Raw genomic sequence first — 65,843 nt, forward strand, 5'->3', positions numbered from 1 at the left:
CAAAGATCCCAAATTTTGGGATAAGAATTCATTATTTGACAAAAACTGCTGGGAAAACTGGAAATTAGTATGGCAGAAACTAGGCATGGACCCACATTTAACACCACATACTAAGATTAGATCAAAATGGGTCCAAGATTTAGGCATAAAGAACGAAATCATAAATAAATTGGAGGAACATGGGATGGTTTACCTCTCGGACTTGTGGAGGAGGAAGGAGTTTGTGTCCAAGGGAGAACTAGAGACCATTATTGATCACAAAACAGAACATTTTGATTACACCAAATTAAAAAGTTTCTGCACAAACAAAACTAATGCAAACAAGATTAGAAGGGAAGTAACAAATTGGGAAAACATTTTTACAGTTAAAGGTTCTGATAAAGGCCTCATCTCCAAAATATACAGAGAATTGACTTTAATTTATAAGAAATCAAGCCATTCTCCAATTGATAAATGGTCAAAGGATATGAACAGACAATTTTCAGATGATGAAATTAAAACTATTTCCACTCATATGAAAGAGTGTTCCAAATCACTATTGATCAGAGAAATGCAAATTAAGACAACTCTGAGATATCATTACACACCTGTCAGATTGGCTAAGATGACAGGAACAAATAACGATGAATGTTGGAGGGGCTGTGGGAAAACTGGGACACTGATGCATTGTTGGTGGAGTTGTGAAAGAATCCAACCATTCTGGAGAGCAATCTGGAATTATGCCCAAAAAGTTATCAAAATGTGCATACCCTTTGACCCAGCCATACTACTACTGGGCTTATACCCCAAGGAACTACTAAAGAAGGGAAAGGGACCTGTATGTGCCAAAATGTTTGTGGCAGCCCTTTTCATAGTGGCTAGAAACTGGAAAATGAATGGATGTCCATCAATTGGAGAATGGTTGGGTAAACTATGGTATATGAATGTTATGGAATATTATTGTTCTATAAGAAATGACCAACAGGAGAAATACAGAGAGGCTTGGAGAGACTTACATCAACTGATGCTGAGTGAAACGAGCAGAACCAGAAGATCATTATACATTTCAACAATGATACTGTACGAGGATGTATGCTGATAGAAGTGGATTTCTTCAATATAGAGAAGAGCTAATCCAATTCCAATTGATTAATGATGGACAGAACCAGCTACATCCAGAAAAGGAACACTGGGAAATGAATGTAAACTGTTATTTTTACCTTCTGAATCCAATTCTTCCTGTGCAACAAAAAATTCGGTTCTACACACATATATTGTATCTAGAATATACTGTAATATATTTAACATAAATAAGACTGCTTGCCATCTGGGGGAGGGGGTTGGGGGAGGAAGGGAAAAAATCTGAATAGAAGTAAATGCAAGGGATAATGTTGTAAAAATTACCCATGCATATGTACTGTCAAAAAAATGTTATAATTATAAAATAAAATAAAATTTAAAATAAATAAATAAATAAATAAACAAACCAAAAAAAAAAAAAAAGAAAAGAAAAAAAAGAAATCATTGATAGGACCCATGTATCCTTATATGATGTTTCAATTTTGTTTCAAGGAATATTACATGCTCAAAACATTGTGGTACCAGATCAAAATGCAATTGGAAAAATCTTACTAAAATAAATAAAAACATATGTAATATAAAAAAAAAACTGTGGGGAAACACTAATTTTAAGGAGTCGGGCTTCTTCTTAAATAAGATAAGGTTTTTTGTTTGCTTGCTTTTTTTGGGGGGGGGGACTTGAAGGAAAGCTAAAGGAGACCAAGAGGGGAGAATATTCCAGACATAAAGTTTTTTCAACTATTGTTCTGGTCTCTTCTGTTTCTTCTCCTGAGAATTTTTACTGGAAGAGTCTGAAAGCAGGTAGATCAGTATTTGAGACATGCTGCCATTCCAGTTTCTTAATTGAGACGTAGATACAGCAGGAGTATGTTTTCCAAAATAGGAACTTGTCTTGGCTTTTTGAAACATCCAAAAAAGAAAGTAAAGTAGCAATAGTTGTGATAGGGAAAGCAATAGATTTGGAATCAGAGAACCATAGTTCAAATATAGGAGGCTGGTTATTTGCCAAGTGACCTTGCACAAATAACTTCCATCTGTGGGCCTTATATACAAGGCTATATACACAAGGAGTAGACTGGGCTAGATAATGTCAGACAGCTGCAAAATTATTTTGTTTTTTAAGTTAACATTTATATAGTTTATATAGTACCAGGCACTATGCTAAGTGTTTTATAGTTATTATGCCACTTGATCCCAGGAGTTAGGATTGTACCCAGGATCTTAAGAATAGCTCCTACCTACTTGATGTGCCTTTGTTTTCTTGGTTTTTCAGATATTCCCCTCTCCAGGCCCGGCACCCAGCCCTGTGAGCTGGTGGAACGTTTCCCATCAGCCTGAGGTTGTGCAGCTCGGATGGAGTGAATGCTGGCTCATCTAGCTCCCTGCCTGGTGTTTGGGATGAAGGGTTCTGCTGGGCCCCCTAGCATGTGGCCCTGGCCACCTGCCACCTGTGGTAGTACCTCTGTCACACCCACAGGCTACACTATCTGCCTGTTCTTTGGCTCCCAGACGTTATCTCCGGCTGCCATGCTGCCCGTGTGCAGCCAGCATCCAACTCTATGCCAGCCCCTGGGGGACCTACTGCCAGAAGCACAGAAAGATATTCTGCATTAGTCTTCTAAATGCAGATGCCCACAATGAGAACTGAATGGTGATGGATGACTCCTTTTTGCAGAAGACTCTCAGACCCATATATCCACCCCGACCTCTCCCCAGAGCTCTAGATTTCCTGGCTCAAGAAATGGAATGGCTGCAAGCCGTCTCCTGGATTTACAATTAGGACCTCAGCATATTACAAAACTGGACTCCTCTTCTTCCTCTCAAAACTTTCCCCTTCCTCAGACTTTCCCATTTCAGTTGAGGACCCCACTCTCAATTCACCTAGACTTGAAATGTTGGCATAAACTTTTTTTTTTTTTTTTTTTTTTTTTTGTCTGCCTTATTCCTCCACATCCAAGCAGAGAGTGATTCATTGGAAAGAGTGCTATATTTAGATTTAGACAGCTTGGCTTTCAATCCTGTTGCTTCCACTTCCACTTAACCTTTGTGGGGCTGTTTTCTTATCTGTAATATGGAGAATATTGGGGTCTAGACTTGATGGTTTCTAAGGTTTCTTTCATCTCCACATCTATAATGAATGCTGTTAATTTCTTTTTTTAATCTTTAAAAAATTGTTCATGGGATCTTTTAAGATATTTTAAATACATTTTATTGGTATCCATTGTCTTTACATCACCAATCATTTCAACATCCTTCCCCCATTGTTGTTTTTTGTCCTTCCATCTAGAAGAGAACCAATGAACTCTAGAGGATGATGTCTTGGCTTGCAAATGAATTGGATTTAAATGAGGCAGAACTATGCAGTCATTAGCTCACTCTCTCCTTCAGAGATATAGGAGTTCAGTGGCAAGACATAGGTCAGGATGATTGATGATGGCCCCAGATGCAGTGGGAGATGGTGGTCTTTTCAAGGTAAGGTCTTTCCCACATCACAGGCCGTCTAAGGCAAGACCCATTCAGTAGTTAAAAGTTAGATAAGGATTGAAGTAAAAGATGACCCTAGTCTGACTTTACAAAAGAATCTAAAGGAAAGGAAAGACCCTCAGAGTTTCTGGCTAGAACAGAAACAATTGGTATTTACCCTCCTCTGTAACCATAAATTAAACAAACATTTGATAAAGGAACTAACAGCATATGAGAAATGAATGTATATGTATACAATGGAATAAAATGTGGACGATATTCTGTCCTAGAAGTTTCCCACCTTTCACAAAGACTTTCACTGGTTTTTCCAAATACTCAGGATTCAATTTCTTTTTAAGAAATCTTTTAAATTTATAATGTGTATTCACTTCATAGATGTATGTGTACATACATATGTATACATATATGTATATTCTTACTGCTGCTTGTTTTTAGTCTATAACATACATGCCAGTCTAATTCTCAAATTCTGTATATTTATCATTTCTTATTATACAAAAATATTGTATTATCTTTATATGTCCTATATGGGTTGTTTTTTTTTTTTTTTTTAAACCATACTCCGGTTGATGTGCATCCACTTTGTTCCAGTTCTTTCCTAACACAAAGAATGATACTGTGAACACTTTAGTATGTATTTATTAGACTTTTTTCTTTTACTTCCTTGTGGAGCGTACTCAGTAATAGTATTTCAGGGTCAAAAAGTTTGTACAATTTAATCATTTTTCTTGCACTATTTCAAGTTAAAATTCAGAATGGTTGGACTATTTCTCAGTTCCACTAATAGTGTATATATAAGTAGAGGTTCTACTGTTTCTACCAGTGCAACATTTTCACTCCCACTCCCACAAATATAGTTAATCTCTCATTAAAACTTATCTGGATTATTGTTTTGTTGTTGTTGCTTGGTTGTGGTCCATGATCTCATTTGGTATTTTTTTTTTTTAGAATGATTTATCACTTCCTTTTCAAGCTAATTTTAAAAGTAAAGAAACTGAGTTCTGCACAAACAAAACTAATGCAAACAAGATTAGAAGGGAAGTAACAAATTGGGAAAACATTTTTACAGTTAAAGGTTCTGATAAAGGCCTCATCTCCAAAATTTACAGAGTTGACTTTAATTTGTAAGAAATCAAGCCATTCTCCAATTGATAAATGGTCAAAGGATATGAACAGACAATTTTCAGATGATGAAATTGAAACTATTTCCACTCATATGAAAGAGTGTTCCAAATCACTATTGATCAGAGAAATGCAAATTAAGACAACTCTGAGATATCATTACACACCTGTCAGATTGGCTAAGATGACAGGAACAAATAATGATGAATGTTGGAGGGGCTGTGGGAAAACTGGGACACTGATGCATTGTTGGTGGAGTTGTGAAAGAATCCAACCATTCTGGAGAGCAATCTGGAACTATGCCCAAAAAGTTTTCAAAATGTGCATACCCTTTGACCCAGCTGTACTACTACTGGGCTTATATCCCAAGGAAATACTAAAGAAGGAAAAGGGACCTGTATGTGCCAAAATGTTTGTGGCAGCCCTTTTCATAGTGGCTAGAAACTGGAAAATGAATGAATGTCCATTAATTGGAGAATGGTTGGGTAAATTATGGTTTATGAATGTTATGGATTATTATTGTTCTGTAAGAAATGACTAACAGGATGAATACAGAGAGGTTTGGAGAGACTTACATCAACTGATGTTAAGTGAAACGAGCAGAACTAGAGGATCATTATACACTTCAACAATGATACTGTATGAGGATGTATTCTGATGGAAGTGGATATCTTCAACATAGAGAAGAGCTAATCCAATTCCAATTGATCAATGATGTACAGAATTAGCTATACCTAGAAAAGGAACACTGGGAAATGAGTGTAAACTGTGAGCACTGTTTTGTTTTGTTTTGTTTTGTTTTTCTTCCCAGATTATTTTTAGCTTCTGAATACAATCCTTCCTTTGCAACAACAACAACAACAAAATTCGGTTCTGCACATATATATTGTACCTAGGATATACTATAAGATATTTAATATGTATGGGAATGCCTGCCATCTAGGGAAGGGGGTGGAGGGAAGGAGGGGAAACATTTGGAACAAAAGGGAGTGCAAGGGATAATGTTGTAAAAAAAAAAAAAATACCTATGAATATGTACTGTCAAAGAAAATGTTATAATTATAAAAATTAATAAAAAAAATTAAAAAAAAAAAGAAAAAAGAAACTGAGGCCTGGGGCAGCTCAGTGGCGCAGTGGATAGAGCACCAGCCCTGAATTCAGGAGGACGGAGTTCAAATCTGATCTCAGATACTAAACACTTCCTAGCTGTTCTGTGACCCTGGGTAAGTCACTTAACCCCAGCCTCAGAAAAAAAAAACAAAACCAAAAAAAAAACCCAAAAAACTGAGGTCTGTTAACAGGATTAAGTCACTTACTACACATCTCTCAAATTGACTAAGATAACAGGAAAAGATTATGATAAACATTGGAGGGCACTGGGAAGTTGTGAACTGATCCAACCATTCTGGAGAGCAATTTGGAATTATGTCCAAGGGCTATCAAGCTGTGCATACCTTTTGATCCTGCAGTGTCTCTACTGGGATCTGTATCCTAAAAAGATCATAAAAAAAGGAAAAGGAATCACATGTGCAAAAATGTTTGTAGCAGCCCCCCCCCTTTTTTTTTTTTTTTTTGGTTACAAAGAATTGAAAAATGAGTAGATGTCCATCAATAGGGGAAGGGATGACTAAGTTATGATATATGAATTATATGGAATATTATTGTTTTATAAGAAAAAAATGAGCAGGCTGATTTTAGAAAGGCCTGGAAAGACTTACATGAACTAATGCTAAATGAAGTGATCAGAACCAAGAGAACATTGTTCACAGCAACAACAAGATTTTGATGATAAATTTTGATAGACTTGGCTCTTTTCTTTTTTTTTTTCTTTTTATAATTTTATAATTATACATTTTTTGACAGTATATATGCATGAGTAATTTTTTTTATAACATTATCCCTGACTTGGCTCTTTTCAATAATGAGATGATTCATGCTAAGTGAAATGAGCAGAACCAGGTGATCATTGTACACAGCAACATCAATATTATACAAAATGATCAATTTGGTGGACGTGACTTTCCAACAATGAGATGATTGATGCCAGTTTCAATGATCTTGTGATGAAGAAAATCATCTACACCCAGAGAGAGGAGTGTGAGAACTGAGTGTGGATCATAACATAGTATTTTCACTTTTTTATTGTTGTTTGCTAGCACTTTGTTTTCCTACTGTCCTTCTTTTTTTGATCTGATTTTTCTTGTGCAGCAAGAGAATTGTATAAATATGTTTATACATATTAGATTTAACATATATTTTAATATGTTTAACATAAAAAATTAATGAGGTGGGGGCAGCTAGGTGGCGCAGTGGATAGAGCACCAGCCCTGAATTCAGGAGGACCTGAGTTCAAATTTGGTCTCAGCCACTTAACACTTCCTAGCTGTGTGACCCTGGGCAAGTCACTTAACCCCAGCCTCAGGAAAAACAAAAAACAAACAAAAATTAATGAGGTGATTCAGACCAATTCCTATAGACTTGTGCTGCCTGATCCATGGAACCTTTGAAAGTGACTTCTTCCTTCATCTTACCTTATATGATGCTCACTTGCCTTCATGCTGGAATTCCCCAGAACCATTAGGTCATTGGATTGTAGAAGGAAAAGGTTTCCCTATTTCCTCTCTGTATCCCCCGGACCCAGTCCATAGTAGATGTTTAATAACTGGGAAGTGAATTGAATCAAATTGAAGTTAAACAAAACGCACCACTTTATTTCTAAGTGTATTTGAGGCAAATTCAGTTGTGTGGGGAGGCAAGTTAGACTCAAGGCACATGGGAGAACCCTTATTCCTATTGCTTCTCTTCCCCACTGAGCCTCTTTTTGAGAAAAGCTGAGAATCCTTCATCCCATCAATGCTCAGAAGGCTGCTTCCAGCACTGGCACTGGCCGGATTCAGAATTATACTAGGGAATGGAAGAAAATATTATCCAAAATATAAAAATAGGGAATTTGGTTGGCCCACAGCTCTAGAGGTTGTGTCTGGTGTCTTCTCTTGCGTCAGCCCCTGAGTCTCAGTAAAGCTGGCTTTTCGGGGCAGAGCCATCCCGATTCTGGAAGTCCCTGTCAATCATTAACCATCCAACACCCACTAGGGACTGTGCACTCAGCTCTGTGGAAATAGACTCTGGAGATGGAATTTTAGAAGTTTCTGTTACTTTCCACTTGGGGTGTCTGTGTGCGCAGGTGTATAAAGTGGTCAAACGTTCCTAGGAAGCAGACCCTCATCTTTCAAGTGTGGGGGGGGTGAGCGCTGCTGCCCGTGCTGGGTCTCTAGTATTGGTTGAATTGAATAGAATGCAATGATAATAGGTAGCCTCATTTACATGCTTATTTATTTAACACGCTATTAATTTTTATTAATTTTTAATTAATTTTATTAGACACGCTATTAATTATTAATATTAATTATTTGATAAACTATTATATTTATATGCTATTAATAGTTATTTGCTGTTATTACTGTGCCTACCCTGTGCCAAACTCTCTACAAATATTAATTTAATTTATCCTCACAACTTTGCGAGGTCGAAGGCTGTTATTATCCCCATTTTACAACAGAGGGCACTGGCCCACGGTCACACAAACCGAGCTGAGGCTGGATCTGGACCTGTCTTCCGGACTCCAAAGCTCTCTGCACCACGGCGCCACCTAGTGGCCCACTGTATAACGCCTACTATATGTTCCGCATGAGCTAAGCGCTTTACAGCTTTTATTTGATTTTTGAGAAAGGGCCTTATAGTTTAATGCGCTCCGATTCCACAAATGCTTGTTCCGCTCCAGCACTGCTCATTGCGCTGCAAGGTGCTGGGGATGCAAAGAGAACACTCCTGTCCTCCATCTTATAGTCTGTTGATCAAGGCTCCCAGGATTTATGGTTAGAGATAACGCCTCATCTAGTCCCATTTTACAGAAGAGGAAAACTGAGGCCCAGAGGGGTGACTTGCTCAAAGTCACTGGGTCAGCAAAGGACTCTCGGGATGCCCCCTAGTGGGGTCAGAGGGTAGGACCGTGATAAAGGCGGGGGAAACAGTTTTGAAGCGGTAGGGGGCGTCACAGCGAAGGAAGTCCCGCCCTCACGGGCACTCACCCCCGGAGGCGCGCACCACTAAGGTGGAGGTGGGGCCAGCTTGACCAGCGGGCGGCGGCGGAGAGCGGGCGCGCCACAGCGACGGAAAGGCGGGGGCGTCTTGGCGTGCACGCCGCGGCGGAGAGGCGGAGGCACGCGCCGCAGCCGCGGAGGGGCGGGAGACCTTGCCGCGCAGCTCACTAAGAGAAGAGGGAGCTGGGTAGCCGTGGCGCGCACGCGGCGGCGCCGAGGGTGGAGGCGCATGCGCACTTGGCCGCGGCGAGAAGGCGGGAAGGCCTAAGGTGGAGTCCTCGAGAGAGGTACGCGCTCAGCTCTCAGTCCTCTCTGAGACCCGGCTGCTTCGTCCCGGGGGCTCAGGGCGAGACCTCCACCCCACAGGGCGTCCCGTTTACCAAGGAGCCTCCACTGGCAGGAACCCGGCTCAGCGGAAGGGCTGACGGGCCGACCGACAGACGGACAAACTGACCAACTGACTGAGGAAGATCAGAGGTGTGACAAGAAAGCAGCAGACCCGGGGACCCGAAAACCTCTTCCATCTACTGGCTGATCATCTCGGCCCTGGGGGAGGGGGGACCTGAAACCTCCATTCTCAAAAGCTGGGGGAGGGGGAGACTTGAAACCCTTATCCCCACCCAAAGCCGATGGCCTCGGGAAGTCGGGAAAGCCTGAGGTTCTCAAAACTAGGAAGAACATGAATCTCACCTCCGCCCGGCCCCGGGAAGCCTCCGCCCTGGGTGGGGAGGCTCAGCTCTCAGTCTTCGGGAACCTCCATAAGCCATTAACAGCCTCGGGCCAGGGAGGGACCCCAAATCGGACCTAGAGCTAGGGGGCCCAGAAACCCTTATCTTCCAAAATAGTTGCTTCAGTCCCAGAGCCAGAAACCTTCATCTCTCAGAAAGCTGGAACTTGTTCTTGAGCTGGTGTCTCCGTTTCCCACATAGCACCCCCCAAAGCTTAGATGCAGAACCCCCAATCTCCCCAAAATGTGATCCAGGAAAGCAGAAATTCCCTTTAAAAGCTAATAGTCCCAGTCCCAGAACTAGAGGACATGAGATCCCCAATCCCCCCCAAAAGCTGACAGTCTCAGTCTAGAGCTGAGGCTCAGAACTTTTTTTAAATTCCAAAAGCCCAGAAACTTACCTTCATTCATATGGTACCCCTTCCCTCTTACCCCCAGCCAAAAGTGGGTAACCTGCCTCAGAAATCCGCATGTCCCCAGCTAGTTAGTCCTCTTGGAGATCTGATCATCCCATTCTAGAACTAAGAGACCAGAAACCCTCAAACATACCCCCCAAACGCTAATATGTCACCCCAGAACCAGCAGGTACAAAAATCCTGAGCTCCCCAAATAGCTGACAGCCAGCATCAGCAGTAGTAATTCTCATCTCCGAAAGTTAACCCCCCACAGCCTCATCTCAGAGCCAGGCCCCAGAACTGTTACCCTCCCAAGGCTGAGAACCTGCTCTGCCTCAGAGACAGATGACACATTACCCACCTCCAAATCTAAGAGCGCTATCCCAGAGCCAGAGAACCTAGAAATCCCTTCTTTTTAAAAGCTAACAATCCTAAGTGCTCAGTAAAAATGTCTTTACTCCATTCTAAGAAGCCAACAACTCCAACTTTGCCCTAAAGCTGTATACATTATATAGTATACATTATAATGCCAAAACAATAACCATAGCCTATCATGGGACCTGGGGAAACAACACTCCTACTCTACAAAGCCAGCCTCAGCCCAGCCCCAGACCTAAGCATTCAGCTGAAGCAGTCCTGACTCACATGTTGGGCTCAAGCAAGACCCAACTTAAATTCAGGACTGGTGCTGAGAGAGGAACTTGCCTACCATACCCACCCCATCACACTGAAACTAGCTCTGCTTCCTCTCTGCCATGCAAAACAAGTAGCTTACAGAAAACTCCAGTAAAAAAATAACTAACTGTTAAATTTCCCTATTTTTTGGAATGGTCTGATTGGCGGGGTGGGCACCAACCGTATCCCTTGATGTCAGAAAAGAATTGATTAAATAAATACTACCTGTGGACAGAAATATAACATCCATCCATATGTCCTTCTCTGAGAATTTGTTTCCCATTTTTATAGACTGTCATGTCTGAACAGGACCTCAAAAATAAGGAACAGGATCAGTGTCAGGATCAAGCAGGGCCTTCTATCTTCTGTGATTTGGAAAAAAGCAGCACACCCTGTGAAGTACAGGGAAGGTAAGAATTTCTGGAGACTTCTCTAATTTTGCACTAAAGTCTGTATTTCAAGACTAACTGGTAATGCTCTCAGGCCTAGTCTCTACTGTAAGAAGCCCCCTTGGGTAAAGTCTACCAAATCATGCTCAGTGGTGCGTATTGATGTCTCCAAAAAAATGTGTGTAGTAGACCAAAAGAAGAAAAAAAGACAAAAGTTCTGTAAGAATTAGGTGATATCATGCTACAAAATGATAAATCATTTTCAAAATTGCTAAAAAAATTATGAAAGTACTCTGGTAAGGGAAACAGAATATAGTAAGTGAGGTGATAAAATGAATTCAGAGCTTGAAGTCAGAAAGCCTAGGTTCTAGTTTCAACTCTGCTCTTAAAGTCACTGACTTTGGAAAAAAGTTTTGAGATATGATGCAATGGAAAGAGTACTGGATTTGGAATCACAAGACCTGGACTCAAATCTGGTACTCTTTTTTTATTATCTGTGTGATGTTAGGTAACCTCTTGGGGACTCATTTTTCTTATGTATAAAATTCAAGTATTGAGATAAGTGACTTCTAAATTCCCTTCCAGCTTGAAATCTATAATGCTATTATTCCCTTAACTTTCTGATCTTCAATTTCCTCAATTCAGTATTTAACAAGCACCCACCAAAGTACCCTATGCTAGGAGCTGTTTTCTCAATTGTAAAATCAGTAGGTTGAACTAGATGGCCTCTGAGTACCAGTTTTCATTCTATGATCCTAAGGGATGATACAAAAAAAAGGCATGACCCTATTCTCAAAGAGCTTATACTCTAAAAAGGACAAAATCACATTAAAATATCAAGGAGAATGAGGTAAGTGAAAAGGAAGAAAATATGAAAAAAAGAGATCAATTTCAGCTTGACTGGGAGTTGTGGGGGAAGGATTCCCAAGGAAATAATTGCTGAATTGGGCCTTGAAGGAAAGAAAGGATTTCAAAAAAAAGAAATGGTCTGAGATGGGAAAGGGCCTTATGTGAACAAGGAATGAAGAGTAGTTGGTTTGGTTGGAATGTCAAGTTCCTGAAGAGAAGTTTTTGAGATAAATCCAAAAAGGTGGCTTAGAACCAGATTGGGAAAGGCCTTGAATATCAGGATCTGAATTTTATACATTATTTGATAGGAAATGAGAAGTGTAATGGAAATTTGTTAATGGAGACATAAAAAGATCATAATAATTCATTAGAAAAATTACTCCAATTGTAGGGTAAAGAAGGGAATGGAAAAAGGGAGATTTTATAAGAAGGTCAATCAAAGAAAGAAAAGATATTGATAGCTTGAATTAGAGTGGTGACATTAGGGGGAGTTCAGAAAGGGGCACATGAAAGAATCAGGTTTTGTATCCCAGGTCCAATTCCATTATTTTTAAACATTACTAAATTCTAAAAACTAAATAATTAAAAATTACTAAATTCCGAACAAGATGAAGAGAGCCAAGCTGGATTTCCATCTTTGGGCTTACTGATGGGAAGAATTCTGGGATTTCCTTCCATTTTTGATATTCTGTATTCTTATAAAGAGCTGAATTAAATTTAGCATGATCTCTTGAAAAGTTCATTGAATTTGGAGTAACAGGTCTTGAATTCAAATCTTAGGTCTCCCATGACTTTTTCAGGTCACTTAGCTTCCATGGACCTTAGTTTCCTCGTGTAAAATGTAGGGGATTGGACCAGAAAATTTCTAAGCTCTAGAACTATGATCCTACAATGAAGAGAAATGACTTGTGGAAGGTACAAAAGTTAGTGATAGAGCTCCGACCTGATCTCAGGTTTTATGATCCCAGGCCAAGTACATCTATAGATAATCTTTAATGTGCCCTTAATGTGAAATTCTATGAATCAGACCTTAAGCCCTGATCTCCTTTAAAAAGGCAGTGAAATTTTTCTCAAAAATCCTCTTACAAGCCCAACAAATTATGTAAGAACAGTGGATAGACCCAGTAATCAAATGTTTAGCAGAATGACTAAGTAGTTAATATATTTTATAGGAAAAGCTACATACTTGTGCCTAGGCCCTTCATCCCCCCTTCCACTTCCTGGAAGGGTTTCAGAGGAACATCATTGTGCCTGAAGCTGAAGATTTTGTCTTGTTCCTCCTCGAATGTTTGATTAACTGGCCACGTCTCTGGAGGGTTGCTGCCCGCGGTGTTCGTAAGTGGCATGTGTATTGTTTACTTGTATTTCTGTGAAAAGCGACAAAGCTAATCACAGCAGGCTTCTCTGGCTCCCACTCCAGCCAATCACAACTTTACCTTAACAGATGGCTTGGTTTACTGAGGCCTGTTCCCGCCACTGTTTCCGCAGGCTGAATGCCAGCACAGGCAAGGCTGTGGAACTGGATGTTCTAATCCTTCCAACAGCATTAGGGACTGAAGGAGATCCTGAGGACAGACTAGAATATATTAATGCGGCAGCGATTGATTGAGCCTCAGCTCACAGTCTTACAGCACAAGGATGTCAATATAAAGCTCTTTGCATGTGGGCTGCCTTCCCTGGACTCTCTCCATGTCACCTCAACAGAACCCACTAAGGAAATGGGGAAAGAGGATTCATTTTCTTTATTAAGCTTAATTGGAGAATGCAGGCACAGAGAGGCTTGTGATTAATTAGCATCCTGATTAATATGCAGCTGCCTTAGTATTAAGAAAAATTAAATATAAAAGAACAGATCCCCATGGGAGAAGCTAGCAAAACAAACATGATTTTTGGGACCATCTGATTTTGTCTTTTGTTTTATGGACAAATTTGAATGAACTGAATTAATCCAATCTTCTTTTATATTCTTTGAGTCAAAGGAGAGATGCAATCTTAAGATCTCTTCTCATCTAGGAGTGGCTTTTGGCTATGAGCAGTTTGAGCAGGATTTATATTGGTTACTTAAGAAGAAAGCAACAAATCTCTTTTTTTTTTTTTTTTCCATTTCAAGGTCTAAAACAGAAAAGAAAGAGCAAAGGAGAAGGCTGGGGATAGGGAAAAACCCCTAGAACCCAAAGGGTTTCCTCGAATTCTTCCTCTACCCCCAGTGTTGTCATCATATAATCACAGAATTAGAACTCTTAGGAACTTAAACCAATTCCCTTAGCTATAAAATGAGGAAATTGAGGCAATGAGAGGGGAAATGAGTCACTCAAGATCACATAGTGGCAAAGAAAACTAGGTCTCCTGAATTCCGGCTGCCTCCTCTTCCCACCACATCATGCTGGCTTCTCTGTCTTGAGATATGCCCCCATCCAACCCCCCTTAAACAGGCATTCTGCTCTTTCCCTTCTGTCATCCAGGCATAGATTTTCTAGCCCTTCACTGTCAGTCTCCAATGCAGACAGCCACACTGAAACCTTGGATGGGAAGACATCAAGTTTTTTTGCAGCTCTGGATGCCAGCATCGAAACTTTACAAAAAAGGGCCCAGCAGCTGATTGACAGCATCAATGAAAGCAGGCAGAAGGACCACACACTCATGAGCAACTTCAGAGACAGCCTCAAGATGAAGGTAGAAAGCCTCAAGTAATAACTAGCCAGAAGTGTCAGACTTTTGAGAAACTACTTGGATTATAGTAAAAGCACAACAGTTTGTTGGGTGGGGACAGTTGCTACAGAGTTTTCTTTAAGGTCAAGGATGTTCTTTCCCATAGGCCAAAACTAGAATTATTATCTCCCCAAAGATGAGCCATTGGTAACATTCAGTTCCAGATTTCTTATACTATTTGAGCTTTAGCAGCAGTAGCCCCCACACTCCAGGCTAAACACGGGCATTAGTAAAATTCAGAGAAGTCTGATCCTTTCCAGCAGGGAGAGGGAAACTTTTTTCTGCGAAGAGCCATTTGGATATTTATAACATCATTCTCAAGCCATACAAAATTATCAACTTATACAATTCAAGCAAGTGGGAGGTTTTTGTATCTAGCTTTCAGCTCATTATGGCCTGCAATTGCCTTAGCAAATGATTTCTTGGACCTTATATGGCCAACAGTCTGGATATTCCCTATCCCTGATTTAGAGGATGCTCATTCTTTGTTTTAAGGATTGATCCTTTTTGAAAATTTAGATTAAAAAATAGCTAGTATTTTTCTACTCCATTATCCTAAGAGGAGAGAACAGCTTTTCAGTGTCTCTAAAAGGAAAGTATTAGAAACATACAGAAAGGGCCTGTTTAGAATAAACACTTCATTTCTAATCCTGTTTAATTCCTAAAAAATATTTAACTTTTGCCTTCAAAGGTGTCAGATTTGGTTGAGAAGTTGGAAGAACGAATGTATCAGATTTACGATCATCATAACAAGCTCATTCAGGATAAGCTGCAAGAGTTCTCAGAGAAGATAGAGAAGATCAATAATTTAGAAACTGAGCTCAAACAAGTCTGCCACACTGTGGAAACTGTGTACAAAGACCTGTGTGTGCAGCCTGAAATATGACAATGTCCCAAGAAAAGAAGACCATCTGAGAAAGGAATTGTAAGTCAGTAAGCATGAGAACAAAGCTAAGATGAAATTAAACATTGCACATATATACAATAAATACACTCTTCAGATGTGCTGTTTTACGTGATATGATTTGCTCTTTAAACAGCTTATACCAGAAAGTCCAAAATTGAACGTTGTATTTAAAATCTACATAAATGAGTAGGTTGGAATCTTGTTTGTAAGGATACTCAGGTAAAATGTGAATTGTGAACATTTGCCAATTATAGCAATGCCTTATTCCTCCTAGTATCCCTGTCCCATTTCATTCTCCACCTTCTAAACACTGAGACAGATCAAGCTTGAGTGACTTCAGTAATTTACATTCTAGGTTTTAAAACTTCCACAGATTGTCAAATGAACAAGACACAAAGCACAGTGAGGATATGCTGGGAGAAGCATAGGTACTAGCTAATATTGTGAGCTGTCTGACAAATGAACCCCAATATTTCTATTTTTCTAGCAATGTTACTTCCTTTTACTCAGAACAAAAAAGCATAGACAGTTTTGGTCAGAAGCATGTGAACTTTATTAATGTACTTGTTCCCAGTCTGCTCCCAAATCCAGAACACAGAATGATATGCCTGGAAATCAATGGGTGATCAGCAGAGTCAGGAGGCATTAGTAAGCCCAGAAGCATAGTTTGGGTAAGAGATTTTGGATAAGAGATCTTAGTTATTCAGTTACAAATCAAGCAGTTTCATAGAAGCTGCTCTGAAGTTCATCTTCCTCTTGCCTTCTGATTAAAAACAAACCACTTATTTTCCAAGTTATATAAAATTAATAAAAGTTGGTGCATTGAAAGGGACTGGTAGAGTATAATCACATTCAGCATTTCAACAGAAGAACTGATTTTAGAACAAGGCACATTCAGGTATAGAAATAAGTTTCTTCAATCTCAGTCTCCACTTTTCAGAAAGGAAAGTAACAGCCACTTCCCCAGAAAAGCAGATTTAACACAACCTGGGAAATCAATACTGATATAATGAAATGAAGACTCTTTCTGAAGGAAGTTTGTCAGCCCTTAAGAAGAACAAGTTCATTTCCCAGCAGTAAATGCCTGAATTCCTGTGATAGCTCTCCCAAGAATCAGAGCATGGATGTCATGAGTACCTAAAAAAAAGGGAATTGAGAGAAAGAGATTGTTTTTAGCTGGCCTCAGAGTAGACAAAGTTAGTTTTGCCAGTTTGATTATTCTGATATTCACCAGCATATCTAATGCCTTTCTGCCTCAGCAGTCACGTGGTAGGAGCTATCTATTCCTCCTGCCATAATCATACTGAAGTCAGCCTGCCTTTGATCACTTGGGCATGGGTACCAGTGGAAAGCAGAGAGTCTCATAACATCTAAACATAGCCCCTGATTTTTGCAGAGCTTTGCAAACCATTCAATGCTTTTGGCATTTCCCACACAAATATCACATCTAGAGAACTAATAAGTCCAACCTGGATGCCTTAACCTTGGTGAACTAGCCTCAGGCAGCATACAAACTCAGACTATAGCTACACCTTTCTGAAGAAATTAAAGCTATCATCATTAAAAAAAAAAAAAAAAAAGCTCTGATTCACTATTAATTAGAGAAATGTACATTAAAACAATAACTCTAAAGTACCACTTCATACCTATCAGATTAATATGATAGAAGAGGAAGTGATAAATGTTGGGAGAGGCTGTGGGGAAATTGGAACCACTAATGCACTGTTGGAGTTGTGAACTGATCTAACCATTCTGGGTGGTAATTTGGAACTATAACCAACGGGTTATAAAACTATGCATATCCTTTGATTCAGCAACATTACTACTAGATCCGTATTCCAAAGAGATCATTAAAAAAAAAAGAAAAAAGACTACATATCCAAAAATATTTATAGCAGCTCTTTTTGTGGTAGTAAAGAATTAGAAACTAAGAGGATGCCCATCAAGGGGAGAATGGCTGAACAAGTTGTGATATGTGAATGTAATGGAATATTATTGTGGTATAAGAAATGATGAGCAGGATGATTTCAGAAAGACATGGAAAAACTTACATGAATTGATGCTGAGTGAAATGAGCAGAATCAGGAGAACACTGTACACAACAATAGCAATATTGTGTGTTTATCAACTATAAGAGACTTGACTCTTCTCAGCAATACAATGATCCAAGGCAATTCCAAAAGCCTCATGATGCCATCCATAAGCAGAGAAAGAACTATGGAGTTTGCATACAGATTAAAACATACTATTTTCACTTCTTTTTTTTGGGGGGGAGGTAGCTTTTCCCTTTCTGTTTCTCTTTTACAACATGACTAACGTGGAAATATGTTTACATGATTGCACATATATAATATATTTCTGGCTGTCCTGGGGAGGGGAGATAAGAGGGAGGGAGAAAAAATTTGGACTCAAAATCTTATAAAAATGAATGTTGAAAACTATCTTTACATGTAATTGGAAAAAATAAAATATTATTTTTAAAAAGTGCTGGGGCTTATTCCTAAAAGCAATAAGGAATAGGAAACACTATATATTATACCTGGGCTTCTCTCCCCAGTTAAATTCTCCAAGCTTTAGCTTGGGATTCTAGTGATTTGGATCTAGCACCAGGTATGCCCATGAATCACTATAACTTTAGGCAATTCATTTTGGATTTCAATTTCCCTTTCCTTAAAATAAAAAGATTAAATTCAATGATCTTGAAGGTTCCTTCTCTCTCTAAAATTCTATTTAAAAAAAAAAAAAAAAGAGCTCTATGGGATGGATACCAGTCCATGAGAAATGGACCAGAGGTGACAGTTACAAAAAGTTCAGTTTTAAAATATTTTATTCATATCCCAAACATCCTATTGTTCAGTTTAATAACCATTTATTAAATGTTAACTAAATGCAAGGGAATATGCTAGACATTCAGGATATGAAAGCCAAAAGGAAATATTCCCAGACCTCAAAAAGGTTGCATTCTATCATGTATGTGCACATAATGTAATCCCAAAATATACGTAAAGTATTTCAAAGGAATCTAGGAAGGGAGAGAGCATTAATAAACTTGAGGGCAAAGTATCATGAAAGACTTAATGGAGGAGGCTAGCATCTAAGATGTTCTTTGAAGGAAAGATTCTAGGAATTCTGAGAGACAGAGGTGAGGGGAAGTGAGTGACAGATTACAGACCCCCCTATGAAGTCTCAGGAGCTGCAATGAAATGTCATGTACAAGCAACAGCCAATGATAACAATATGAAACCTATACACCAAAGATATCAAAGAGAGGGAAAAGTCATAAAAGAAAAGAAAGGGCCATTGAAGAATTTTTTTTTAAATGCACAGAAAAGTTGAGAAGAAATGCAAATAAGTAGGATAGTTTTTTGAAAGCTAATGAGATTAAATTATTATATACTTTTAAAAAAAGCAACACCATAGTTGCAAACTTGAGTGACTAAGATAGTGTGCACTAAATAGAATTAGAGAAGTTTGGAGGAGGAAGGGATTTTCAAGGAAAAATAATGAATTCTATTTTGGACATGCTGAATTTTTTGGTACATCCAGATGGCATTTGGTGATACAATTCAGAAAAGAGCCAGATATCTATAGATAGATTTACAAATGAAGACATTAAAAATAATAGCTGACATTTATATAGCACTTTAAGATTACAAAGTGCTTTGTGGATAATGTCTCATTTGATCCTCCCAATAATCTTGTAAAGTGAATACTGTAAGGATGATGACATTGATTTTACAGATTCAAGGATGATAGGGACTTGCAAGCTCAGAAGCAGAGCTAAGCCTGGAGTTTGGGTCTCTCTCTTGCAATTTCCCTGACATCTCTGCCACTCACTTCCCCTCCCCTCTGTCTCTCAGAATTCCTAGAATCATTCCTTCAAAGAACATCTTAGATGCTAGCCTCCTCCATTAAGTCTCTCATGATACTTTGCCCTCAAGTTTATTAATACTCTCTCCTTTCCTAGATTCCTCTGAAATACTTTACATATATTTTGGGATTACACTATGTGCACATACATGATAGAATGCAACCTTTTTGAGGTCTGGGAATATTTCTTTTTGGCTTTCATATCCTGAATGTCTAGCATATTCCCTTGCATTTAGTTAACATTTAATAAATGGTTATTAAACTGAACAATAAGATGTTTGGGATATGAATAAAACATTTTAAAACTGAACTTTTTGTAACTGTCACCTCTGGTCCATGGTCAGAAGCCACATGGGCTCCTTACCTTCATAAGTGTTTACAGCCTCCAGGTTCATGGCGTGACGGATCACATGATACTCATCAGAAATCCCATTCCCACCAAGCATGTCACGGGCCTGCCTGGCAATATCAAGGGCTTTGCCACAATTGTTCCTCTTCAGCAGTGAAACCATTTCCGGAGTCAGTCTAGAAAACACACACACACACAGACACACACACAGTATTGATTAGGCTGGTGAAGAAAAAACTCTGACACTTTCCATGGTTTCCCAAACTGATCTGAATTATAACCAAATTTTTCTCCTGTCTCTCATCCACTCCTGTCAAAATTTTATCCATCCTTAGATATCAGGGGTCCCCTCTCTTTTCTTTCCTCAGTCAGAAGTTATTTCCTCTTTGCTGAATCCCTATAGTGGTGACTCTCTCTTGTGGTCAGAATCACATCATTTTCATATTACAATGCTTTGGGCTGGAAATTATTACTGTTCCCCACTTAGCTGCCTGAAGCCAGAATGAGTGCTAAGCAGGGGACTTGGACACCAGTTTTCTGGGAATACCTGGTGAATTGAATACCTCAAATAGAAAATGAGGGATCTAGACCCAATGACTTCTAAGGTCTCTTATAGTTTTAAAGCCTGTGATCCTAGGAACTGATTTGTTTTTGCACAGGTGTCCTTCATATTGAAGCAAACTTAATTTCAGAAAATTTGTATTCATGTAAAGAGTAATTTGGAGCAAGATTAAAAAAATTTTTTTCTTTGGACTACATAGTTCTTATGAAAAAGTGACCATAGGAATTTGTCATCCTTGGGCCAAATCACTCTCACTCACACAACATCCCTTCTTTCTCAATGAATTTTTCTTTTTTTCTTTTCACTGAGGTAACTTGCCCAGGGTCACACAGCCAGGAAGTGTTAAGTGTCTGAGGTCACATTTGAACTCAGGTCCTCCTGACTTAAGGGCTGGTGCTCTATCCACTGCACCACCTAGCTGCCTCCTTCAATGAATTTTTATGAAACTCACCCAGAAATCTAGTTAAAAACATACTTCACAGATTGCTTTAATGAGAATCCTTCTGGAGCCTCTAACTTTTGGCTCATTTAAGTCTCTTTTCTTATATATGAACTTGCCTGATCCTCCTAAGGTGTAAATGCTCTTTTCCTCTTGAAATTACTCTGTATTATCTTGCAGATACTTTGTATTTGCCAGTGAACAAGTATTTACAAGTAGGAGTATCTAGGGGTAGCAACTATTTCATTTTTGCCTTTCCATCCCCAGTGTCTTACACAAGATTAGAACTTGTTTCTTAAATTGAATTGAAGGAAGAGAAAAGGGGACATTCTAGGAATACCAGAAGTAGTTGGAAGGATGTGTGGGTTGCTTCTAGGCCTAGGTAGGGCTTACATATTTGGCTGAATATATATGACTGCTTCATGGCTACAGTGACATAACCTCTTCTCCTTCATCTACAGTGCTCCCTGAAGAGTACTCCAGGAGGACCTCATTAGCCCTGGAGTAGCCAACCTCTACCCGGCCATCCCTTCACCCAGCCTTGGCCTGAGCCCCATACTTGTCCTCGTCTTTCAAGCGCCCGAGCTGTAGGCAAGCATGCAGGCCTAGGGTGATCTCTGTGAGCATGTCAGCCAGCTTCTTCTGGATGAGCTGGTTTTTAGCCAGCGGGAACCCAAACTGCTTCCTGGATATGGAAAGGGGAGGGGAAGGAAAAACAAGTCAGAAAAGGCCTTGGGACAACTGAAAACAGGGGCTGAGGTTGTCATGGAAAATCTCTTGGAGGCAAGCTGGTGGCTAAGTCTGCAGTATTTGGCAGCTAAGTCTACAGTATTTGGCCCGCTGCTCTTTTCCACCCCAGTCCCCTCCAGTCTCAGACCTGTTCCCCTCACCCAGTATAGACTCATTCATGCTTCACTAGCACTCTTCCACTTCTTGGAAAACCAGATCAAACCCACCTCCTCCAAGAATCCTGCCTTGATTAAACATGCTGGGGCCTACCTTGGGTACCAGCCAGGGTGAAGGAAGAAAGGGGAAGGGAGAAGGAAAGTCCAGGCTCCAGTTACCTGTCTAGGGTGTACTGCCGGGCTGTATGCAGACAGAACTCTGCAGCACCCAGAGCCCCCCAAGCAATGCCATATCGTGCGTTGTTTAGACATCCAAAGGGGCCCTGTGAAAAGAGAGAAGGGGCTGGGATGCCTTACTATGTCAGGGCTTCATCCTTACCTAGGGATCTGTTATTAAAGATCATCGTCTAATTTTATTTTACAGAGGAGGAAACAGAGGCTTAAGTTAAATGACTTAACCAACATCAAGCAGTAAGTAGATGTGTCAGAATTTGAACTTAGGTCCCCTTACCCTAAATCCAGTGCTCTTCTTTTCCCAGACTCCAGTCAAACCCCTTGAATTTCTCTCCTCAGGGCCTCCTTCCTCCTCTCCCCCCTTTACACCTGTTGTACACTCTGGTTCACTCACAGCAAGGCCAGACACATAGGGCAGCATGTTCTGTTCTGGCACTTCCACGTCATCCATGAGGATCATTCCTGTGATTGAGGCCCGAAGTGCGAACTTGCCTTCGATCTTGGGAGCTGACAATCCACGCATCCCCTTCTCTAACAGGAAGCCCCGCACCTTAGTGTCCTCACACACAGCCCAGACCACAAAGAGGTCAGCCACGGGCGAATTCGTGATCCTAACAGGAGGGACAGGAAATAGTTGTAGAAAGGGCAGCTTCTCCCCAAAGTCCTCCTCCACCACTGCAAATCCGCCCATCTGGTTTCTTAAGCCTTCATGGAATGACAAGGATTTGAAGCCAGTCTTAGCAATTCAACCCTCTCATTCTATAGATGTTGTCAATAGGAGTTCCCACCCTCACCCCCTCACCAGGTCTTGGAGCCGCTCAGGGTGTAGGTCTTGCTGGCTGCATTGTAGCGGGCCTTAGTCTCCATACTGCCTGGGTCACTTCCATGATTAGGTTCCGTCAACCCAAAACAGCCCAGGAGTTCCCCCTTTGCTGTCAACCAAACCCATAGTCAGAGGACCCCCTACTTCCCCTGAGAACTCCTTCCCTCCTCCCAGATCACCTCCCTGTAATTCCCCCTACACAGGCATCCCTATGGCTCTTTGATCTTGCAAAGGCCTAGCAGGACCAATGACATTCAATAACCCTGGTGGGGCCTGGTTTGTGGGGCCACAAATCCAAAATTTGTGGATTTTGTTCCCACAAATCCCTTGTCCTTGTGGGAACAAGAATCAATAAGATTGATGTCAAGAGTTATATTAAGTTTGTGGGGCATGGTTAGTAAGGTTAGTAAGGAGGATGCGTAGGGGGCCCAGGAAAGAAGCCATCAGAAGGCTGGCAGACTTGGAAACCTGGATCAGGTTTTGGGGAAGGTATTAGATAGAAAGAGGGGAACCACAGGAAAGTGAGTAGGCTCAGGGAGGTGGGTCACAGGTCTTAGAAACTCAAAGAATTGGTGGAATTGATAAGGACCTTGGAAAGCATCTGATTCAATCCCTTCATTCTGTAGAAGTCCTGAGAGATTAAGTGACTTGTCCAAAGTCACACATCCAGGAGTGGAACCCAGATCTCTTAACTCCAAAGTTAATGTTCTTTTCACTAGACCAGGTTGCTTCTTCTCCAAAGGTCCCAGGGAAGGGAGTCTTAAGGTCAATTGGGGAAGGACTCAAGGTTCTTTGAAGAGAAAAAACCTGAGCCAAAGAAAACCTGAGGCCATCCAGACCCAACTAAACCTGAATAGAAATGCTTTTTTCCATATTCCCAACCAGAAGTCATCCAACTTTCGTCTGGAGAGTTCTAGAAACCTCTAGAGGAAGCAGCCCATTGTACAGCACGGATTGTTAGGAATTTTTTCCTGAAATCAAATATAAAATCACCTCTCAGAGTCTTCCATCCTTCAACTCCAGTTCTACCTTCTGGAGCAAATCAAAATCAATTTAATTTTTCTTTCCTTAAAAGCCCTTAGTAATAGTTGAAAGCAGCTAGCCTTTCACCATCTTTTTTTTTCTCCAGAAGATTTGTGATAAGGGAGCTAAGTGCCCCAAGGCTGATAAGTTAGGGATGGAGCACCAGGGTCCAAGGGAGAGGACAGCTCAGAAGTTTTGAATGGGCTAGAAAGCTCTAAGAAGATCAAGGGGTTAGAGGCAGCTAATAGAGAAGAGGCTAAGGGGTCCTTGGAGGTTCAGTGGACTCAGGAAGCTGGATGAAGAGTCTCATATTCCAAGTGTGTTATTCTCACCCAGTCGGGGCAGGTACTTCTGTCGCTGCTCTTCAGTGCCATAGGCATAGATGGGGTGCATGACCAAGGAGGACTGGACACTCATAGTTGACCGGTAACCACTGTCTACACGCTCTAGTTCCCGGGTCAGAAGTCCATAGGCTACAGATGAGGTCCCAGCACAGCCATAGCCTGGGAGAACAGACACAACCCATTAGATAGACTGAGTCCAGAGTCCCCAGGGACTTCTTGATGAAATCTAATAAGTCATTCTATTATGAAGAAACTGGACCTTAGTGATGAATATTTTGTGGTTCAGATTCAATTTCCAATCCCCCAATTCTTTTTTTTTTTTTTTTTTCAGTTCCAGCACAGTGTTAAGTCCTAGAGGATATTTTGAGGTCTGTATTTGGGATAGCAGGCTGTGGGCAAAGCAATCCCCAGAATAAATGAGGGTTAAATAGTAACCCAGAATGATCTTGGGGGAAGTCACCTAAAAATCTTTTCTTACTACTAAGAATAGATGCATATATTTGAACCAAGCTGAAGAGACTATCCTGCCAACATTACGCCAACATTATCGATATACCCAAGTCCTGAGAACAACTCCAGTATAGTTCTGAAAAATAAGTTTTGAAAAATAATTGTATTACACAAGAATTATATTTAGATGCCTATAAAAGTTACTACTCTGATACCTGCATAAAAAAAGAGCACTGCTGCTGATTCTTCTTTAGAGGCTCTCTTACAGACTGCCTAAATGCATATAGAATGGATGCCGCAATGTTGCCTTTATGGAACTTTCAGGAGAGAAAGTTCTGATCTGGTCACTACGTGCTTTCAGTTTCAGGAGGGAGATGCCCCAAATGCCTCTAACATCTACTACTGGCAACAGCTGCTGTGATAGTGGAGAAATTACAAGCCTTAACCTTAGGACATTTGACTTATTTAGTATTCTCCATATAGCAATGGCTATGTCTCAAGTCAATAAGATTCAATTTCTCTCCTTAAGATGTCAAATCATTTATAAACAAGCCCTACAAGTCTTAAGAACAGGAAGGAAAAGATTAGGGACTTTTTTCTGCAAAGTTTCAGTTTTTTTCAAAGGTTATAATCTCATCTTTGTATTCCCAATACTGGTCAGGATGGGAATGCAAAGAAAAAGAAGAGTTAAGAGGAAAGGTGATTCTTTCCTCTTTGCAGAAATGTATAGCAATGCAAATTTGTGAACTGAAAGGAAACATTTACTATAAATTTCCAAATTGTGATTAAAGATTCTAGTGGGGTTAGAGGTTGCAGCCCCTCAGTACTAAGGCACATGTAAATAATAGATCACTTTCTCTCTTCCCTTGGGAATGACAGATTTATTATTCTAACATATGAAAAAAAGTGATTTCACTGATTGTAAAATAAACAGCACTGAAGTCAATTTAGAAGTTTTATCTCCAGTGAAGTCCAAAAGTGGAGAAAAGAAAATAGTGTTTGCAGTTTTTAACCCTTCTCTAATGGTTAAGGATCACCTTATTATAAAGAACTGCACAGGTTTAACCTAATATCAGATTGTTTGCTGTCTTAGGGAAAGGTTAGGGAAGAGGAGAGGGAGAAAAATTTGGAACACAGAGTTTTGCAAAGGTGAATGTTGATAACTATCTTTGCATGCATTTGGAAAAATAAAATATTATTTAAAAAAAAGAAACACCTGTTATTAACTATTCTCTCCATTTTGGAAAGAAAGAGACTAATTTAGGTTAGAAGGCAAATAATCGGTGGTTTTTCATGAATAAAAAATATTCATCTATCAATTTTGACAAAGTAAGATAATTCAGAATGTCACTTGACTGGCAATTTGTTTTGTGTCTATGTTTTAAATAAAACTGTCAATTATTTAATTGGGTGTATTTTGCTTTAAAATGATTAATAAAGATAATTACTTAGTATTTGGGAAAGTATAAAAGACTAAATCTTATTATCTGAGATTATCTATAGAATAAATAAATTCTAAAATAGTAAATTTGTTTGGTTGTTGTCCTTCACCCTCCAGGAGGATCAAAATAACAACACTATTAGATCATGTTACAGTGTGTCTGACTGTGGATGATCAGAGCAATATTAGCTCAGAATGCTCTACCAAAGATTGGGCACAAATAGTCCATGTGAACATCTGGATTCTCTAAACTTGTGCATCTTGAATTTCTTTTGAGCTACTTCAATTCTGCTTTCCTCATAGAGCACAGCACCTTTTCTGCTTTTCAGTCCTATACCAGTGTCTACTATGTTACACAATCAATGCCAGACTTCTTAAGAGAGACTTTGAGAGAGAGAGAGACTTGTATTGTTTTTTCTTACCATTATGTGAGCATTAAAGGGTATAAAACAGTTAAGATAAGATACCAGATACTGAGATCCTTTCTTGAACTAAACTGTCAAGCATACAAACTCTACTGCCTAGAACACAACTCTGTTGGGCTGGCCGAATAATTCAAATGCCAAACATATACTTGCCCAAAAAATTAAAGAGCAAATTTGTTTACTGAGGTCCTTTTCTTCAACACAAATACAGTCAAAATGGTAGATGACTTACAAGTTTGTTTAGGGCATAAAAGTAATTTATATGATGATTTGTCCATTAATTCTGAAAATTATGGATATGTACCTAGAATTGTATATATTGAAGTTATATTCAATAGTATCAAAAATTCTAGTTTAAAAGATTTTTTTTACCCTAGGGGTTAATATGGTATATGTTATGCTATCTAGATCAATAGTTAGCCAGTGTTTTTTTGAGTTCTGACTGAATTGTCATGTATTCACTGTAAATATGAAAGCCCAGAATGTGGTTATTTTTTTCAATTTCTAATGCCTGATTTTTACACCAGGATATGTTTATTAAACTAGAAAAGAAAGATGTTGAATGAAGACTTTTGGAAAATTTTTGCATTTATTTAATAAGCACTAAAGATAACATCTTATTTATTGTTAATTTATTGCCATATGAAAAGCAACTGCACTTTGCTTTAAATTATAAGCAGTATCTTCTTAATAATACAATGATCCAAGACAATTCCAAAAGACTTATAACAGATTGCTGTCCACATTCAGAGAAAGAACTACGGAGTCTAAATGTAGATTTCGGTTTCTTCTACAACATGACTAATATAGAAATATGTTTAACATGATTGTACATATATAACCTACATCAGATTACTTGCCATCTTAGGGAGAGAGAAAAAGAAAGGAGGGACTCAAAATCTGATAAAAATTGTAAGTAGTGAGATGGAACTGTAATTTCATTTGCTCTGAATTTTGATCTCAGATATAACTGTTTGATGTTAAGCCTACACCCCCTAGTTCAAAGGAAAATGGCAAGAATCATTTCAAGGCTATGCCAGATGGAAAATATTATCAGTGCATATAGATCATTAGGAAGATTGAAAAAAAAACCTTATGAAGGTAAATGGTAAGATCCTCTTGAAGCAGTTTCTCACTATATTTCCTTTTGAGTAGGAATATTTCCCGTTTCCTACCTACTCAATTCTGACACTTATTATAACCCCCTGTAAGTAAAGTGGAACTCTGATGAAGGGTTGACTACTCCAAAAGGTATCTATAACTTTTACTTGAAATCAAACAGATTTAAAGGAATTTTATCCTAGTATGTACCTAACATAGGGTACTTTATGACTTTAGGCTCAGACCCAAAAGAACACTAATAATACTGTTAGAACTATGTCCCTCCTCTTTTCAAACTAAATTTCTCTGAAAATGTTGAGAACTGCCAATTTTTAAAATGGATTTTAATATTACAATCATTAAACATCTCTGATGTCTTAAAATGGAATACAAACAAACAGGATCTCATTGATTTGATTTTATTGTCCTAAATTTATGACAGTAATTGTTGACTTCCTAGTCTAAAGAACTAAGACATTGGTTTAACAGTTATATCTTCATATGTAAAATTTATGTCTGTATGAAATTATATCTTAAATGAATGATATAGAGGAAACATATATCCTTAAAGGGGGACAGGATAAAGCCATGATATGATAAAGATTTAAAAGCTTTAGTTTTTAATAAACTTTACTTCAGGAAAAGCAAAGAAATTAAACTCTTTCCATTTGAGAACTAAGATATATATGACTGGCTTTCAAATGATTTCCACTGGGTCAAAGTATATACTGAGAAGACTCAAGACAGCTGTAATTGTATCAGCAACCTTAGATGTTTGAATGTTGGACCAGTGAAAAACGATGAAAATGACCAAGTAAAGATCATGGTCTTAAATGCTCTATTTTAAACTTTATCCTGGAGATAACAGGGAACTTCTTAAGTTTCTTTCACTTTCACTCAATCATCTACAGATGCTATCCATTCAAATACCTAACTACACAGGCTTTGGATATATATTAGTAATTGTCTTTATAATTGGAGAAGGAAATGGCAATCTACTCTGGAATTATTACCAAGAAAATTCTATATGTGGTCACAAAGAACTGGACACAACTGAACAACAATTGTATATATGATCTTCTCAGCTGGATTGAATCTGTTACACATAGAATTGTTTTAATTAGTCACTAAAGCATGATAATTGTATGAATATGTATGCATATATTGAATTTAACATATATTTCTACCATGTTTAACATATATTAGACTACTTGCTATCTAGGAGAGGGCATAGGGGGAAGGGGCAGGGAGAATTGGAACATAAGATTTTGCAAGGGCTAATGTTGAAGAATTGTCGTGGAATGTGTTTTGGAAAAAAAAAAGGCTTTAATAAAAAATAGTTGTTAAGATTTTAAAATCATTTTTAACTATTTGAGTGATCTCTCTTTCTTTCTTCTCCCTCTCTCAACATCAAGAGATGGACAGGGTTATTTTATATAGACTAGTCTTTACAAATCCTTTCTAAGATTATTTCTCTAGCTTTATTTGTACCACTTATAAGATACTGATAAAGAAAGAAAGGAAAAAAAAGATATGTAAAGACTGAAGCTCCCCAAATTTTCAAATGAGTTACAACTAACTGAATGTGATATTGTCTCTATAGCTCTGATGTTTACCTCATAAGGTTTGAATTAGTTTTTACCACAAAAACTAATTGTTGAAAGATTTTGTAAAGTCCTATTAAATCATACTAAATTGTATCATTAATGGATGCAAGCAGCATTAAAATAGATTGGAATCTGGAAAGTAGATTTATTGGAAGAAACAACTCTACAAATCTGCTCTAAAAACAAGGGATATTCCAGTTACAGTTAACTACTGATATCGTATTAAAGACACTTACATGCTGATTAAGGATGCATTCACTAAGTTTGAAGGAACTAAAGTGAACAATTTGTGGGTAGTGGTCTAGGGCAGATCCTGTTGATCTTCCCAAGGTAAAATATTTAACTCAAAATCATAGAATAAGCAATCCAACGTTTAAATGGAATGCTGTATATGTATTTACCCAAACTCTTAATATTGTCCAGCATCTAAATTGCAATCTGGTGTTAGGGAAAATATAGGGGATATTTTAAGGGATATTCCCTGAAATATTACCGTGTTTCCCCGATAATAAGACCTATCCTGAAAATAAGACACCCACATACTCTTTAATATTCCGCTAAAATAAGCCCTCCCCCGAAAATAAGCCCTATCGAACTTACTATGAAAACGGTCATCATGGTGATCCCCTGCGCTATATGCTGCGTAGCGGTACCTTCAGTAAGCAGCGCCGCCCTCCCCTCCCGGGTGAAACGCACGTCGCGCTCCGAGCTGCATCCAATCAGAGCTGCAGCAGTGAGCGCGTCATCCTCTTCTTCCCTGGTGATTTGCTTGCTGGCGCTACTGAGAGCAGCGCCACGGAGTAGAGCTGAGACAGGACCATCTAAAAACTCGGTAAGTTCAGTAAGCGATGGAGAATAAAATAAGCACTCAGGGGGCATGATGGAGGCTAAAAGGGGCATGATGGAGGCTAAAATGGGCATGATGGAGGATAAAAGGGGCATGATGGAGGCTAAAATGGGCATGATGGAGGATAAAAGGGGCATGATGGAGGATAAAATAAGCCCTCCCCTGAAAATAAGCCCTCTGGTGTTTTTTAGTCCCAAAAAAATAATAAGACAGTGTCTTATTATCGGGGAAACACGGTATTATAAATTTTCTGATTCAGTATTGCAGCGTTACTAATTTTGTTAGTAAAAGTGTTGCTCTAGACATGTAGGTTATATAAATGATGACTTTTGAAAAGACTTAAACTCTTTGAGAAAATAATACTATAAAATAATATCAAAAGGTGAAGTTTGCAAAGGATAAATGAGGGTTAAACTGTAACTTGGTATAGTATTAAGATGTAGTCATCTAAAATTCTTTGGCTCCTACCAAGAATAAGTACGAATACTTGAATCAAACCCAAACAAATTGTACTCCCAATGTTACAAATACACCTAAATCCTGATAACATTACCAAATGCAGAAAAAAATAAATGAGAGTTATAAAAAATAAGTTTTCATAAGTAGTTGTATTTTGTATGAGTTATTTCAGATACTTATACCAGCTACTACTTTGTTATCTACACAAAAAAGAAAGCTGAGATTGACTTTCTTCTAAATTTCTTACAGAATGCCTATATGTATCTTCTCTGAATGCTATTATTTTCTTCCTTTCAATAAATTTTCTATTTTCTCGAGGATTGTCTCTATGTAGGTTTATTTCAACCTGATGCTGGAACATAGTAAATACTTAATATATACTTGTTAATTGTATGGATACAAACTAGAGATCCAAACTCTGTCCTAGGATCTGTGATCCTGAACCTCAAAGGCAGGGACAAGAAAGAAACAGAAAGAAAGCTGGAATACCTATACCTACCTTTAATGGTGGGGCCTAGCACACCCAGTTCCCCCATCTCTGAAATGATTTCCCGGTCAAACACTAGGAGAATAAGAAGACAAAATTCATAAATGCTCAGGCAAACCTGAGGCCCAATTCCAGCCCACTCACCTCAGATCAGTTAACACAATGATAGGTGGGATATCTAGAGGTGGGTGACTTTGGTGATGCAAATCTCAGTCACAAAAGCAGCAGTTTCCATATCACTAGTTTCCCCCCCCCCTCCATCCACCACTTTCCAGTTGGAGCAAACACAATGAATAGGAATATACTCATTAGCCAAATATAGAATTTCTTCAACTGTGTGATTAAATTTTGGCCTAATTAGATATTGGCCTGGGGAATTTTTAAGAGAGATTTCCTATACTGTTTCTCTTTTATATTTAATAATTATTTAATATTTATATTTAAGTCCTACGACCAAGGTTTTCCCCCTTTTCTACTTCCTCATATAGAAACCAAGCATTCATTTCCCATAACCTCCCTTCTCATTAACTACTGGAGAAAACGGAATCCCTTGGGGTTAAAGGGAAGCTGCCCTAATTTGCAGTCTCACTCTCACCCAAGACCAATACCTTCATTCCGATTAGCCAAGAGGATTCGGGGCATCAGCTTTTCCTGGCAGTAGGTTCGAAAAGTGTCTCGGGTCAGGATCTCATCAGGTGTCAATTGTGCTTCCAGAAGAAGGGGGTCCTGCCAGTTGAAGACAGGGCGAGAAGCTGAAGGGGCAAAAACAGGAGAACTCCAGGGTAAGGAGAGTAAAACTACTCATTGCTCAACTTACCTCCAGCTATATTCTCCTTCTTGTCTGAGTAAAGAAAGACCTTGCTTTGTCTCTAAATTGCAATACTTTCTAAAAGGACTGACTATCCTGAGCAAACTATGTTTCCCTCCCTGAGACACAGTTTCCCTATCCATGAAATGAGGATATTTCCCATAGGACTTCTCTACCAGAGTTGTTTTTCACTGTACAAGAGTTTTGAATGGTTTAGAAATGAGAGCCACTGTTATTCACAAAGATTCTCCCTCTTATTCTCCCACCCTAGTTAGGGTTGGACATCTGACTGGAGCTGAGGAGAATGGTGATAGGGCAGGGGACTGGCTACCTAATATCTCTGGAATCAAATAAACTTTCCTTACATTGTGAGCTCTGAGGGCAGAGACTGTTTTTGTGTCATTTTATATCCAGTGCTTAGCACAGTGCCTGGCACAGAACAGGCACATGATATTGATTGATTGATTATAGAGCTCTTCATACCCTGGCCCAGACCTACCTTTCTACTGTTTTATCACATTGCTCCCTATCATGCTTGACCCAGCTATACTGGTACACTTTTTTTTTTTTTGAGCTTTTATAATTTATTGCATGTTTGTAAGATTCTTTTTGCAGAACTCTTTTATTTTTATTATAGCTTTTTATTTACAAGATATATGCATGGGTAATTTTACAGCATTGACATGTTCCAATTTTTCCCCTCCTTCCCCCCACTCCCTCCCCCAGATGGCAGGTAGAATACTGGTACACTTCTGCTCCTCACACTTAATACTTTATCCTCCTTCCCTTCATCATGCCTCTGCCTGTCCCCAGGCTCATCCCAGCCTCTTGGAATCATTGGTATCTGTACCTTCCACAAGAGACCTTTCCTGATTTCCCCCTCCCCCCAGCTGCTACTGTTTCCTCTCCCGAAGTTATACTATTTTTGTATCCTCTTTGTGTATGTATGTGTGTGTGTTTTTGAGAGAATGTGCTGTCTTCTCCATTAGAATGTAAGTTATTTAATTGTTTTGCTTTTATCTTTATATTCCCAGCATCCAGCACAGTGCCTTTAACATAGGAGGTACTTAGGAGATAAGTGCTTGTTGAAGATGAGGATCTGGGACTCAAGAAAGCTTCATGGAGGGTCACATATTTAGAGTTGTAAAAAACCTTATCGATACATTTTAACATATTTACTATATTAACATATTTTAATATTTTAACATATTTAATAAATTTTAATATGTTTTAACATATTTAATGTATGGACTATCTGACATCTAGGGGAAGGGGGTGGGATGAAGGAGGGGAAAATTTGGAGCAGTAGATTTTGCAAGGATCAATGTTGAAAAATTATCCATGCATATATATTGTAAATAAAAAGCTTTAATAAAAATAAAAATAATTTTTAAAAAGACCTTATCAGTCCCAGAGTCCAGAAGAGGACACTGAGACACAGTGTGGTTGTTATTTGCCCAGAATCATAGAGACAGTAAATGTCTAAAGCGGGATGGGATTTGAACTAGGTTTTAAAAGATGAAAAGAAGGGGCAGCTAGCTGTCGCAGCGGACAGAGCACCAGCCCCGAAGGCAGGAGGACCCGATAGACAAATCTGGTCTCAGACACTTAACTGTCCTAGCTGTGGGACCCAGGGCAAGTCACTTAACCCCAATTGCCTCAGGAAAAAGATAAAAGATGGGAAGGAAGGAAGAGAAGAACTGGGGGAGGAGAAAGAGCTAAGAGTAAGAATTGTTAACCTTTTTTTGTGTCATTGCTCACTATCTGCTAAATCCTATGAATCCTGTTCAAAGCACTTTTAAATAGTGGGAGGAAATGTTATACTTTAGTTAAAGGCCAGTGAAAATAATATTCCCCCCCAACCAAATAAAGAGGCCCCTACCCTCTGTCTCTCCCAGACCTCTTTAGGAACCTCCATTCCATAGAATAAATGAGGGAGGAGACTGATCAGGGAAGTTGCCCCCATCAGCCAGAAGAGCACAAGTTTGGGGGTCTTTGCTAGGATTTGTGTTGCGCTTCCTTTGTATACTCTTTGGTAAGTCAAAGTTCACAGGTTGGCTTTCAGGGGACTGTTTTGGAGGGAGTAGGTTGGCCCATACGATGCCCGAGTTCTTGCTCCGCTGCTCTAACCCCCTCTTTATACAGGCCAGCTCAGAGGGCCGAACTGTTCTCCGAGAGACACCAAAAAGCTCACCCCGGGTCGCGGCCTGGGTGCCTCGGCCTCTCACCAAGTCCAGGACTGGACCGTGGATTCGGCTCAGGAGCCGCCACGTGGAGACGCGCTGCAGGGCCATGGGGAGGATGGCAGGCTTCCTGAAGGAGGAGAAAGAGAAGGAGTTCAGGGTCCAGGTCTCCCGCCCGCCTCCAGCCCCGAGACTCGGTCCATTTCCCGGAGTGGAAGACCGAGATTGAGAAAGGGGCCCGGGAATTCGGACCAGGAAGGCCGCTCCACCCAGGAGAGAAACCAGGGGGGGGCTGGGCTCCTGCCAAAGTCCCGGACCCCTCCCCGCTCGTGGTCTCCGGAATCCGAGCAGGGCTCACCTGACAACTCCGGGACTCGATGGTCAGAGTAGAACCGGACAATGACCACGAGAGAGTTGAAGAGGAGAGGCTGAAGAGGCGGGGCACATTTCCATCCCCTTCATTGGTCCGAATGGTCCGTCTCTCCCCGAGAGGGGCGGGGGAGGGGTTTGTCACTTCTTAAACCAGCAATGCCGGACCGTACTCTGGCAAAGTCTAACAACGCCCGCACACCGGGAATGCCTCTTTAACAAGCTCAGCCCGGAGAGGAAGCCCGGAGCAAAGAGCAGGGCTTCGTTTTGATTGGCCTCAGAAAAAGGTAACCTTTGACTCTCGCTCTCATTGGTCCGCTATGGGGGCGTGTTGTGGGAATGCCTCCATCCACCGGATTCTACCCCCCGAGGGAGGGACCCTGGCCCTGAGCAAATGGAGACGCGTCGTGGTGGGGTGGGGAGAGGGCCTGCCTGGAGGTTGGAGCTCGGGGCCGGGGCCCAGGCCTTCCCTCTCCCGGTCCCGGAGGCGCTCGAGGCGGCGCGTGGGCCCCGATACGCCCGGGATTGGGAAAAGCTCCCAGAGCCTGAGGAAGATGACGTGATTGATTGCTTGTCAGAGTGGGTGTGGAGGGAAGGTCATTGCTAAGATAAAGCAGTTCCATTCAATTAAGTCGACATCTGCTACTGAGAGCAAGGCACTCTGGGAGACACCGGGGATGCCGGGGCAAAAACAAAGCAGTCCCTGCGTCAGTCAGTAACTGTAAATTCTACTGGGGGATAGAAGAGATGAACGGGAGGGGGAGGGGAGAGAAAGGGGGGGAGGAGGAGGGGAGGAGAAAAAGATGAGGGAGGAGGGGAGGAGGAGCACATCTAGCACACAGATTACACATTAAGGTTTGCAAAGGGCTTTACAGTGATATCTCATTAGATCCTTGCGAGGCTGATACTTATTCTTATAGAAGAGGAAAGAGACCGAAGGTCAAGTGACTTTGGGGGGGACACACAGGAATAGTAAGCAACAGGGGGTGCGTGGGGTCCAGGAAGGGCTGGAACCTCTGCGCTGAGGGCCGCTGTAGCTTCTGGAGGTGCTCAAACACCGGTGGCGACCGCCGGCCGCCGCGTCGAGTCTCGGCAGAGGCTAAACCAGGTTCCGACAGGCGCAGACTTGGCCAGTGAAGTCAGTCACCCCAACCCACAAGGAGCATGTGCGAAGGCTGCTTTCCTTCCGGTGATGATCCAGCAGTGGAGGCTCTCGGAGAACTGGCCTGCCCCTTCACCCAGGCATGGCCCTTAACACTGACGTAGTACGGAGAAAGCGGGGGAGGAACTCCTCTCCGGAAAGTGCTCGTTTCTCTCTGGGCTGCGCTGCTTTGCGCTCCCTCTGACTTTTCTACTAGCTCCTCCACCCCCTTGGAAAAACCTTCTCTTTCAAGATTTCATCAGCCTCCGGCCCTCTGGTGGGTGGAGCCAGGAACTCCAACACCTTTATTAGACATCTCATTTCTCACGCGGCTACACTATTAGAGACTTTTCTAATTGTTCCACCATCCCCTCTCCTCCTCTCCTCCCCTTCCTTCCATGCTTCCTTCTTTGCTTTCCAGCCTCCTTTTGTGTTTTGTCTTTTCCCACTAGATTATAAGCTCTTTGAAGTCAGGGACTTTCTTTCACAGCACCTGGCACAGAACAGATGTTTAATAAATGTTTGTGGACTGATTGAGGGATGGTGGACTCTAGGTGCAGGGGGAATGTGTTGTCAGATGTGGCCAACGAATGCGGCCCTAGTTTGCTTAACTGTAATTCTTTGTTTAGGTGCTAGGTGGCACAGTGCACTAAGCATTGAGCTCAAATTTACCCTTAGACCTGACCAGCTGGTCAGGTCACTGAACCTATTTGTCTCAGTTTCTGTATTTGTAAAATGAGCAGAATAAAATGTCAACTACCCCAGTATCTTTGTCAAAAAAAAAAAAAAAAAAAAAAAGGGCAGCTAGGTGACGCAGTGGATAGAGCCAGTCAGGAGGACCCGAATGGTCTCAGACACTTAACACTTCCTAGCTGTGTGACCCTGGGCAAGTCACTTAACCCCAATTGCCTCAGGGAAAAAAAAGAAAGAAAAATAAAACCCCAAATGAATCATGAAGAATTGAACATGATTAGCCAACAAAGTGGGCATGATATTGATTATTGATAGCTAGGTTTGTTTGTTGAGCCTTTAAAAAGAACAATAACCAACCCAGGAAATTGAACAAATTCCCTCATCTATAAAATGAGCTGGAGAAGAAAATGACAAACCACTCCAGTATCTTTGTCAAGAAAACTCCAAATGGAATCACAAAGACTCAGACATAACTGAAAAATGACTGAGCAACGATAAAAGACCAGAAATGTGTTGGTACTGTTTGGTACTGTTTTAACCCTTTCAATAAATCAGTACACCTCCTTCCTAAATTATATGTGCTATATTCATAGTGGGCCTCTGCAGAGATCTCTGAAAGTTGACCTGCAATAGAATCTTGGAGAATAAGGGAGGAGCAATGGATATAGAGGGAACTTAACCTATGATTTCATTGTTACAAGGAACTGCCAGGAAGGAATATGGCTCTATAATTTCATTCACATGAGCATTCTTTCCATCAGTACAGAAAGAATTACCTCAAAAAAATGTCCATTGTCTTTAAGCTGAAACAAAACTCCTCAAGCTAGCATTGGCAGCCAGGCTTCTTCTATCTCTCCATCTTTATTTCATGATCTACTCCTTCACACACTCTTGGTTCTGGCAAAACTGGACAATTAGTCATTCCTCCCACTGCACATTCCATCTCTTATCAACCTACATTTGCACAGGCAGTTTATGGGCTTTGTGTGAAAAGTCCTTCCTCCTTTCAGAACTCTTGCTTTTCTTCAAGACTCAAGTGAAATGTTACCTCCTTCATGAAGTCTTCCCTGATCTCTCTGGCTGTTATTTGCTTTTTGGGGGGAGGCTGTTTCTTTTAAAGGCATATTGATACTTTTTATAGCTTTTCATTTACATAACATATGCATGGGTAATTTTTCAACATTGACCCTTTTGAAATCTTCTGTTCCAACTTTTCCCTCCTTCCCTTCACCCCCTCCCTAGATGGCAGGCAGTACAATACATGTTAAATATGTTAAAATATAAGTTAAATACAATCTATCTATAGATATTTATCTTGCTGCACAAGAAAAATTGGATTTAGAAAGAATGTAAAAACCTGAGAAGGAAAATTAAAATGCAAGCAAACAATAACAGAGTGGAAAAGCTATGTTGTGGTCCACACTCATTTCCCATAGTTCTTTAACTGGGTGTAATCACACTGGTTCATTACTTAACAATTGGAACTGATTTGGATTATCTCATTGTTGAAGAGAGGAAAGGCAAATTGATCTTAATAAAACAAACAGACATAACTGTCCCTCTTCAATACCACCCCCATACTGCTTTGTAATAAAGAATTATAGTTAAGCAAAACAGGACAGTACAGTTGGCCACCTGCTCTGCAACTTGTAGAGTAACCTGGGGCACTAAGAATTTAAATGCCCCACCCAGGGTTACTCACACAGCCAATATGTGTCAAAAGAAAGATGGCATAAAATACTCCCTAACATGGACAAAACTTCTTTCTCCCTTTCTTCCATATAAATATTCTTCCCCTCTCCTTTCCTTTCTAGGCTGCAGTCCCATGGAGGGAACAAGATTGTTTCCTCCATCCCACCCCACTCCTATCCCTGCCTTAAGCAGGGCTGGAGCTTCAGAATAAAAGACCAAGGTATGCTCCCCTTCAAGTATCCATAGTAAGGGACAACTTTTCCTTAGAAGATCCCCAAGAGAATAACTGGCTAACCTTAGCAAGGACATATTCCTTGGAAGTCCCCATCTAGCCTTGTTTTTCCTTCAAGTCTCCAAAGAGGGCTCTGCTCTGAAAATGTTCTGATTTAACCCAATGGTTTCCACATTCCTAAAAACTTTATTAATAATGACCTGATGAGTTCTCGAATTCAGCACCATTCTTGTGGGATTGTTTCTCAACAGGTGTGTTTGGAGGAGCACTTTCATTAAGGCACACTTTCTATTTTTTATCGGTTAATTTTATTTTTTTATGTAAATATTTTATTTTTTCCAATTGCATGTAGTTTTCAACATTCGTTTTCTTTTAAAAAACATTTCAGTAGTATTTTATCTCCCAAATACATGCAAAGCTAGTTTTCAATACCTGTCCCTATAAGACTTTGGGTTTCAAATTTTTCTCCCTACTCCAAGACAGCAAGCAATCCGATAAAGGTTAAACATGTGCAGTTCCTTCAAATATACCTCCATAATTGTCATGTTGTGTAAGAAAAATCAGACCAAAAGGAGAAAAAAACATAAGAAAGAAAAAATCAAAGTGAAAATACTATGCTTTGATTCACACTCAGTAGCCACAGTTCTTTCCCTAGACTCAGACCCCATCCTCCATCTAAGTCCATTGGAATTGCTCTGAATCATTGCATTTCAGCATTCATTTTAAAAAGATTTTGAGTTCCAAATTTTTCTTCCTCTCTCCCTCCTGTCCCCACTCCCCTCCTCCCCTAGATGGCAAGGAATCTGATATAGGTTATACATATGCAATCATGTTAAACATATTTCCACATTAGTCATGTTGTGAAAGAGGAAACAGAACAGAAGGGGAAAAACCACAAACAAACAAAAAACAGAAAGAAAATTAAGATAGTTTCAATCTGCATTCAGAATCCATCAATTCTTTCTCTAGTCACCGATAGCATTTTCCACCATGACTGTTCCACCGTGAATTGCCTTAGATCACTGTATTGCTATATTGCTGAGAAGAGCTAAGCCTATCACAGTTGTTTACTATACAATGTTTCTAATTACTTTGTACAATTTTCTGCTGGTTTTGCTCAAGTCACTCTGTATCAGGTCATGTTAGTCTTTCCAGGTTTTTCTGAAAGCATCATTCATATACTACAACTTGTTCAGCTATTCGTCAATTGATGGCTATTCCTTCAGTTTCTAATTCTTTTAAAAAAGATCTGTTTGAGATATATACCTAAGAGTGGTATTGTTGGATCAAAGGAAATGTACGATTTGACTGCCCATTGAGCATAGTTCCAAATTCTTCTCCAGAATGCTTGGACCAGTTCACAACTCCAACAAAAATTGATGTCCCAATTTCTCCTCAACTTCTCCAACATTTATCACTTTCCTTTTCTGTCATAGCAGCCAATCTAAATGGCATGAGCTGGTACCTCAGAGTTGTTTTTAATTTACATTTCTCTAATAGTGACTTTGAGCATTTTTTCATGACTAAAGATAGCTTTAATTTTTTCAACTGAAAACTGCCTATTTATCAATTGGGGAATTACTTGTATTCTTCCCCCCAATAGTATTTTATTTTTCAAATACACATATAGTTTCCAACATTCATTTTTGTAAGATTTTGTGTTCCAAATTTTCTCTTTCTTTCCCTTACATTCCTCCCCTCTTCCCAAGACAACAAGCAATCGGATATAGGTTAAACATGTACAATATTTTAAAACATATTTCCTGATTTGGGATGACATATTCTTATAGATCTGACTCAGTTCTCTATATAATTAACTTTAAGCCTTTATCAGAAATGCTAATTGCAAAAATTGTTTCCCAGCTTTCTAAGTCAACAGAATGGAAACTACTTGAAGGCAAGATTGTTTCATTTTTGTCTTTGTATCCTTGGCACCTGGCAAAGTGCCTGGTCCTTATTGGCTTTTGAATTAAACTGAATTTCCCGCCTCACTCAAGTTAGAATTCTCTCCCTCTTCAGATTGTTTCCTATTGCTTTCTGGGTGCACATTCTCTTTCCAGAGATTGTAAAGTCTTTGACTATAAACTCATGTTTGTCTTTTTTATCTCCATTGCCTGGCACATGGGAGATACTTAATAAATACTTTTTGATTATTGGTTGATGTAATGGTATTCTTGTAGCAGAAGCTTTTGTAGGTAGAGACTGGGTTTCTTTTTGCATTTCCAGGAGCCATCAAAGTATCTCATGCAGTATAGACATTTGATAGATGTCTGCTGAATTAAATTGAGAAGGATAGTGTCAAATCTGAAAAAAAAAAGATTATCTAATAATCTCAGAAAGATTATTTTGGTAGCAAGTAGGGGATGGGTATATTGAAGAAAGGAGAGGTTGGAAATGGGGAGACCAATAAACAGAGTCATAACCAGGAACTCTTTTTTTTCCTATTTAATTATTTGCTTTTTTATAATTACATATAAAACAATTTTAATATTTTGTTAACTCTGATCTTTTCATCATAAATAAATGAAATTCACCCATATCACTAAATGTCCATCTTCTTCCCTTCCAATTTAGTTGGATAGTTGATTCTTGGCTGCAATCCAAGTTCCTTTGCCTTTCAGAATATCAGATTCCAGGCCCTTCCAAACTTTAAGATAGAAGCTGCTAAATCCTGGGTAATCCCGATTGTGGCTCCTCGATATTTAAATTGTTTCTTTCTGACTGCTTGCAATATTTTTTCTTTGAAATGATAATTCTGAAATTTAGCTACTATATTCCTTGGAGTAATTTTTTTTTAAATTTTGTTTCAAATTCTCTCCTTCCTTCCCTTTTCTACCTCCTCCTTGAGAAGGTATGCAATTTGATATAGTTTATACATGTGCAGTCATGCAAAATATATTCCCATATTAGTCATGTTGTGAAAGAAAACCCAAACCAAATCCAACAAAAATAAAGGAAAAAGGTATGCTTCAAGCTGCATTCCAACTCCAATAGTTCTTTCTCTAGAAATAGATATCATTTTCCATCACAAGTCCTTCAGAATCGTTTTAGATCATTTCATTGCTTAGAATACTTAAGTCATTCACCATTGATCAGTGTACAGTATTGCTGCATAGCCAGGAATGCTTGCACCTAGAGTGAATTCCTTTGTGGGAAGAAGGTGATGGCACAGAGGAGAGCATATCATGTGATATGATTGTTTCAGGAGAAAGGATAGATTTATCTCCCAGAGAAACCATCTCATATCTCAAAGCCTGGATCCTCAACCCTAGAAGAAAGCAGAGGGAAGGCAGCTTGAAACAAAAATGACACAATTATGGTGTTTGTAGATGGTGCATTGGGTTTGCAGACTGGAGTACAAGCAAAGAAGGCTGGAGGAATAATTCTCCTTATATTAATGCCCTAGGGAAAAGACTCTGTTGCTCTGCCTTAGTTATAGATTCTGCCAAGTAGGGAAATATTGAAAAGTTTAAGCAAAAGATGATAAGGGTCTGAACTGAAGTGGTAATTCTGTGAGTGGAGGGAAGAGGATAGATGTGAGAGATGTCACGGAGAGAGAAATGTCAAGACTTAGCAGCCAATCATATATGGGAATGATAAAGGAAAATAATAAGTCTAGGAGGACTGTAAGATTATAAACATGAGTAGTTTGGAGAGTAGTAGTGTCCTAAGCAGAAATAGGGAAGTTTAGAAGAAGGTCAAGTTTAGAGAGGAAAGTTAATCGGTTTTGTTTTAAATTTGTTGAGTTTAGGGAACCTAGAAACATTGAAGAGGAAGTCAATACTTAGCTGGCATTCAGGAGAACTCCTGGTTATAGAGAGAGATTAGGTCTACATATCAGAATTTGGGAATCATAGGATTGTCTCTGTCCTACCCCCTTAGACTTTGAGATCCATGAGGGAAAACATCATGTTTTTGACTTCCTTTATATCCTTAGCACTTAGCAAAGTGCCTAGCACATAGTATGAGTTTAATGAATGCTTGTGAAATGGCTAATATAGAAATATATATTTTGCATGACTCCACATATTGTTATCAATTTGTTTGCCTTCCCAAAAGAGAATTTGTGATTCAAAATTTTTAAATTGTTTTTAAAAATTTTACATGAAATTAAGAAACATTTGTATAAATAAACAAGAAAGAAAATGCAAAAAGTAAGAACGCTTGTGATTGTTTGATAGAAAGAAGCAGTTAAAATGCTCAAAGGGCTATAAAACTCTGCATATCCTTTAATCCAGCAGTGATTCTACTGGGTCTGTATCCCAAAGAAATCATAAAAGAAAGGGAAAAACCCACATGTGCAAAAATGTTTGTAGCGATGGCAAAGAATTGGAGAATGAGCTATAAGCCCAATAGCAGCAATGCTGGATCAAAGGGTATGCACAGTTTGATAACTTTTTGGACATAGTTCCAAATTGCTCTCCAGAATGGCTGGATTCTTTCACAGATCCACCAACAATGTATGGGTGTCCCAGTTTTCCCACATCCCCTCCAACATGCATCATTATTTGTTCCTGTCATCTTAGCCAATCTGACAAGTGTGTAGTGATATCTCAGAGTTGTCTTAATTTGCATTTCTCTGATCAGTAGTGATTTGGAACACTTTTTCATATGAGTGGATATAATTTCAATTTCATCATCTGAGAATTGTCTGTTCATATCCTTTGACCATTTATCAATTGGAGAATGGTTTGATTTCTTATAAATTAGGGTCAGTTCTCTGTATATTTTGAAAATGAGACCTTTATCAGAACCTTTAACTGTAAAAATATTTTCCCAATTTGTTACTTCCCTTCTAATCTTGTTTGCATTAGTATTGTTTGTACAGAAACTTTTTAGTTTGATGTAACCAAAATCTTCTATTTTGTGATCAATAATGATCTCTAGTTCTCCTCTGGTCATAAATTCCTTCCTCCTCCACAGGTCTGAGAGGTAGACTATTCTCTGTTCTTCTAATCTATTTATGATCTCATTCTTTATGCCTAAATCATGGACCCATTTTGAAGAATTGGAAAATGAGTAGATGCTCATACATTATGGTATATAAAGGTAATGGAATATTATTGTTCTATTAAAAACAATGAACAGGCTGACTTGAATGATAATGAAGAGGGGACTGAAAAGATTTACATGAACTGATGCTGAGCTAAACAAGCAAAACCAGGAAAACATTGTACACAACAATACCAAGATTGTGTGATGATCAATCATGACAGATTTGTTTCTTCTTGGCGATTCAGTGGATGGAAAATGCCATCTGCATCCAAAGAGAGAACTATGGAGGCTAAATGTAAATCAACATGTGCTATGTTCACTTTTTTTCCTTCTGTTTTTTTTTTCCTTTCTCATGGTTTTTCCCTTTTGTACTCATTTTTCTCTCCTAACATGATTCATAAGGAAATAGATTTTTTAAAATGAATGTACATGTATAACCAAAAAGAAAAATTTTATTTTTATATGTAAGTGGGGAAAATAAGAAGAAAAAAAAGAAAAAAAGAAGCAGTTACATGACACAGTGGGGTCTTACTCTGAGTGCAGCACTTTTCCCCCTGAACCTCATTTCTTTTTTTTTCCCCCCTGAGGCTGGGGTTCAGTGACTTGCCCAGGGTCACACAGCTAGGAAGTGTTAAGTGTCTGAGACCAGATTTGAACTTAAGTCCTCCTGAATTCAGAGCTGGTGCTCTATCCACTGTACCACCTAACTGCCCCAACCCATTGCTTTTTTAAAATCATGTGCACGGAATTGATATTTGAAGGCATGAGAGGTGATGCAATGTCCAGAATAATGTGTATAGAGAGTGCACATTAAGGGGACGAGGCATAGATAATTGATAATCCAGCAAACGGAACTGAGTTAGACAAGTGGGAAGAGAAAAACTTCCAGTGGAGGAAAAGGGAAATTATCCATATCCCAGGCTGCAGTGAAGGCAGGAAGGATAAAGATTGAGACCTTGAAGGGAATGGTGTCAGATGAATTGTGGAGTCAGTAGCCAATTACAAGAGGTTCAGAAATATATAAGTGGTGAGGAATAGAATGGAGAAGAGATTCAGTTGTTCCAAGTTGTTTGGCAATAAAGAGAGAAGAGAATGTAAGGAATACATAAAGAAAAGGTGGGGGTGGTGTGCCTTGGACATAATAGGTATGCTTACTAAATGTTTGTCAATTTTGTTATTATTGGCTATGAGACTGTGCATGTGTAATTGTATGTGATGAGTGTGGGATTCTATATATCTTTGTTTATGGGTGTGACTGGGATTGGGTATATGAAGTTGTATGAGTACAATTGGCCTAGTATGTGATTAATATGAATATTTTCTGGCTCTGTATGACTGGGTGTGACTGCGTGTAATTAGGTATTTGGATCATGATGAGCCCCTGTAAGCTCCCTAAAGGGAGCACTGAGTGCTGCCCCACCCCCGCCGCCCTTCCCCCTACTTCTTGCTCTGTGTCTCCAGCACATGGGGTGTAGAGGTAAAGCTATGATCCCACTGGTCTGCCATTCCAGAGATATCAAACCCCCAGCCTGATCTGTACTCTGGTTTAAAATGTAATTAAAGAATATTTAATTAAATAAATAAAAATAAATAAAATAGAGATAACATTTTAGTTTATTTTTTATTAAAGCTTTTTATTTCCAAAACATATGCATGGATAATTTTTCAACATTGATCCTTGCAAAACCTTGTGTTCCAATTTTCATCCCCCTTTCCCCAATTCTCTTCCCAGATGGCAAGAAATCTAATATATGTTAAAAATGGTAGAAATGTATAACATTTAAAACTAAGTTAATATGCTGCTCTTACAGATTAGTAGCCCCTGTTTCTACTTGAAATGGACACCATTGCTCTAATCCAATCCCTTCATTTTTTTTTGTTGTTGTTGTTGTTGTTGTTGTTTTTATTTTGTTTTGTTTTGGGGATTTTTTTTTGGTGGAGGCAATTGGGGTTAAGTGACCTGCCCAGGATCACACAGCAATCCCTTCATTTTTAAATGGGGAAACTGAAACCTTGAGAAGGGCAGGTTTTTGCAGGGAGAGAAAGATCTTTGACTCAGGGTTCTGTCTTCTAGACCAGGCTTTTGGTCATTGGGTTCGTGCCCACTGTCTATGTCGGACATGCATTTGCAGAGAGAAGCTGGGATCAGGGCTGCCATGATTGGGGTGAGGGGGTCAGTGGGGTCATTATAGGGACAGGACTAGGGTTGGGACTTTTGGGGACAAGCCCCACCCCCAGGGCAGGAAGGGTGGAAGGGCAGAGAATGAAGGGTCAACTTCCCCTTCTCCTTGGGCTCCCTCTTACCCCAGCCTGGCCACACCTGCTGATCCCTCTGTGTGGCCCCTCAGTGTAATCAGAATTACCCGGCCTGACGCTAGGCTGATAGCAGGGCATCCAGACTCAACCGTCCAGCTCTTCAGGCCCAGCTGAGAGACCAGATAAAGAGGCAAGGGTTAGGAATGGGGAGTTATTGCCCTACCCCCTCCCTCACTAGAGAAACAGAGGAGACTGTACCTGCTTCCAACCCCTGAGGGGTCCCTTCCTCCCCACCAAAATTCATGAGCCCACAGTTCACAGTTGGAGTAGGAGCCCTGAATCACCCAGTGGGGCTCCACAATCTAGGCAGGCTTCCTGGAGGAGGTGAGCTTTCATTGAAAACTTTTAAGTGCATATACAAATTTCATATAGAAATAGGGACACAGAGAAGAGGAAGTCCAGTCCTGTCCTGTGGGAACCCCCAGCCCAAGAAGTTGAAGGGGGAAGACCCACAGTGGTAAAATACAATCGTCCTAGAGGGTCCTGCAAGCCCAAGCCCAGCCCCGCCCCCCCAGGTCTGATAAGGTGCAGGGCTTGGAAGGAAAGACCTAACTTTGATCTCTCCTGACTTCCACTTCCCTTTTCTGACTCATTCACTCCTGGGGTGCACATAGAGGCTAGAAGCAGAATGGGGCAAGACTTTTGTTTTATATCTTTGGGTCTTCCTCCAACCTCCCTCCCCAAGCCGCCTCCTTCTCCCTTTGTGGTCCTAGCCTCTGGTCCTGGAAGGATCCATCATAGGAGATCTAAGGAATCTTGGGCATGGGAGATGAAGGAGCCAGGATTCTCCGTCTATGGGAGCTCTCTATCTTGGTCTAAAGTGTGTATTTGACACAGCTGGACATTTGGGGTCTGGATCTTGGGGACCCTGAATTTGGAGATCTGGGGGTTCTAGGATATGGTTCCAGATTCTGGGGGTTGGGGTCCTAGGTCCTAGATACTGGTGTTGGATCTGAGGTGGGGCCATGGCTGGAGGAGGCAGAAATCTGGAGTGGGTTTAGAGCTTAAAGTTGTATGTGTTTGGGAGTGGAGGGTTCTTGGTTCCCAACAGTGGGCAGAGTAGAGAGTTCAAGGGGAGGAGCTGAAAGCCATGAGCACCAGGAACAGATATGTTTGTCTCCAGAAATAGTGACCCTGGGGCTGCCCCCCTCCCCTTATCACTCTCTGCCCTCAGCCAATCAGCTGCAGGCTGAAGGGTTAGCTGTAGGGATCCCAAAGCCCTCAGAGCCATATCCAGATGGAGCTAGATGAGAGGACACAAGGCAGGCTGAACTTGGGGGGACAAATTTGGCTGTTGAGATGGCCTCACTGACAGAGCTTTCCTTACCATCGGTCAGCAATCTGGCCAGCCTGGGGCTGGGACCCCTGCAGGACACCCAGACCAGGAGCCACAAGGTGAGAAGGAGGGTAATAGTAGGGGATGGGAGTGCAGAGGGATGAGTGGGGTCTTAGATTGAGCTGGTCTGGGGGCTTGTGATCTTGGACTGGGTTTGTTTGGTCTGGGAGCCCGGGATGGGACTTGATAAAACATGGGATCATGGGGAAACTGAGGCCCTAAGTTAGGTGGGGTGTGGTGCATGAAGTGGGGGAGATATCTCCCTTTGCCTTGGAGGGGTTTTAAAATGACCTCTAGGGGCAGTATGTATGGGCAGATATTTTATACCTGGATCTACTTCTCCTTGCACCTGCTTCAAGGGGAAGAGAGCAGGAAGCGGGGGAAAAGGGCCCTAAGGTGCCAAGTGGGAAACTGAGGGACAGTATGGGACTTCCCGCCTGTTTGAGCTCCATGTGTCCTCGGCTCCCCCATCCCCCTTACCATAGCATCTCAATATGTGGGTCGAGATAACAGTCTTATCTATTCCCTCCAGTCTCTGGGCCCAGGAATGCTCTAGTCCACAGGTTGGTGACTGGGGTGCAAAGGCTGATAGGCAATGGAGAGACAAAATGAAAGCCTGTCTCTCAGGGCCCCCAGCCCTGATCCCCTTTTCTGGCCTGGAGGACAGACTGACCAGGTCCTCTGGCCACGCTTCTGAGGCGTTCTGACAATGTCTCATCTCCTCTCTCCCTGCCAGTGGTGGCAGACAGATGAGGCTCAGGATGTGGAGCTCCCAGGGGCCAGTCACTGGCCCTACCAGGTGAAACAGGAACACCGGGACGCAGGACCCTGGCCTGAGCAAGTGGAAGGGGATAGAGGGGCAGAGGTGGATGACCCCTGCTGGGACCTGGATTTCTTCCTCACCAACTTCCCTGGGCCAGGGCCTGGACCAGGACCAGGACCAGGACCAGGGCCAGGGCCAGGGCCAGGAACTGAGCTCTGCCTAGCTCATCCCTGTAGCCTGTTCCCTGAGGGCCCTGGATTTGTTGCTGAGCTCCAGGATCTGAAAGAGATGCCCAGCTGGGGCTGCTCAGCACCTCGGCCCCTGGCCACTGAGGCAGCGCCCTTTGGAACAAACCCCTTACCTCCAGGCCCCAGCCCTGGTCTCAAAGCCCAGGCAGGGCTACCCGCATTCTCTGCTTCCTGCCTAAGGGAAGGAGAAGGCAGCTTCCCTCAACCTGGGGCTGGCTATGGGGGGCCTCCAGTGATGACCCCCTATGGTTTGTTGGGGACATACTCAGCTTTCTACCCAGCCCCTCACTACCAAGCTCGGTTCCAGCTGTATCGCAGAGAGCCTGCACCAAGCTCCAGCCCTGGGCCCTTGGCCTTCCTGGGTCCCCCGGCACCCCCTGAGCCCGGGGAAGAGGCCTCTAGGCCCAAGCGGAGTCGCCGCCCTTGGGCCAAGAAGCGCCAGGCAGCCCACACCTGTGGACATCCAGGCTGTGGAAAGACTTACACCAAGAGTTCCCACCTCAAGGCCCATCTCAGGACCCACACAGGTAAAAGAGCCTAGTCTGGAACTGAGGGAGGGGGCCCTCTGCTTCAAGGGTAGTTCTTGGGGAAGCTCTGATGGGGGAATGGAGGATCTCGATTATTCTCTAGAAATCCCCTTCCTTTAGGCATTATTGAAGGCATCTTGCTTCACCTGAGTTGGGTGGATAATCCCTGGAACATTTGGGGGTTACTTCATTCCCTTGGGCTCATTGGACATATGGAGTCACTGGTTCTTCCTGAGGGTTCCTTTCCCTGGGGAGTCACTGATACATTTGGGGGCAGGGAAGTGATGTCTCTAAGTCCATGTCCAGCAGGTCACTAGCATGGTCTATGAGTACTAAGTGGAAGGCCTGTGGGTGCCCTGAGACTGGAGGGAGACCAGGTCTGTAAGCAGATTGACAAGGACCCCCAGACCTCGATTCTGAGTAAAGAAGGGGTTTCTATCTCCTTGGCAATGGAGCAAACAGATGGGTGTTTTAAGGGGGGGTTCCTCACTAAGGTCGATCCACCTCCTCCTCACTCCAGGGGAGAAGCCCTACGCTTGCTCCTGGGAGGACTGTGGCTGGAAGTTTGCCCGCTCGGACGAGCTGACCCGGCACTATCGGAAGCACACCGGACAGCGTCCTTTCCAATGCCAGCTATGTTCACGCGCCTTCTCCCGTTCGGACCACCTTGCCTTGCACATGAAGCGCCACCTGTGAGACCTAACAGCTAGGCCTGGCCTCCAGAGCTCCAGGCAGAGCCTGGAACAAGCCACAAAGGGGGGGACCACACGTAGAGGCTTTGGGCAGAGCCTTGTGGAAGAAGGAAGAGACGCAGAGGGGGTCACAGAAAGGAGGATGCTCTCGCTGGCACCCAGGAACAGAAGCATGACAAATCCATCACCAGGGGCTGACATGTCCTGCCAGGGGCCACTGGCCAGTGCCTGAGCTCTGGACAGCAGACTTCTGGGGGGTGGTTTGTCCCTGGGACTTCTGCCCTCCCCCTGCCCTTTAGATCCCGTTGTAACTCAGCATAAGGGACCCCTCTGTTCACAGGCTTTCCACCAACCATCCCGCTGCCCTCCTCATGATCAGCAGACAGTGTCTGTGAATGGTTAATGCTCCCCGGCCCATCCTTCCCACAGCCCAGTCTGCTCCTCCTCCCCAGCCCAGGCCCATGGGATGGACAGTCGTGAGGGGCCTTCCCAGCCTGCTTTGTAAAGCTGCCTCTTTTCCCTGTTGCTCTTGGATAAAGTTTATGATTCTGACTGGTTTGACTTTGTTGCGGACAGGGGGCCAAAGAGTAGGGAAACAGAACTGGGAACAAGGAAGTCCTAACCCTGACCCAGCAGGAAGAGTGCTCGATGCAGGTACAGCTTTGGTATCTGCCTCACTGTCCCAAGGAGAACAGTTCAGTCTCTGGGCTGAGATGAACCAGCCTCACTTTGTGCCTGACTCATTCATCCATTCACATTTGATCACTGAATAGACACTTATTAATCACCTTCTGTTTGCAAAGAGCACCGGCCTCTGCTGAAAGCTCAGAGTTAATAGAGGGAGAAGACAAAGTCATATACTAGATCATATGCTGATATCAATACAGCAGGTAGATACCAGGATCCTGGCTTAGTCAATAAGCATTTATTAAGTGCCTATTGTGTGGCAGGCTCTGCCCTTAAGAAGCTCAGATTCAAATGGAGAAGACCACATGCAAAAACAAAAGCAAAACCCCTCCAACTGTGTGCTTACATGGTATAGTGTAAATGGAAGGTGGTGGTGGGAAGATGTGTGTGTGTGTGGGGAGAACCAAGGAAGATCTCTTGCAGTTAAGTGGGATTTGAGCTGGGTCTTAAAGTAGGAAAGCCGGGAGCCAAAGGTGATAAGGGAGAACCTTTCAGCCTGGGGAACAGCCAAGAAGCAAAATGTCCTGAAGAGAAACAGCAAGGAGTCTAGTATGGCTGGGCTATGGCATATACCAAGGGGAGTAATACAAGTCTGGCAAGGAAGGAAGGGGTCAGATTTTGAAGGGCTTTACAAAATAAATGGAATTGGGAGTGGCAATATGGTCAGAGTTTAGGGTTTAGGACAAAGTATTTTAGTAGGTGAATAGGAGATAGATGGGGATGGAGTGGGGAGGGATGAGGCAGAGATTAAAAGAGGCCCAGAGAAGGTAAGTTATTTGCCTCAAATTATGCAGAATAAATAGCATAGTAAGAAAAAAGTGCTATCTGAAACCTCAAAAGAGACCCAATAGGAGAAATCAACATATAGTCTGTCCAAAGCTTGTTTGTACACAGCTGTTTACGTGTTTTCTCCCTCATTAGAATGAGTTTCTTGAAAGCAGAAACTCTCTTTTCCCTTTTTTTGTAACACGGCACAGTGACTGACACATAAAAAGTGCTTCATGTTTATTGAGTGACAAAGGGGATCAGGGAAGGTGCTCACTTCCAATGTCCTTACTCACTTGTCCTTAGACTGATGTGGGTCATCCTGGAAGTAAGAGTCAGACTCCAAGGATGAATGGATGGGGACTGGAAGGCCTTTGTTTATTCCAAGTTCATTAGTAGGAAAGGCTACCAGTACCAGATGGGAAGTTGAGAGCCTAGATGAGTGTTAATGGGACAGGATCTACTTGCCTTTTCATTTTATCCATGGTGTTATCCAAGCATAAATTACAGTGCAAGCTTCAGACTTTATATTTGTGATGGTTTGTATGTTCAGCAGTTTGGCTATTTCCCTAAAAATGTCTTCAATTAAGGAAGTGTGGTATATTTAGGAGACAGCACTGTGCTTGATGTAGACCAAAGACTTGGCTTCAAATACCAGCTCCAAAACCTGTGTTATCTTGAGCACAGGCACAGTGGACAGAGCCCCTGCCCTGAATTCAGGAGGACCCGAGTTCAAATCTGGCCTCAGACACTTAACCCTTACTAGCTGTGTGACCCCAGGCAAATCAGGTAACCCTTAACTGCCTCACCCCCCCAAAAAAAATCCCTTCCAGCTCAAAAATCTGTGACTCTCTGAGGTTGTCACTTGCCCCAAATCACATGGCTAGTAAGTATCAAAGAAACCGCTTAAGTCCGAAGACTGATTCCACGTGCAGGGGATCTCTCTATTTTCTTACGCTGGGGAATGATTTGAGAAAAAGCCTGAAAGTTTGACGAAGGGGCTTAAAATATCGTATCTGGAGTTTTAATTTTACTAGGTAGCGCTGGCCTTGGAATCAGGAAGATTCCAGCCACATATACCTCCTGGTTCCTAGTTGTGTGTGGGCAAGGCACTTAACCCTGTGTGCCTCAGTTTCCTCCTCTGTAAAATGAGCTGGAGTATGAAATGGCAAACCATTCCATTGTTTTTGCCAAGAAATCCCAAATGGGGTCACAAAGAGTGGGTAGACAATAGGACACCGCTGCCGAGCGGAATTATCCTTCCTCACCACTCTCCCTTGAGAAGAATACTTAATAATTCAGCTCACGTCCCAGTGACCTATTCTTGCCGGTTAAGAAAGGATCCGTAACCGGTGCCCATATTTTCCTGCCCGTCGTAGTGACCGGGACGGAGGTAAACGCCAAGCCTCCGCGCCGGGGCCGGACTAACTTTCCTACCGAACCCGAGGAGGCTTCGGGAGTCGATCCCAGATCCCAGATCGCCGACTCTCACCCCGGGAAGCACAGGAAGGCTTTCTCTCCTAGCTGGATGCTTGCCGCAGGTCCTGCAGGTGGGCGGCGGAGAAGGGTAGCCAACCTTATTTTGCCGACTGGAAAACAGAAGTGCCGGGAGATGAGGAGGAGGAGGGGGGTTGTCTGACCGCGGTCTCGGGAGTTGGGGGCGGAGTCTGGCCCGGCATCCAGTGGGCGGACCAGTAGATGGGGGCGGGAATTGGGGGTTGGGTGCTGTCCCCGGAAAGATGAAACTTCGCGCCTTGCTGCCTCAACCGGTTTGAGGGCCCCGGGTCGGGAGAACTGGGGTCCCGGGGCCTGCCGTAGGATTGGAGACTTTCTTTTTCCCCTGTGGGGCGGAGACTTTCAACTCCAGTGACTGCGAGCAGCTGGTGTGATTTAGGGAAGTGAGAGTTGGTGGGGAAAAAAATCTCAGGGGCCAAGTCTCGTGATCAGCCGGGCGTCCGCGGGTTCTCGGTCCCGGGGGGCTCCCCCGCTTCCAGCGGGCGCACTGCTGAGCCTCTCGGGACTGCCTCATAGACGCCCCTCTGCCCACGCGCTCGGAGCTGCCAGAATCGACACACCGTGGGGAGCCCCACCTCCAGCGCCCGTACCCGCGTCCTCTGCTGACAGACCCCACCTCATGACGACCCTCCTGCTCCTGGCGGGGCTCCTTCCGGCCGCCGCTGCCATCTCCTGCTATGGGGACGCCGGCCAGCCTGTGGACTGGTGAGTGAGAGGGACCCCTTCCCCCCAGAAGGCTTTATCTAGCGAGAACGGCCAGCGGAGCTGGAGTCAAGGGAACGGGAGTCTGAATATTACTTTTGTGATGTTGGGCAAGACCCTTCTGAGCTATGGGCCTCAGATTGAATACATGATCACCAAAGTCCTTGTCAGTTTGAAATCTGTGATCCTGCAAAATAGCTGTGCTTCCCCACAATTCCAGTCACACACACACACACACACACACACACACACACACACACACACACACACACACACACACTGCTCCATTTAACTCTGACCAGTCACTATCTTTCTGTCTTTTCTGTTTCTCTTTCTTTTTGGCCTCTCTGACATGATGGTGAATAGGAGGGTTAGCATGGGGTGCTTGAAGGGGTCCTTCTCTTAGGATAGGTACTCTTAGCTCTTTATCTGTGTTCCGGGATGAGTTCTGGACTTGAACCTGAATTTGAATCTTGCTTCTATCATCACGAGTTTCTTCCCTTCGAATTTCCCTAGATGAAGAATAAGATATTTAGATTAGATGATCTCCAAAGCCCCTTTTAAATTACCCAGTACTTGACCATCTTGGAAACAGAGCGGTCCTCTCACTTGTTCATGGGCTGCCCTGCTCCCTTCCTTTTTTTCCTTTTTGAGGCAGTTGGGGTTAAGCGACTTGCCCAGGCTCACACAGTTTGGGCCATATTTGAAGTCAGAACTTCCTAACTTCAGGATCAGCATTTTATCCACTGCACCCCTGGCTGCCCCTGCTCCCTTCCCTCCTCCTACCCTCTCTCTCCTCCCCAGGTTCGTGACCTACAAGCTACCTGCTGTGCACAATTCTTTGAAAGGACTCAACTACATGTACCTAGATGGGAACAAGGGGAGCTGGCAAGAGGGTGCCACAGCCATCGACAGCCCCCAGGGAGCAGTGGGGCGGACCATGAATCAGCTCTACCGAGGCAACTTGAGTGAGGTGAGGGCCTGGGCCAGGCACTTGAGGGAGAACATAAAACTAACCCAGTTCACATTTTACCCAAAACTTCCTTTTAGCTGGCTTACCTACTATACAATGATCAGCCACCCTCAAGGTATGGAGTCCCTGAGACCATCAACAGAGGACACACCAAGGGTGAGATTCGTCTTCTATATTTACCTTTGTCTCTATTTTCCGTCCTTAAATGACCCATTCTTTTCCCTGTGTTCCTGGGTCTAGACTAACCTTCTCACTGTGACCCATACCTCTCCTCAGCGTGTCCCAGCTGGGCTCCCCTGTCCTTCCTGTCAACGTCAGGGCTGGGCTGATGAGTCCCTGTCATCTCTCCCATCAGCTTCTGGGACCTCAGGAACTCCGGCCTCTCCCTCTTTCCTTGTCTGAGCATTCCCCTCTCCCTTTTAGGCGTGCTTCTTCTGAACAGGGATGGTGGCATCTGGCTGATTCACAGTGTACCTCACTTCCCACCACATGCTAATTCATCCTACGGCTGGCCCAAGTGCCCAGGCCTTTGGACAGACGCTTCTCTGTGTCACCTTCTCTTATAACCAGTTCCGAGAGATTGGTGAGTGCTGGGAGCACCTCTGGGGAGGAAGTGCCTGTAGACTTGAAAGAGACTGATCTCTGGGAGGAGGGGTGGGCAGCCGACCCATGTTTTTTTCCCTTTTCTACCCTTTGGGTGTCCTCCTTCAGGCAAACAGCTGACCTACACCTATCCCCAGGTGTATGACTACAGGCTGGAAGGAACCTTTGCCCAAGACCTGCCAGAGCTAAAACTTGCTGCCCAAGGCCATCACGTGGACCAGGGCCCCTGGAATCGAAGTGTAACCCTCACCTCAAGAGCTGGGGCTGTCTTCCGGAGCTTTGCCAAGTTTAATGACTTCCAAGATGGTGAGACCCAAGTGGGGCAGAGAAGACATTCCCACCCCCATCCCCGGGGCCATGAGATCTTCAGTGTTTGGGCCAGCTTGGGTTAGGGCTGAGACTAGGACCTCTAGTCTCTCAGTCCTTAACTGGGTGTTGTCTCCCACAGACCTGTACTCGGGCTGGCTGACCTCGGCTCTGCGCAGTGACCTGTTTGTCCAGTTCTGGCCCAGGACAACTGAAGTGCTACCCTCCAGCTGTTCGGACCCCTTCCATGTGTTAAATGTGCTAGAGCTGGCCTTCCCTGACTCCACTGTGCCACCCTTCAATGCCACCCATGACCATGCCAAGTGGTGTGTGGCACTCAACAGCACCTGGACCTGCATAGGGGACCTCAACCGCAACCATGCAGAGGAGTATCGTGGTGGGGGTACCCTCTGCTCCCAGATGCCCACCCTGTGGAAAGCCTTCTGGCCCCTGGTGAGGAAATTTGGACCTTGCCCACCACTGAGGCCCCAACATAGGGGACATTGAGGGCAGAGGGCAGGAAGAACCTGGCCCAATGCCTCAGAGGATAGTGTACCCACCCCTGCTCCTAGGGGAGAATAGAATAACTGGGAGTCTCCCTGATGTATGTGTTCTGTCCTCCTTCCCCTAAAAGCACTTCTTGTGCTCTTCAGTCTCTTTTCTTGTGCCTTAATCGCTCTCCTTGTCCACCTCTTCCCTTAGGGAATTCCCAAGCTTTTTTTTTTTTTTTTTTTTTTTTGATGTGATCATGATTATACTGACAAATAGTGTCAGAGGCTGGATTCAAACTCATTCTCTTGACTCCAGGACCAGTGTCCTATCTGCTAAGGCACTAATCACCACAATCACCTCTTTATCTTGGCAGGTAGACTCCCAAATATTGTATATTATCCTGTTATTTTGAGTGGAATTTCGCTTTGTATCTCTTGCTGCTAGACTTTGTTGGTAACACACAGAAATGGTGGTGACTTATGTGGGTTTATTTTGTATCCTGCAACTTTGCTAAAGTTGTTACTTTGAGTAGTTTTTAAAGTTGAATCCCTAGGATTCTCTAAGTGTACCATCATATCATCTGCAAAGAGTAATCATTTGGTTTCCTCAATACCTACTCTAATTCCTTTAGTTTCTTTTTCTTCTCTTGTTGCTAAAGGTAGCATTTCTAATACAATATTGAATAGTAATGGTGATAGTGGGCAACCTTGTTTCATCCCTGATCCTATTGTACCCCCCTTTTTAAAAGCCCACTCAAATACTGCTTCCTTTAGGTCATCTTCTTAGATTGCCTCCTCTATCTCCTTCTCTATCTTATGTAGCTATTGGTCCTCTACCTGCCTTAACAGAGCATGGAGATGACCTTGGATTTTTTTTTTTTTTTTTTGACTGAGGCAATTGGTATTAAATGGCTTGCCCAGGGCCACACAGCTAGGAAGTGTCAAGTGTCTGAGGTAACATTTGAACTCAGGTCCTCCTGATTTCCATGCTGGTGCTCTATCCACTGTGACACCTAGCTGCCCCGTGACCTTGGATTCTTAAAAGGTACAAGCTCAAGCTTGAGTGAGTTCTGCTGAATTGGAAGGCCCAACACCCCCCCAAAAAAACAACAACAACAACAACAAAAAACCTCCAGCAGCAAATACAAAAGCCTCTGTTGAACCCTTGATAATCTGACCCTCCCAACCTTTCCAGTTTTCTTACCCTTTCTTCTGTGGATAACTTAATGTCTCTGGCCTTGTTACCATTCCTCCATCAAGACGCCTCATCGCTTGACTCCAAGGCTGTCACACAAGCCCGGAATTCTCTGCTTCCTCATCTCTGCGCCTCTAGCCCCCCACCAACATTCTTGGCAACTATAGTTTATAAGTTCCAGTTAAAATTCTGCCTGCTACAGGTCCCCCCTAAATCTAGTGTCTTTCCTCTGTTGATTGATCTTAACTTATCCTATATATAGTTTATCTGAACAGCTTGTATCCCCTGTTAGCCTGCAGGCCCCTTGAGAGCAGACACTAGGGTTATTGAGGGTTTGGGGGTTTTTTTGTTTTGTTTTGTTTTGTTTTTGCCTTTTTTCTATATCCCCAGTATTTAACACAGTGCCTGGACATAACAGGTGCTTAATAAATGTTTATTGACTTACTGAGGAAGGGTCTCATGATAGACTATTTGCTTTCCAAGGACCTGTTTCAGAGTAGTCTGGTGGCAGTTCAGGATTGGGGTTGGAACAAAGTGATACATTTAAATAGATTCAAAAAATAAAATGAGACATGTAAACAAAACATTTCACAAAAGACGTTTTATGAACATATTTAACAAATGGAATCTACTCAACAAGAAGATACGTAATTGGGGAGTACTGGCCAAACAGTACTCTAACAATTTCTTGTTGATTTTATTGAGTAATGATGGAAAACCTTTTTAAACTAGCTGCTAAGCCAGAATTGAGTGTACATGCAAAAGACTCAAAGTACTAAAAAGATCTTTCCTTTTCCTGATAAGTTTTCTAATGAGAAGAAAAAAATGCTATAAGCTGGATAGGGAGAGATGTAACTTCAGCAGCCTATTCTGTAATCTCCATGCGGCAACCATGTGGCCATGAACACATGGTACTGCTTCTATTCTGCTGTGTTTCCTATGTCTTGGTCTTAGCTGAATAACTGTAAGCATAATAGACCAAGCTCCTGTGAATTTTTAAAGGTTGAGAGAACATTTGGAAGTCCAGCAACTAGAGTCCACAGCAGAATCTTTTAGTAGCCACAGTAGCCAAGTCTGATGAGAAGTCAATCCTAAAGAACAATGTGCTTGACCCAGGCCATGAATCAATTGACTGGGACATCACTCCTGCAGCAATGGAGAAATTTAGCCATTGGTTATGACATAGCCAGAAATGAACTTGACATGGTGAAAATTTGTAACCATCACCTCAATTCTGAATCTAATTTCCTCAAAGAACAGTTGGGAAATTTTTTTAAGTTCTTACGTTATCTCCAGTTTTCTCATCTCTAAAATGGGGATTATAGCAGCATTTGCCTTCCAGATTTTATGTGAGATTTAAATAAGATACTTGTGAAGTTCTTAGCACACTACCTAGCATATGGCAGGAACTGTATAAATGTTATTACTGTTGTAGTTATGTCTTCTTAGTAAATATCCGTTGGTGAAATGTTCAGCTGATATTGGAAGAGATATTAGAGGATAATTGATATTGGATCCAGAGACATACTAGATGGGACCTAGTATTAGGACCTACTTCTCCCTTCCCCCTCTCTAAGCTCTCTAAGTTATTCCCAGAAGCCTAAGGGGAGATGTAGCAGAGGTCTGACCCAATAGTCCTTGTGAGGGATAGATCATCGAGACCTAAATTTGATCATGTCTCTCCCCAGCTCAAGAAGTTCCTGTGCATATTACTCTGTGGTAAAGTCTCTGCTTGGCATTCTAATTCTGAAGGAATTCTGGTTCAAATAGATCTTTTTAGACTGACTTCACATTATTTTCTTTATCACACTACATGCCAACCAAACCGGTCTTCCTGCTACTCCTCATGCACACCGTCCCCCATTCTAATCTCCCACCTGTGAGCCTTTGAACAAGCTCTCCCTCTTCTCCAGCTAACTTCCTGCAAGTCTCCCCCTCAGTACTACCTCCTATACTAGATTCTACTCTTCTTCCCCAAATTGCCTTGTATGTATCATTAATGTAGTTGTTCAGTCATTTCAGCCATACCCAACTCTTTGTAATCCCATTAGGGTTTTTTTTTTGTTTGTTTGTTTTTTGGGTTTTTTTTGGCAAAAATACATGAGTGATTTGCTATGTCCTTCTCTAAATCGTTTTACAGATGAGGAAACTGAGGCAAATGGGCAAAGTGACTTTTCAGGGGTCACACAACTAGTTAAGTATCTGTAGCCAGACTTGAATTTAGGAAAATGTCTTCCTCCTAGGCCTGGCACTCTATCTACTGCACCACCTACCTGATCCAAATATGTTTTCCCCAGTAGAAAATAGAATTCATTTTTGTCTTTCTATTCCAAGCACCAAGCAAGTTGCCTGAACTTGATACTTACTGAATTGAAGTCACCAAAAAAATTTAAAATGACAATTGAATCATTATCAATACCCAATAGACTTGTACCATTTCTTGCAGAAATTCAACCTGTACAGCTTAATTATCACAACAAAGAGATCCAAAGAGCCCAGGAAATGCCTCCGTTCACAAACCCGAAGGATAACTCAGATCTAGAGCACAAATTCATTTATAAAACATGGATGAGGATGTGGAAAATTCTAAGTAGTATTGAATTATAAAGTAGTGAATTGCAGAGGAGAAATAAATGAAAATATGGGCTTCTCCCAGATTCAGGGAGATACTAAGAATTGGGGTGAGGAGGGAAGAAGGGACAGAGAAACAACTGATGGAATTTTTTCTTAAGATGGTGATTTGGAGGAACACCAGCAATGACTGACCCATATATCTCTCATCACTATAAAATCTTCATGAAAATGATCTGAATACAATAGGATGCTGAAGATAATGCTCCATTCCCCAAAGACAGATATCCCCAAAAGATCCCCCTACTCAGTTTCCTAGGAATTTGCTCTAACCAAAAAACTTGCAGAAGGGGAATGAGTAGATTTGCTCTCCCAGATGGTGAGAGGAATTGTTATAAAGGAAGACCTATGAAAAGGGTCACTCTTCAATACCATATACCAATCCCCAGTTTCCTCTTCCTGGGCAGCATCTTCCATTTAAGACAATGTTCCATGTTCAGACAATGGCTCTACTCTGAAAGGTCTCTGCACATTATCATGGTAACACAAAGTGGTTCTGGAATGCCTGCAAAATTCTGTCCTTACCAACATTTGCCCAGACTGTGAGACAGGAAATGGACATTTAGAGTGATAATCTCAATCTACAAATGAGAAAGGACCTCAAAGAGTATGAAGTGCAATCCCAACTAGAGAAGTTCCCCTGCAACTAACTGAGGGATTAAACAGAAAAGGTACAGTTATTCTTTCCACATTGCTACTTTGTCCATCATAATTTAGATTTATCACAGGTTGGCATAAGAAATTAAATGAGAATTTTAGAGTTTTGCAGAAGCCAAAAATGACACATAAGGCCAGTAGATGACACAGAGTCTATGCAAAAACTTAACCAAAATTTTACAAGGTACTAAAAACACTCCATAAAAAAGGAAAAAATCCAGACTTTTCTGATGTGAAGGGCAGGCCAAAAATTTTTATGTAGATTTTCTAGATCTTGGAGTGCTGTACAACTTAAATCCTGAGATGTAGAAGGAACTGTAGAGGGTAACCATGATTCAGTTTCATCTCGGAGGATCTCCAGCGGAATGCCCCAGGGATCAGTGTTTGGACTTCATTTTTCTTCAATGATTTAGATGATATCAAAAATAAAATGGCATATATATCAAAGTGGTGCATGACATAAAGCCAAGTGGAATAACTAACACACAAGAGGACAGATTAAGGATTGAAAAAAAATGACAGGTTAACATGGGTCTAAATTTAATAAGGATATTAATTTTGATAGAGATGTAGAGTTTGATATGTGGGTTTAAAATGAGTCAATTTTGTAAGTGTATGACCTAAGAGGAATGCCTAGAGAATAATTTATTGGTTCAATAACATTTCTTAAGTGTCTGCTATATCCCAAGTTAAATACTCAAGATATAAAGACAAAATCCAGTCTCTATTCACAAGGAGCTCACAATGGAATAAAAAAATGATCAACTATGAAGTAAAAGTGATGGGTAAATTGGAGATAATCTCAAAAGAAAGGCACAGAGACTGGGGAAAGAGGGAAAAGTCTTTGCAGAAGTAAGACTTTTACTGAAACTTGGAGCCAGGGCAGCCAAGATAAGGAGAAGAGTTCCTGGTCTGAGGACTAACCAGTGAAAACTTTCAGATCCTTCAGTGTCCTGTATGTGAATCAAAATAAAGCAGCTAATATCACTGCATCAGGAGGGAGAGTGATATTGATGAGATTTGGAAAGGAGAAAGCTTAAGATCAAAAATACCAACAGGAAATTCCTTTTTTTGAGAGAGACTGAAGGAGATAATAGAGAATTTTTGTCTTATTTACAACAACAGAGAATTCTTGTATTATTAACAAATATCTCTGGAACCTCTTGATAGCATCTCTGTGCAAACATTGTTTTGATGACTCTAGTCATCATGTATGTATATAATGAAGGCTGAAAAATGAAATCTTTGCATTTGGCATATACCAGCCAAATGCCCGTCAACTGACGTCCCCCTTTTCAGGCATTTTGGGTCTTCCTGAAGGCCAAATGCCTGTCTATCCCTTTACTATCAATAAAGACTTTGTTTCCATACAGCATTAAGTAGCAAATTCCTTTGCTGCCGAACCCCGCCCTTGGTTACTTTGGGGAAGAAAGGAGAGAGAGAAAAAGAACTGACCCATCTCTGTTTAGAACCTCAGTTTACTCCTCATCAGTATGGTCAGACTGGCAATCTGAGATGCATTTGACAGATGAATGGGGGATGGAGTGGCGTGGAGAGAGGTTTGAGGCAGACAACCTTCAGTCATCCAAGCATTTTTGGATGAGGGCTTGAATCAAATGGTGGCTGTGTCAGAGGAGAGAAGAGAGAACTTGTTAGATGTTAGGAAGATAAAGACTGGATGAGAGAGAGTGAGGAGTCAAGGAGGAGGTGAAGATGGTTGGATGGTACTCCCAACAACAATGGGAATTTTGTTCAGCTATTCTTCAGTCTTGCCCAATACTTTCGTGACCCCATTGAGGGTTTTCTTGGCAGAGACTCTGAAATGTTTTGTCATTTCCTTCTCCAGCTCAATTTGCAGATGAGGAAATTGGAATTAAGTGACTTGCCCAGGGTCACACAACTAGCAAGTGTCTGAGGCCAGAAGATGAGTGCTGCGCCACCTAGCTGCCTAATAGGGAATACATAATACAACTAATTGGCAAAAATCAGAAATAGAAATCCGGGAAGACCTCATGAAATGAATGGGGGAAAAAAAAAAGAGAGAAACAAAAAGACCAAGTATATACTATTAATATTTGCGAAAAAGCAAATGGCTACGGACAAAGAATTTTGATGGGACTGTGGAATGAAAAAGTATCACATGTTGAAATTTAAATCGTTTCCAGGCAAGTTTAGTTGGTTATATTGCCATTTAATGCTTTGTTTTCAATGAAGTATTTTTTTAAATGAAAAAAATCATTTAGACCTGGAAGAAAATTGAGCCCCGTTCCCTTAATTTTTTATGAGGAAACAGATCTAAATGACTTCTCCAAAAAAAAGTCATACAAGTAGCCAGAGGAAGTGTCTCCAGGGCTAGGAAGGTGACAGCTCTGCTGTACTTTGCCCTGAACAGGCCAGGAATTTTATATATGTTTCCTACCTGGAACATTGTTTCCCACCTGAAACATTGTTTACCATTCTGAATGTTACATTTTGATTTAGGGGGCTGATGAGAGCCATGGGTTATGTCAAATTCAATGAGAATATCCAGAAAAGGAAATAATTGTTCTTTGTTCTCAAAAAGGACCATGACATCAGGGAGGTGACGTCACAACATTCAAGTGATTTGCATTGAAGCGAGGGAGGATAGTGTGCAAAGTCATCAGCTTCACTCTCTCCTCCAGAGGCGTCTGGGTCCAGTGGCTAGATGTAGATCCAGCTAACTGGAAATGGTGCCGGATGCAGTGGGAGATCTTTGGCTTTTTAGGTTAAACTCTTCAATGGGTCTCAATTTAACCAAGGTAATGCCCAACCAATGATTGACTAGGTAAGAAATGAGTCGGAGGATGGCCAATTTTAGGGAAAACCCTCAAAATTTCTGGCCAAAACCACCAATTGATATTTACATTCTCACTAAGCCAATCAGGGCCCAAACAATGACCCAGTGGGACTTGTTCTGAGACCTATTGTTGGCCAATCAATGAGAGCTACAGTGATTAGGGTCTAAGGCATGATCCTTCTTAGAAATTTAGCCTGCAAACCCCAAACTAATTTGTGAGGTTTCAGGGATCAAAGTTTACATTCTTTTTGGGTAGATGAGCATCCACAGGTTAAGGCAGCAGCTAGAAAAGATTAACCAGATGGTAAAACCATTTGCGGGTGAATTGAATGAACTGGAGATACTTAGTACAGAAAGGACATGGACAGGGACCATGATATATTCAAAACAATGGTATAGAAAGCTGCTTGGAGGATGCTTGAGACACAAGATAACCATTCCAAGAGGGATAAAACAAGATGGAGGAGTGGAGACCGTGCCATGCTAGGACCAGATGAAGGAACTGGGGATGTTTCATTTCATTTAATTCAATAAACATTTATTAAGCATTTATGTGTAGAGCACTGTGGTAGATGCCAAGGATACAAACACAAAACCCAATAATCCCTGCCCTCAAGGAGCTTCCATCCTGGGGGGAGGTAGTTTACAGGTGACTAATACATATACAGTAAAGTAAATATATGTAAATTTGTAATGCATACATATATATATTTATATAGTATGTATGAAGTAAATACAAAGGGGAGGTAGGGAAGAAGCACTAACCATTGGAGGTAGTGGTGTGGTGGAATCAGGTATCAGGAAAGTACTAGTTACTACCTGAGTTGAGAATTAGAGAGCCAGAATTTCCAAGAGGCAGAGGTGAGTTAGGAGAGCATTCTAGACATGGTGGTTGGGTTTTGAGGAATAGTTAATGGGTTTCTTTGTTCCTATTGATGGGACATTCAAGAGGAAATTCCAGCAATGTAAAGTGGGACTGGAGCTAAGGGCTGCAGTTGTTGAAATAAGGATGATCATTGAATCCATGGAAGCTGATTAGGCCACCAAGCGAGGGTAGAGAGAGGAGGGCACAGACATAGCCTTGTGGTACGGTACACCTACATTTTGGAGGCAGTACGTGTTTGCTGATCCAACAAAGGAAACCGAGGAGCAGTCAGACAGATAGGAGGAGACCCAGGAGAGAGTAGTGTCACCAAAACATAGGTGGTGGTCAATAATGTCGAGGAGGATGAGGACTGAGAAAAGGCTATTAGATTTGGCAATTAGGAAGGAGATCATTGCTAACCTCAAGAGAGAGCAATTTCAATTGAAATGGTGAGGTCAATACTTAAGATTACAAGATTATTAAGTTTTGAGAGTAAAGGGAGAGAAGAGAAGTTTTAAAGCCAAGGAAACGATATATACAATGACAGCAATGTAGATGGAACCATTAAAAAAAATGTTGCAAAACTAGGAAGAAGCATGGCTCCAAAGAATAGAACAAACTCCTACCACAACCCTTTACAGATGTAGGTCTATGAGAGTGGCACATTGCACATACTTTTCAGACTTTGGGACGTATTTTGCTTTTTTCCCCTTTTTTGTCTTTAAAAAATACTTGTTTTTAAAACATGACTCGATGAGAGAAGGGAGATACTTGAAATTATGCCATTAAAAAAATTTGTCAAGGCTTATTTAAAAAAAAATTTAGGAGGGGAGATCAATAAATTATCAAATAAGACCAAATAGTTCTCAAAAAAGAAATGCAAAAGTATCAAAATAGTAAACATACCTACACCTACCTACCAGCATTGTTAAGATCAAATGATTTATCTGTAAAGTGATTAGCGCAGTACCGGCCACCTAGTAAGCTCTATATAAATGTTAGCTATTATTAGTAAATATATGAAAATTATTCTAAATCACCGATACAAAACACAAGTCAAAACAAGTCAAGCTTAACCTCAGGAAATTGGGAATGGAATTTTAGTCAGAGGGGTTGTAAAAAGGCACACAATTGGTAGAGCTGTCAATCTCTCTGGAATTATGGGGCAGTGGAGTGTGCCACCATATTCTTTTGTCAGAGATCCTACTCTATTAGATACCTACCTTCAAGGAAGTGAAAAACAAAGTTCAAGCATAAAACAAAATATACCTAATAGCACTTTTGTGGTAGCAAAGATCTGGAGACAAAATAAGACACCCATTAATTCAAGAATGAATAAAAAGTGATGGAATAGTATTGCTCTGTAAGAAATGACAAATATAAATGCAGATAAGCATGGAAAGGTTTAGATGGACTAATGAAGATTGAAGCAAATAGTGCCAGGGACAAAGTATGCAGAATGGTTACAGCAACATAAGTGTCCTTAAGGACAAAACACTTCATGATAATGACTATGCTCAGCCTCTGAGCTTCTCTCTTCTTTGAAGAGGTAGGGAACCCTGGGTATGAAATGCTACCTTGACTTTCAGATGCAGTGTTTCCTTTGGTTTTGCTGAACTGCTTTTTCTCCCTTGTTAGTAAGAAAAAAATATTTTCAGACAAAGGTGATCATTAAAATTCAGCTAAGTTTTTAAAAGGTGGATGAAAAGCAGTATTTCAGGAATACATGACCACCATCCTTAAGTGTCTGATGGGCTATCTTAAAGTATTGCACGAATTCAGCTTGACCCCAGATGGCAAAACTAGTCAAAATGGATAATGCCAAAAAAAAAATTTAAACAGTCTCCTAACAGTCTTAGTCCAAAAGTAGAATAGCTGCCTGGGAATACAGTGATTATGTAGTAGAGGTTATCTTGTTCAGGTATGAGTTGGGCCAGATCTCCAAGGCCCCTTCCAACTCTGGGATTCTTATTTCCCAGCTCAGCTTAGAGGTTTTTGTGGTTCTGAGCCTTTAGCCCCAGCCTTCAATGCTCCTCTTTTTAACTATTCTGGGCCACAGTTTTGCATTTCTTTTTAGTTACCTGAGCCTGCTTCAGTCTCTCAATTAAAAAAAAACCACATAACCACATTCTCCTCGGCAGGTCATCCTTCTCTTGCTCATCTGCATTGTATTATCGGAACTTCCCATTCCTTGTGGGACAACTCTCCCGTAGAATCTCAGGGCACGGAAGCCTATTCCTTAAACTCTCTGCTCTGTTGTCCACTATCTGTGGCCATCTCAAAGGAGGATAACCCTCTCCCAAAGCTGCTGTTCTACGTTGCTTCAGTCCAGAACAGGAGCTGCCTTTTTCTCAACCTCTCTGTGGAGGCAAGTGTGCTAGCTTCTTTTGCCTCTGGCAGATGCTGTAAGCCGTCTTCCATCACTCCCATAGCATGCTTACTTGCCACATCTCTCATCCGTTTTCCAACATCCATCTTCTGGCCAGGAGGTCTGAAGTATACAGCCATGACAAATACCATTTGTTTCTCTTTCCATTGAGTCGGCTTGATGGCACAGTGGATAGAACTCGAGTCTGCAGTTAGGAAGTCCTGAGTTCAAATTGGGCCCAAGACACTGGCATATACCACCTGTGAGCCTGGGCAACTCACTTCAGTCCTGCCTGTCTCCATTTAACATAATAGCACCTGCCTCCCAGAGTTGTGATGGGTGTATATATACATGTATAAAGTGTGTATGTGTCTACACACACGTGACATCTGTAAAGTCCTGCAGGACTCAATGTACTCAATGCTTCCTCTGCCCCCCGGTCCCCAGTGCTCTCCCTCCCCCCAACTGCAGAGTCCCTCACTTAGGATAGCTTAGCAATCTCTTCTCAGCAGCCCGTTTTATCTGAGGTATTAAGTCTCTAATCTGCTGC

The 65,843-nt window shown here is 41.6% G+C and overlaps 4 protein-coding genes across 6 annotated transcripts; 3 read left to right on the forward strand and 1 right to left on the reverse strand.

Moving 5' to 3' along the window:
• Positions 1-8,867: 8,867 nt before the first annotated feature.
• On the forward strand, positions 8,868-15,511 carry SYCE2 (synaptonemal complex central element protein 2). Of its 2 annotated transcripts, none has more exons than XM_074288967.1 (4): positions 8,868-9,052; positions 10,854-10,972; positions 14,263-14,473; positions 15,201-15,511. In XM_074288967.1, exons 2-4 carry the CDS (start codon positions 10,860-10,862, stop codon positions 15,393-15,395), a joined length of 519 nt encoding a protein of 172 aa, XP_074145068.1. In that variant the 5' UTR covers positions 8,868-9,052; positions 10,854-10,859; the 3' UTR covers positions 15,396-15,511. The 2 variants fall into 2 exon arrangements, with proteins under 2 accessions (XP_074145068.1, XP_074145158.1); XM_074289057.1 differs by having other exon boundaries at positions 8,999-9,242.
• Positions 15,512-15,945: 434 nt separating this feature from the next.
• Positions 15,946-35,400, reverse strand: GCDH (glutaryl-CoA dehydrogenase). 2 transcript variants are annotated; one of them, XM_074288844.1, is made up of 11 exons: positions 35,097-35,400; positions 33,725-33,843; positions 31,331-31,474; positions 30,735-30,797; positions 23,894-24,064; positions 22,518-22,647; positions 22,110-22,326; positions 21,701-21,804; positions 21,196-21,321; positions 19,651-19,811; positions 15,946-16,553 (listed from the first exon to the last, which is right to left on the reverse strand). In XM_074288844.1, the coding sequence occupies exons 2-11, from the start codon at positions 33,822-33,824 to the stop codon at positions 16,480-16,482; spliced, it is 1,290 nt and encodes a 429-aa protein (XP_074144945.1). In that variant the 5' UTR covers positions 33,825-33,843; positions 35,097-35,400; the 3' UTR covers positions 15,946-16,479. The 2 variants fall into 2 exon arrangements, with proteins under 2 accessions (XP_074144945.1, XP_074144866.1); XM_074288765.1 differs by lacking the exon at positions 35,097-35,400 and adding an exon at positions 34,072-34,265.
• Positions 35,401-46,356: 10,956 nt separating this feature from the next.
• On the forward strand, positions 46,357-49,269 carry KLF1 (KLF transcription factor 1). The gene is made up of 3 exons (XM_074310974.1): positions 46,357-46,546; positions 47,224-48,025; positions 48,546-49,269. Exons 1-3 carry the CDS (start codon positions 46,451-46,453, stop codon positions 48,719-48,721), a joined length of 1,074 nt encoding a protein of 357 aa, XP_074167075.1. The 5' UTR covers positions 46,357-46,450; the 3' UTR covers positions 48,722-49,269.
• Positions 49,270-51,875: 2,606 nt separating this feature from the next.
• DNASE2 (deoxyribonuclease 2, lysosomal) lies at positions 51,876-56,406 on the forward strand. Its single transcript, XM_074310981.1, is given in 7 exon segments — positions 51,876-52,389; positions 53,191-53,359; positions 53,437-53,515; positions 53,783-53,873; positions 53,875-53,942; positions 54,071-54,268; positions 54,411-56,406. Coding segments are annotated over 7 exon segments (1,056 nt in total). The 5' UTR covers positions 51,876-52,303; the 3' UTR covers positions 54,776-56,406.
• Positions 56,407-65,843: the final 9,437 nt, after the last annotated feature.

Source organism: Sminthopsis crassicaudata, chromosome 1, assembly GCF_048593235.1.
Source record: "Sminthopsis crassicaudata isolate SCR6 chromosome 1, ASM4859323v1, whole genome shotgun sequence".
Classification (NCBI taxonomy): Eukaryota; Metazoa; Chordata; class Mammalia; order Dasyuromorphia; family Dasyuridae; genus Sminthopsis; species Sminthopsis crassicaudata.

What these genes read in the sequence shown, in the direction of transcription:
- SYCE2 (XM_074288967.1), top strand. Translation starts at nt 10,860, where the DNA reads ATGTCTGAACAGGACCTCAAAAATAAGGAACAGGATCAGTGTCAGGAT. An exon ending in CCCTGTGAAGTACAGGGAAG is followed by an intron (nt 10,973 to 14,262) that starts GTAAGAATTTCT and finishes TCTGTCATCCAG; the next exon opens with GCATAGATTTTCTAGCCCTT. An exon ending in GAGACAGCCTCAAGATGAAG is followed by an intron (nt 14,474 to 15,200) that starts GTAGAAAGCCTC and finishes TTGCCTTCAAAG; the next exon opens with GTGTCAGATTTGGTTGAGAA.
- GCDH (XM_074288844.1), bottom strand. Translation starts at nt 33,824, where the DNA reads ATGGCCCTGCAGCGCGTCTCCACGTGGCGGCTCCTGAGCCGAATCCAC. An exon ending in CTGAGCGGCTCCAAGACCTG is followed by an intron (nt 22,327 to 22,517) that starts GTGAGGGGGTGA and finishes CCCTCCTGTTAG; the next exon opens with GATCACGAATTCGCCCGTGG. An exon ending in CCTATGTGTCTGGCCTTGCT is followed by an intron (nt 21,805 to 22,109) that starts GTGAGTGAACCA and finishes CTCTTTTCACAG; the next exon opens with GGCCCCTTTGGATGTCTAAA.
- KLF1 (XM_074310974.1), top strand. Translation starts at nt 46,451, where the DNA reads ATGGCCTCACTGACAGAGCTTTCCTTACCATCGGTCAGCAATCTGGCC. An exon ending in CCCAGACCAGGAGCCACAAG is followed by an intron (nt 46,547 to 47,223) that starts GTGAGAAGGAGG and finishes TCTCCCTGCCAG; the next exon opens with TGGTGGCAGACAGATGAGGC. An exon ending in CCATCTCAGGACCCACACAG is followed by an intron (nt 48,026 to 48,545) that starts GTAAAAGAGCCT and finishes TCCTCACTCCAG; the next exon opens with GGGAGAAGCCCTACGCTTGC.